Genomic DNA, 72089 nt, shown 5'->3' with positions numbered 1-72089 from the left:
GTTGGCATCAACGTGTTGGACTGTTTCCATGCTGTATATCTCTGACTCTGGCTTGCCACATCTGTATGTTCAGTTTCTCCCTGGTGTCGGTGTTAGTGCCTTTGATGTCTCATTTTGCTCTCTCCTTTCCAGGGATGTTAACCACTTCATGTCCGGTTGTTCCTCAAGAACTTGTATTGCAAGTTCACCCTGAACTGACACTATTTTTTGAGCTTCCCAAAATCAGACCTGCTCACTCTCAGCAGTGGAGTTATCCAAAATTCAGAGAGATGTCAGTCTTGAAGTTTTCGCTGTTCTGCCCCTGTAAGATCCTGAATCAACACCTTCAGGAGAATTAGTTAGAGCGGTGTGAGAACAGAGGGGGAGAGAGAGTGAGTGGGATGGTGCTTTCAATTTTCAGTGTGGAATAACAAAAGAAAAGAATGTTCTGCAGAAAGTAGAATTGCTTGTTCTGAATTTCTACCTTGCAATGACAGTCATGATTTTTGTAATCTCTTTTTACAAAGCATTTGATGATCTGAAGACGGAAGTTTCAAAATCAACAGATGAACGGCTGATGTCTGAAATATCAACTTTCCTGCTCCTCGGATGCTGCCGGACCTGTTGTACTTTTCCAGCGCCGCACTGTTCAACTCTGACTCTCCAGCTTCTGCTGTCCTCACTTCGACGTCAATGTCCGACAGTCACTCAATCCATCAGGACTGCAACAATTTTTGACTGTGATTCTGTGGGAAGGAGCAAAGCCTTTTGGTTCCTGTTGGAGCACGTCTTCAGCATCAATGGGACTGGATGAGAGACCCTCCTGTTGCAGCGCACTGATTGTGGAACCTGAAGCAGTTATACGGCCTGGAAAGAGGAATTCACGGCAGGGAGGGGCTGTACATGCTTTTGTGTGCAGCTGAAGCTTCGGCCATGGAGAAACCCAATGGATCCCGCCCCGTGCAGAAACCGTGGAAGTGTGGTGACTGCGGAAAAGGCTTCCGTGTCCCTTCTATCCTGGAGACTCATCAGCGCAGTCATACTGGGGAGAGGCCGTTCACGTGCCCCGTGTGCGGAAAGGGCTTCAGCTATGCCTCCGACCTGGTGAGGCACCAGCGGGTCCACACAGAGGAGAGGCCCTTCAGCTTCCCCGACTGTGGGAAGGGCTTTCCCCAGGCCTCCACCCTGCTGACCCACAGGCAGGGGCACACCGGAGAGAGGCCGTTCGTCTGCACTGAGTGCGGGAAGGCCTTCAGCAATTCTTCCATCCTGCTGGCCCACCGGCAGGTGCGCACAGGGGAGAAGCAGTTCACCTGCTCTGTGTGAGAATGGCTTTACCCGCGCTTCCCATCTGCGGAGGCACCAGCGAGTTCATGTGCCATCGCAGGGGGATTAAAGGAGGGATGGCCAATTGCCTTATTGACTGGACTATCAGCCCAGTTCCGGAGACTGCCGAATTTGAATCCCGCCGTGGCAGATGGTGGAATTGGATTTCGGTCAGAAATCTGGAGTTCAGAACCTAATGAAGAAATGATTGTTTGGCGGACATCACCCATCTGATTCACTAATATCCCTTTTTAGGGAAGGAAACTGCTGTTGTGGGGAAGGATTCACTCAGTTGTCCCAGCTGCATCCTTTACCCGGTCTGGCCTACACGTAACTCCAGACCCACAACAGCATGGTTGACTCTTCATTGCCCACCACTGCCACCAGTCATTGAGTGGGGAAAGACTTACTTGTTTACAGGGTATGGGTTGAAATTGCTGAGTGAGGCAATACTTCCTACAGTTAAGGCTGTACCAAGGATCCAATTACAAACTGACAACTTGGTGGTGACCATAGTAAAGAAGGTGAGGTGGTGTGGGGTGGGGGTGCACGCTTCGACCTTAAGCTATTTAAAAAACAGCTACTTTTTCTACACCTTTTTGCTGGGGGGGATCTGAAGCTGTAACAACGTTGGGTCACAATAAAGGTTATCTGAACTTATTGCTGGGCTCAGACTCTCATTGAAGGCTTTGAGCTCCAAGAGGTCTTTGTTTTAAAGGTGCTCATTTCACTTCAGCCTCCTGCACTAAGTTTCCAATGTCATGTATCAGATGGAGCAGTGAATGAGTAGCTAGTACCGTTAGAAGTTGTAAATATTTCAGAAGTGCAGGTACTGCACCGTTTCATCAGCATTGTATAGTTTACTAGCAGCAGCGGGAGATGTGGGCTGCGTTCACTGAAAACGGTGTGGAGGTGCTGGTGTGGACTGGGGTAGATAAAGTTAAAAATCACACAACACCAGGTTATAATCCAACAGGTTTATTTGGAAGCACTAGCTTTCAGAGTGCTGCTCTTTCATCGGGTAGCTGTTGGCCGGGGAATAATACACCGATTGTATAGCAAAAGATCACAGTGTCATGCGACTGATAGGATATATTGAACAAACCTAAAATGTTGTTGTGTCTTTCATCTTTTAGAATGGTTGCAGGTTTTGGTTCATTAATATGTAAATCCCAGAATATCTTTAAAGTCACGTTCTTGAGATGACTTAATGTTTTATTAAAAAAAAGTGACATCTCAGCTCAGACAATGCGTTAAAGATGTGAGGTTCGAGTCTGTCAGTATTCCAATCTTGAATCAGACTGGTTCTATTTCCAAAGTAGGAAATTATAAAATATTGCATGGATTGACTGCCTGCAGATTGTGTGCTTTTTGAGCAAAATTGGAAGTATCTGCAAATATAATTCTGCCAATACAAATTCACCCCATAGAGTTTTTTTTGTGTGTGTGTATATGTGAGTTTGTGTTTGATTGCATGCGTCAGAGTGAAGTGTGAGTGTGATGGAGTTTAAGCCTATGAGTGTGTTGTGGGGTGTATGTGTGTGTGTGTGTCTGTGAGAGAGGTATGAATAAAAGGGAGAGGTTGCATTTTGCTAAACAAGTAAGGGTTGGACATAGTGAGTTTTGAGAAGATTTGTAGCTCAGGTTGAGGTTTTGGATGTAGCTTTGCTTGCTGAGCTGCAAGGTTCATTTCCAGACATTTCGTTACCTACTGGGTAACGTCTTCAGTGGGCTTCGGGCGAAGAATGCAGGAATTTTCAGCATTGCTATGTACATATAATGGTAGGTCCCTGGGTCGTGTTGTCGAATAGAGACACTTTTTGGCGGTAGTGGGGGGAGGGGAGTTAGGGGGTTCAGGTATATAGTTCTTTGAAAGTTGCATCACTGGTAGACAGGTGGTAAAGAAGGCATTTCGCACCATTGCCTTCACTATCCACCCCATTGAGTATAGAAGTTGGGACATCACGTTTAGGTTGTACAGCATGTTGGTGAGGCCACTTTCTGGGTACTGAGTACAGTTTTGGTGGCTCTGTGATAGGAAGAATACTATTAGAGAGGGTTTCGTAAAGATTTACCAGGATGTTGCCAGGACTGGAGGGTTTGAGTTATAAGGAAAGGTTGGGACTGTCTTAATTGGAGTGTAGGGGGTTGAGGGGTGACCTTACTAAGATTTATAAAATCATTAGGAGTGGAGGTACAGTGAATAGCAAAGAGCTCTTCCTTAAGACCATAAGACACAGGAGCAGAAGTAAGGTCATAAGTCCACTCCACCATTTCATCATGGCTGACGGGCATTTCAACTCCAATTACCCATACTCTCCCATAGAGATACCAAGATTCCTTGCGATACCAAGAATTTATCAATCTCTGCTTTGAAGACATTTAATGTCACGGTCTCCACTGCGCTCCATGCCAATGAATTCCACAGACACACCACTCTCAGCTGAAGAAATGTCTCCTCATTCCCATTCTAAATTGACCCCCTCTAATTATCAGGCTGTGCCCATGGGTCCTAGTCTCCCTGCCTAATGGAAAAAAACTTACCAGCATCCACGCTTTTTAAGCCATGCACTGTCTTATAAGTTTCTATTAGATCTCCCCTCAACCTTCTAAACTCTAATGAATATAATTCCAGGAACCTCAGCTGTTCATCGTCTGTTAGGCCTATGATACCAGCGATCATCGTGTGAATCTCCATTGGACATGCTCCAGTGCCACTATATCCTTACTGAGGTGTGGGGCCCAAAATTGGACACAGTGTGCTAAATGGAGCCTAACCAGAGCTTTATAAAGTCTCAGTAGCACATCGCTGCTTTTACATTCCAACTCTCTTGAGATAAACCGCAAGTCAACCTTTAGAGAATCCTGGACTAGCAGTCCCAGATCCCTTTGTACTTTGGCTTTATGAATTTTCTCACTGTTTAGAAAATAATCCATGCTGTAGTCTTTTTTCCGAAGTGCAAGACCTCACATTTGCTTACATTGAATTTCATCAGCCATTTCCTGGACCACACTCCTAAACTGTCCAAATCTTTCTGCAGCCTCCCCACATCCTCAGAACTGACTGTCTGCCTAACTCTGTATCATCAGCGAACTTCGTGGGAATGCCCCCAGTCCCTTTATCCAGATCATTAATATATAAAGTGAACAGCTGCAGCCCCAACACTGAGCCCTGCGGGACACCACTTGTCACCAGCTGCCATTCCGAAAAATAACCTTTTATCCCAACTCTCTGCCTTCTCTCAGGCAGCCTGTCCTCAATCCATGCCAGTAGCTCAACTCGAATACCATGGACCCTCACTTTACTCAGCAGCCTCCTATGAGGCACCTTATCAAAGACCTTTTGGAAATCTAGGTAGATAACAACATCCTCTGGGTTTCCCAAGTTTAACCTAATTGTTAACTCTTCAAGTTTGTCAGGCACAACCTCCCCTTACTAAATCCATGCTGACTTATTTTAATCCAACCATGCACTTCCAAGAATTTAGAAATCTCATCCTTAACGATAGATTTTAGAATTTTATCTACAATTGAGGTTAGGCTAATCGGCATATAATTTTCCAGCTTTTGTCTTGATCCTTTTGGGCGGCATGGTGGCAAGCACTGCTGCCTCACAGCGCCAGAGACCCGGGTTCAATTCCCGCCTCAGGCGACTGACTGTGTGGAGTTTGCACATTCTCCCAGTGTCTGTGTGAGTTTCCTCCGGGTGCTTCGGTTTCCTCCCACAGTCCAAAGATGTGCAGGTTCAGGTGAATTGGCCATAATAAATTGCCCGTCTTGTTAGGTAAGGGGAAAATGTAGGGGTATGGGTGGGTTTTGCTTCGGCGGGTCAGTGTGGACTTGTTGGGCCGAAGGGCCTGTTTCCACACTGTAATCTAATCTAATCTAATTTAATCTTTCTTGAACAAAGGATTTACAACAGTGATTTTACAATCATCTGGGACTTTCCCTGACTCCAGTGATTTTTGAAAGATTACAACCAACATCTCTGCTAATTCTTCAACCACTTCCCTCAGAACGCTAGGCTGCAGCCATCAGGGCCAAGAGATTCCTCAATTTTTAGACCTCTTAGCTTTTCTAGCACTTTCTTTTTTGTAATGGCTATCATGCTCAACTCTGCTCCTTAACTCTCCTTAATTGTTAGGATATTACTCATGTCTTCCACTGTGAAAACGGACACAAAGTATTTATTAAGTTCTTCAGCTATTTTCTTATCTCCCATCACTAACCTTCCTGCATCAATTTGGAGCAGCCCAATTTCTACTTTTGCCTCTTGTTTGTTTCTTATGTATTGCAAAAAAACTTTTACTATCATTTCTAACATTACTGCTCCGCTTACCTTCATATTTGATCCTCTCCTTCCTTATTTCTCTCTTTGTTATCTTCTGTTTGTTTTTGTAGTCTTCCCAAGCTTCTGATTTCCCAGTGGTCTTGGCAACTTTTATAGGCTCTCTTTTTCATTGATACATTTCCTGACTTCCTTTGTCAGCCAAGGCAGTCTTCTTCCAACCCCCCCCCCCCCCCCCCCCCCCCCCACCGCCCGATAATCTTTCTTTTTTGGGGGGATGAACCTCTGTACTGTGTCCTCAATTACACCCAGAAATTCCTGCCATTGTTGCTCTACTGTCTTCCCCACTAGGCTCTGCTTCCAGTCAATTTTTGACAGTTCCTCTCTTATTGCCCTTTATTTAACTGTAACATCATTACATCTAATTTTGCCTTCTCTCTTTAATACTGCACACTGATCTCTACCATATTATAATCGCTGCCTCCTAAGTGTTCATTTGCTTTCAGACTTTTAATAAAGTCTGGCTCATTACATAGCACTGAGAATTGAAATATGCTCAGTTAGGCCACAGTTGAGGACAGTGTGTAAGGGGTGAATGGCCTATTCCTAGCCTTTTGAAATTGGTTCTGGCTCTGTGGAAATAGAACCATTGAGTTGTAGAGCACAAAAAACAATCCTTCGATATGTGCCGACCAGATAGCCTAAATTAATTTCATCCTATTTGCCAGCACTTTGTCCATATCCCTTTAAAACTTCCTATTCATGTACCTATCCAGATGCCTTTTAAATGTTGTATTTGTACCAGCCTCCACCATTTTTCCTGGCAGCTCATTCAGTTCACACACCAACCTATATTTGAAAAAGTTGCCCCTTGGGGCCGTTTTAAATCTTTCCCCTTTCATCCAAAAACTAATGCCCTCTTGTACTGGACTCGCCCGCCCCAGGGAAAACCTTATCTTTTTCTCATATCCATACCTGTCAAGATCTTATAAACCTCCATAAGGTCACCCCTCAGCCTCCAATGCTCCAGGGAAAATAGCCCCAGCCAATTCAGCCTCTCCCTGTAGCTCAAACCCTCCAACCCTAGCAACATTCTTATAAATAATTTCTGAACTCTTTTAAGTTTCACAACATCCTTCTTGTTTAGTGAGTAATAGGCTGTGAACAATCTATTTTGTTCAGGTCGGAAGAGGGGGCTTTTCTTAAGGCGAATTAACTTTCACACTTTTTTTTTAATCCTTGGGTTCCTTTTAAATCTTTCCCCTCTCACCCTAAACCTGTGCCCTCTAGTTTGGGATTCCCCTCCCCTGCGGGAGAGACTGACAAAAGGAATGAGATGTGCAGTCACAGGGGAAAAACAATTATGACTCCCGCCTTTTTTTATCCCAAATTGGCAAATGGACACAATCTCTGTCAGTAACAACCGGCGCCGGTCGCCATTGGTCAGGTGGAGTAAGGTGCGCTCTGATTGGGCGGAGCGTGGATGACGCGCGTCACTGAAGGAGGAGACGGAAAGAAGAGAAAAACAAAGATGGCGGCGCGAGGCTGCGGTTTTCTCATCGACTCAGCGGGCGGTTTCTGATGGAGGGAGGGGGGGCAGACAGGCACCGTTTACCTCAGAAAATACCTTTAAAATACATTTCACATTAAAGACGGAACTTTTCAAACAAAAGTTGTGAAGAAAAGGAGACAGTCCCCGGTGGGGTTTATTGTTTATTTGTGTATAATTCCCGGGGCCCGGGAAGGGGGAGGTGACGGTTACCGGGTGAACGAGAAAACAAATTAAAAATGTCGGCGGTGGAGGAGAGAGAGCCGGCCCCCGCGGCTTCTTCGGCGGCGGGAGGTGGAGGAGCGGCGGCGGGGGGTAAAGTCCGGCGGAACACAAGCTGGAGGAGAGGCTGCACTCGGTGCTGTGCTGGACCGTGAGCCTGGAGCTACCCGCGGCTTCACTCTACCAGGTACCGGGCTGGGCTGAGGGGGAACCCGGGGGATAAGGCGGATCGCCATTAGCCTGGAGCCACAATCACTCCCATTCCTAAAACAAACATAATTTCTATTAGAATCACGATCTAATCCTCCATACACCTTCTATAATCCATGTAGGAGGGCAGGCTGTACCATCTGACTGAACTGTTCCGATATTCAATTGTGTATAATGTATAGATATCTTTTTTTTATAAAATATACAATGTTATTTAACACATTAGATATGAAATACTGTCATCATGGGATTTGCAGCACTTCACAGCGCTGTAGAAGGTCACAGGCAATATTGTGTACGAGAGCCTGTGTAAACCTCTATGGTTATGTTTTATAAATGTGATTTGAGGTAATTGCACGTAAAATGGGTCGGATTGTGTGTGTGTGTGTATGTAGGTATGTTATTTAGATCCTGGGGTTTTGTCTTGCCCAGTGATGTGATGGAGGGAGGGGAGTGGGGGTACTAATTAATCATTCTACCAAATCCAGCATTTTGTTGAAGAGTTTCATTTCTTTGCGATTGTCATCTTCCAAAGAATCAACCTACCCAATATTTAAATGGACATGTGCACATGTATAGTTGTGTATGAATGCTGGAAATCTCTTTTTGTAAAAAAAAATTCTTTACTTTATTTCCTGTTCTCCATGCATGGCGAATTGGACGTGTTTGATTTCTTTTTCTTGCAAGTGTTGTGAAAAGTAGTCTGATCATGTAAAAGTCGACCCTAGTTCTTCATAGACAACAGACCCATGTTTGTGAGACTGTGTGATGGCCGTCATGTTCCACTCCAGCTCTGCAGTCTGTCGGTTGTTCGGCTCTGTTCCTGTCTTCCAGTCCGTTGTCTGTATGCTCCACTCAGTTTTCAGAATTACCATAATTTTTTTTGCTTTATTCATCAGTTGAGCTTCTGCTTATGATACGGTATGAATCTTGACAGGCATGAATTTCAGCCCCTCAAGTAGTATCCAAGTAACAGTCGACCCCCTAAATTTAACCTTAAAAAGTCGTCAAAAATTTGACTATTACTTGAGTATATACGATATAAATGAATTAATGTTCATTGCTTCTTCGCTTTATGCTATTTTGCCTTATGAAAGGTTTCATAGGAACGCTCCACTTTTGGATAGTGGGGAAAACCTGTATCAGTACAACACAGTCACAAGCCATTCTTATTTGGTTTAGGCACCCCTGTCAAGCCTGTGCCAATTCTTAATTCTCACTTGGACCTGCCATTTATTGCCCATGTGCAGTTTCTATCCTTCTGTTCATCTCGCGTTCATGTGTCTATCAAGATACACATTCCTGAAGAAGGGCTAATGCCCGAAACGTCGATTCTCCTGTTCCCTAGATGCTGCCTGACCTGCTGCGCTTTTCCAGCAACACATTTCCATATCAAGATACACCTTAAACGTTGCTAAGATGCCTCCTTCCACCACCCATCACCCCTCTGTGTGAAAAACCTTCCCCTCCACTTCTCCTGCAGACTGCCCTCCTCTTGCCTTGAACCTGTGCCCTTTTGTTGTTGTTCTTTTCACTCTGGGGAATAAAAAAACCTCTGAGTAACATAGAATCCCTAGTGTGGAAAAGACCATTCGGCGCAACATGTGCACACTGACCCTCTGAAGAGTAACTGACACAGACTTATTCACCTACTCCTATTACGCAACATTAGCCCTTGACTAAAGCACCCTCTCCCGGAGCATCCACGTCCTTCTGATAGCGTGGTAACCAGAACTGCATACAATATTCCGAATGTGGTTGAAATAAATAGCTGTAATGTAACTTGCCAACTCTCACACCCAGGAAAGGCAAGCGTCCTATGTGCCTTCTTGACCACCATACCCACCTCTGTTTCGACTTCCAGATCCCTCTGCATGCCAGTGCTCCGAAGAGTTCTGTCATTTATTGTACAGTTCTTGTATTTCTTTCTCCCTTGTGGCTGTATCCAGCTTCCCCTTAATTCTACTCCCTCTTCATCTCTTTGCCCACTCATCACCCCTCCACACATCAGCATATCATAAGACCATAGGAGCTGAAATTAGGCCATTCATCCCATTGAGTCAACTCCACCATTCAATCGTGGCTGTTAACTTTCTCAAGCCCATTCGTCGCAGAACCCTTGATCCCCTTGATACTCAAGAACATTTCTGTCTCCATCTTAAATCTGCTCAATTCCTGACTCGCAGTTCCTGACATTCCTTGGTATCCCCAAATACAATCCACATGTCAGGAAATCACTAGTGCTGCCCTGACATTCCTTGGTATCCCCAAATACAATCCACATGTCAGGAAATCACTAGTGCTGCCCTGCTCAATGTCCTGGCCTCCACAGCCTTCTGTGGCTGTGAATTCCATAGATACACCACTCTCTGGCTGAAGAAGGCTTTCCTTATCTCCCAACTAAAGGGTCTTCCTTTTCTTCTTAAGTCTGTACTCTCGGGTCCTACTTTGTCCTAACAATGGAAACATCTTCCCAACATCCACTCTGTCCAGGCCGTTCAATATCCTGTAGGTTTCAATTGTAACCCCCCTCATCCTTCTAAACTCCATATAGTCCCAGAGTCCTCAAAAGTTCCTCATATGTTAAACGTTTCATTCCTGGGACCATTCTCGTGAACCTCCTCTGAACACCCTCCTGGGCCAATACATCCTTGCTAATAGGAGGCTCAAAACTGCTCACAATGCTGCAAATGTGGCCTGACCAGAGCCTTATAGAGTCTCAGAAGTACATCCCTGCTTTTGTATTCAAGTCCTGTCAAAATAAATGCCATTATTGCATTTGCCTTCCTAACTACTGACTCAACCTGCAAGTTTACTTTGAGAAAATCCTGGACTTGAACTCCCAACTCTCTTTGCACTTCGGATTTCTGTATTTTCTTCCCATAATCCTTCTGTTCCAACAGTGACTGTCTGGTGTCAGGGCAGCACTAGTGATTTCCTGACATGTGGATTGTATTTGGGGATACCAAGGAATGTCAGGAACTGCGAGTATCTCAGGAGCAGTCGTTATTCCTGGAAGAGGCAGACAGGAATGTGGTGTGGTCCTGTAAACTCCAGAACTTTGATAACTTCATGAGTCAGCAATAACGCTTTCTGGACCAAGAAACGAAAGGGCCAATGAGAAACTGCTACAAGGGAGTCAACAAATAACATACATTAACTATCGCTGGGAAGAAGGAGGCAAAACAATGAGCTGTTTCTTTGGACAGATGAGATAATGGTGTTTAATAACTGTGTGACAAAAGGACAATTAATTCTGCTTGTAGAAGGAAGGCCTTGGTGTAGAGGGCATACAAGGAGCAGGAAAATCAACATTTCAGGCAAAAGCCCTTCATCAGGAACCCTGTATTCCTGATGAAGAGCTTTTGCTTGAAACGTCAATTTTTCCTGCTCCTTGAATGCTGTCTGAACTGATGTGCTTTTCCAGCACCACTCTAATCTCGACTCTGGTTTCCAGCATCTGCAGTCATTGTTTTTACCTTGGCGTAAAGGGGTTAATTGCAGGACAGGCTGTTTCAAACAGGTGGAAAACCCTCAAGGATAAGAAGGTAAGCTACAGACCTGAGGTCTCCAGAAGTGTGGGGAGATGGTGTTAGAATCTAAAGAAACGTTACACCACAAATCTGAAAGTGACGGAACTCCACCAGAATTCAACTCCAGAACGTTTCACCTGCAGTGCTTGGAAGAACAACCCTGCATCAGACCCCTGTAAACTTCCAGAGATGGGCACTGTTGGTAGAAACAATGTTAAATTCTGCCATCATTTGGGTGATAGCCAAGATTTGGGGGGTGAGGGTGAACTTGCTTACTTGAGGGGTTTTATATTTTGGTTCCTACCAACAATAAAAGTGTAAATTATGATTCAACAGTTGGTTGTCTGTGCAGTTTCTGAGTCAGTATTCAAATTAAAGCGATTCACCCACAATCAGAGTGAGAGGCTAGGATTAATAATGACTCCTTTGCATTCAGCAGGACGGCACATCAATACTGTTATAAAGCGAATGCTGAATCCCCTCCCCTCTGAGATCTCAAACCGAAACACCAAAAGAGGAGCGCATTGCCCTATAATCAGAAAATTAGTGTGAAAAGTAGTGTCATCTGCTCTAGTCTTAAAAACAAAAATAAATCCCTGACAATTTAAAAATCAACAAAAAGCAATTTACATATCCAACTTGAATGGTGAACAACTGAACTAAACTATTAACAAACCTAATAAATCCCTTCGAACTACTGACGATTCTGACATGAAACAGGATTTTTGTCATATGCTGTTCCAGTAAATACAAGACCCACTAAAACAACAAGAAATAGAATTTAGTCTCTCGGATTACATCTTCCAGAATATTCTAAGCATCCTTCTATTGAATATTTTGTCAGGAATGCCTCCTGCAATTCCTGCTCTTCTGGTTTTTTTGTAAATGATGCTGTCTCATTCACAGCTGACGGTAAGAGCTGATGTCTCTCTCTAGTGCTGAGGACTCTTAGCTCTAGCAATGGGGGGTTAGCTCTGGGGTTCTGTCCAACTGTCCCCTTCTTTTATACCCTTGATGCCATATTGAGTTTTTACAATAGGATTGGTCCTCTGTTATCAAAACCATCAGATTTAAATTTAATAGATATTGGTATCCAAAGGACCGGATTTAAATTGATTGGCTAAATTGAAAAGTCATTATCTTGGCCTGTTAACTGTACAACCTTGTGATAGAAATGTTTCTGTTTGTGTGCTCTCTGTTGTGATGATGTTACTCCTTTAAGAAGATTATGTCATCTTGATTTTTTTTTCCCCAAGAGGGGTTGTAAAAGGCAGAGGGTCCGATTCGACTGGGCTAAGGGACTTCACTAATGGCCAACAGATATTGGCAAAGGCAACAATCGGAATAAGGTTTGAGATTTTTTTTTCTGAAACACTTCTACAGCGAAACAGTCTGTAAGGTCACCCCCCAGCCTCTGACCCTCCAGGGAAAATAGACTGGGGCTATTTCAGCCTCTTGCAACAGCTCAAACCCTCCAACCCTGGCAGTATCTTTGTAAATCTTTTCAGAATCCTTTCATGTTTCACAACTTGTTACAAACATGTCGACTAATTCAGAGAAGCCTCTCAATTACAGCTGTAAATAGAGAAAGTGTGTTTAATCATGAGTCATGAATAAAGGCTGTATTAATCTTTTATTGTGAAGATTTACTCCTACATCTCCAAACAGAGCATACAAACCTGGTCAGAAGGGAGTGATTGAAAAAATATGTGGGGCAAAAATTTTAGAGTGTGGCTTGTGTATGGAATGAGCTGCCAGTGGAAGTGGTTGAAGTAGGTACATTAACAACATTTAAAAGACATTTGGTCAAACACATGGGTAGGAAAGGCTTAGAAGGATAGTGGCCATGTGCAGGGAAATGGGGTTACTGTTGATGGACATTTTGGTCGGCATGGACCAGTTTGGGCCGATGGGCCTGTCTCCATGCTGTAGCACTGACTCGTGTCTCTTTGTCTCTCCAACAGTTTTGAGTTTTCAGATGAGCATCTCACTTCGTCACACAGAATAAAATCCGATCTCATTAGTCAACTCTGATGTGGAAGTGCTGGTGTTGGATTAGGCTGGACAAGGTCAGAAGTCAAATGGCACCAGGTTAGAGTCCAACAGGTTTATTTGAACTCAAGATTTCAGAGCACTGCTCCTTTGTCGGTGAAGTGATGAAGCTGCAGCATTGAAGAAGGAGCAATGCTCCTAAAGCTTGTAATTTCAAATAAACCTGTTGGTCTCTAAGCTGGTGTTGTGTGATTTCTGATATCTTCTGCTGTGGGTTTGTGTCGACTTTAATGGGATATTTTGTCCAACTCGGCATTTTTAAACAGTATCACTTGGAGGGATTCACTTGAAACCTTTCAAGAGGTGAGTTCAACAAGACTGAACTATTCAAAGTTACTTGGACTCAATTTTAAAACTTACATCAGGACCAGTAGACAGAGAGATGTACAGCACAGAAACAGACCCTTCGGTCCAACTCATCGACGCTGACAAGACATCCTAAATTAATTTGGTTCCATTTGTCAGTATTTGGCCCATTATCTTTCTGAACCCTTCCTGTTCATGTCCGAAACCAGATGCCTTCTCAGTGGTATAATTGTACCAGCCTCCACTTTCTCTGGAAACTCATTCCATACATGCACTACCCTCTGCGTGAAAACATTGCCCCTTTTAAATCTCTCACACAGCCAAATAGCCTCTCCCTGCAGCTCAAACCCTCCAACCCCCGGCAACATCCTGGTAAATTGTTTCTGATACAGAAGTCAATGTTTTGGGAAGAACCCTTCTTCAGTCCTGAAGGAGAGTTAATACCCGAAATGCTAACTTCACCTCCTAATGCTACCTGGCTTGCTGCGTTCTCCCAGCCTCCTGCTTGCCTACTTTGGATTCCAGCAACCGCAATTATTTTTTGTTTCTAACAAATGGTGGAGCAGACTCAATGGGCTGAATGACCTCGTGTCTGCTCCAGTGGTCTTGTGGTCTTAGGTTTCTGCGGATTCTTAGGAACGTGCAGTCCCAGACTCCGAGTAATGTCGCCCACTGGAAGCAAAGTTTATGGAATCACAGAATCCCTACAGAATGTAAACAGGCCTTTTGGACCAACAAGGCAACACCAACCCTCCGTACAGTTACCCACCCAGACCTATTCTCTTAACCCTATTACTTTACATTTACTTGGAGAAAGTGAGGACTGCAGATGCTGGAGATCAGAGTCAAGAATGTGGTGCTGGAAAAGCACAGCTGATCAGGCAGCATCCGAAGTCCAGGAGAATCCTGATGAAGGACTTATGCCCAAAACGTCGATTCTCCTGCGCCTCAGATGCTGCCTGACCTGCTATGCTTTTCCAGCACCACACTTTTGACCAGTCTACATTTACCCCTGACTACTGCACCACACTTAACACTATGGACAATTTAGCTCGGCTAACTCACCCTAACTTGTACATCTTTGTATTGTGGGAGCAAAAGCGGAACACTCGGAGGAAACCCATGCAGACACGGGAGAATCAAACAGTAGATTCAAACCCGAATCCATGGCTCTATGAGGCAGTTGTGGTAACCACTGAGCCACCATGTCGCCCCGAGCCACTTTAGAGTTGCACTTGGGGGTGCGAGGCAGTGTGCAGTCCAGAAATTTTTTTAAAAGCCCACCAACTTTCCCACTGCACCCATTGTCAGAGTGGGGCACAAGGTTTAATCCACAGTAGCGTCACTGGCAGTATCTGATTGTTGGGAGCACTGGTGCCCCCGCTGGTGTCTTCGCAAGTTGCTGGAAAATGTGAACCTCTTGCCACACTCAGGGCAGCTGAATGGCCTCTCCCCTCTATGGACCCGCTGGTGGGTCAGCAGAGCAGAAGAATTGCTGAAGCCCTTCCTGCACTCAGGACAGTAGAACGGCCACTCTCCCATGTGGACCCGCTGGTGGGTCAGTAGGTGGGAGGAGCGGTTAAAGCGTTTCTCGCACTCTGGGCAGGAGAACGGCTTCTCCCCAGTGTGGACCCGCTGATGCCTCAGCAGGTGGGAGGAATTGCTGAAAGCCTTCCCGCACTCGCGACAGCTGAAGGGCCTTTCCCCCGTGTGGACCCGCCGGTGGGCCACGAGGTTAGAGGAGACCGCAAAGCCCTTCCTGCACACTGAGCAGGAGAATGGCTTCTCCCCGGTATGGACCCGCCGGTGGGTCAGCAGTTGGGAGGGCTGGGGAAAATTCTTCCCACACACAGGGCAGGCAAATGGCCTCTCCCCAGTGTGGACCCGCTGGTGTGTCAGCAGGGAGGAGGAACTGCTGAAGCCCTTCCCACATTCAGGGCAGGGGAACGGCTTCTTGCCTGTGTGGACCCACTGGTGCCTCAGCAGGGCAGAGGAATCGCTAAAGGCCTTCCCGCACTCGGGGCAACTGAATGGCCGCTCCCCCGTGTAGACCCGCTGGTGCTTCAGCAGGTCAGAGGATTTGCTGAAGGCCTTCCCACAATCAGCGCAGGGGAAGGGCCTCTCCCCGGTGTGGACACGCTGATGCGCCAGCAAGTGGGAGGAGTGGGTGAAGCTGTTCCCGCACTCAGGGCAGGTGAATGGTCTCTCCCCAGTATGGACTCGGCAGTGGTCCAGCAGGTGGGAAGAGCGGATAAATCCCTTCCCACACTCTGGGCAGGAGAACGGCCTCTCCATGGTGTGACTGCGCTGATGAATTTCCAGGGCAGATGGGACACTGAAGCCTTTCCCGCAGTCACCACACTTCCACGGTTTCTCCATGGGGCGAGATTCCTCTGGTTTCTCCATGGCCAAAGCTTCAGCTGCACACAAACGCATGTACAAACCCTCCCTGCCGTGAATTCCTCTTTCCAGGCTGTATAATTGTGACAGGCTGCACATGCAATGCGCTGCCACAGTAGCGTCTCTCATCGAGCTCCACTGATGCTGAAAGCGTACTGAAACAGAAACCAAAGAATTTTGCTCCTTCTCACAGAATCATAGTCAAAAATCGTTACAGTCCCAATGGATTGATTGACTGTCTGTCATTGACATGAAAATGAGGACTGCAGACGCTGGAGAGTCAGTCAAAATGTGTGGTGCTGGAAATACACAGCAGGTCAGGCAGCATCCAAGGAGCAGGAGAGTTGCTGTTTCGGACATAAGCCCTTCAACTACTGAATTTGAAACTTCAGTCTTCAAATCTTCAAATGCACTGGAAAAAACAGATTATGAAAGTCATCACTGTCAGTCAGGGTAGAAATTCAGAACAAGCAATTCTACTTTATGCGGAACATTCTTTTCTTTTGTAATTCCATGAAATTGAAAGCACCATTACCCTACTCTGATTGCTCTACATTTACACCTGATTAATGCATCTAACCTACACATCCTGGACACTATGGACAATTTAACATGGCTAATTCACCCAAACCTGCACATCTTTGGATAGTGGGAAGAAACAGGTGCACTGGAAGAAATCCGCCACAAACACCAGTCGGAGAATGTGCAATATCCACACAGACAACGGCTCTGAGGCTGGAATTGTATCTGGCTCTCTGGTGCCGTGAGGCAGCATCACTAACCACAGACACCTTACCTTCCTTTTCCAGTCCGCCACCAAGTCACTCAGCTTGAGCTCAAGCAAAGCACTACGTTTAATTTTCGCTTCACACACACTGAACTTTCGGCCCGTCCCCACTTCCCCTACAGGAAATGCAAACAGCTGGGGGGTTGCCACATCGAATCCCTACAGTGCGGAATGAGGCCATTTGGCCCAACAACTCTCCATTTACCTCCGACTAATATACCTAACCCACACATCCCTGAACACTATGGGGCAATTGAGCATGGCCAATTCATCCTAACCTGTACATCTTTGCACTGTGGGAGGAAACCGGAGCATCTCGATGAAACCCACACAGCCACGTGGAGGACAATGTCTGTGTGGAGTTTGCACAGTCACCTGAAGCTGGAGTCAAATCCTTGTCCCTGGTGCTGTGAGGCAGCAGTGCTAACCACTGAGCCACATGCTGCCTGTGTGTGCTGAAAGAGATGCAATGTGGAACTTTATTGACTGTACTGCACAGTGGATTGTTGAGTAAGGTTGAGTCTCAAAGGATCTGGAAAGAGGTAGCCAACATTTAGGAGCGCATTGCGACAGATGCTGGAATCCATCCTGAAAACAACAAATGCTGTAGATCACAGCTGGTCAGGCAGCGTCCACATAGAGAGAGCAAGCTAACATTTCAGGTCTTCTTTGAGATTTATAAAATCTTGCTGGATACAGAGAAGGTGAATGTCAGGAGTCATTTCCCTGGAATGAGGGATTTCAAGACTAGCGGACATATTTTTAAGGTGAGAACAGAAAGATTTAAAAACAAAATAAGGGGCAACATTTTTACACAGAGTGCTTCACGTGTGGAATGAATTTCCAGAGGAAGTGGTAGATGCGCTTACAGTCACAACATTTAAATGCCATTTGGATAAGTACATGAATAAGAAATATTCAGAGGGATATTGGGCCAAGCACATGTAGGTGGGACTAGTTTAATATGGGATTATGGTCAACATGGACTGGTTGGACCGAAGGATCTGTTTCCGTGCTGTGTGAATCTGACTGGATACAGTGGATGTGGGAAAGATGTTTCCACCAGTAGGAGAAACGAGGACCAGAGGACACAGGCTCAGGGTGAAGGAATGCCCTTCAGAACTGGGATGAGGAGGAATTTCTGCAGCCAGAGGATGGTGAATCTATGGATCTCATTGCTGCAGAGCGCTGTGGATTCCAAGTCATTGAGGGCATTTAAGACAGGGATAGATAGGTCTTTGATAAGTAAGGGGATCAAGGGTTACGAGGAGAAGGCAACAGAATGGGGTTGAGAAACATATCGGCCATGATCGACTGGTGGAGCATACTCAATGGGCCAAATGGCCTCATTCTGCTCCTGTATATTGTAGTCTTAAAACTGGGCAGATTACTGAAGTGGTTTTCATGAACAATTTCAGAGTCCTGAAGTAAAGTCGTAGAGGTGTACAGCACGGAAACAGACCCTTTAGTCCAACTCGTCCATGCCGACCAGTTATCCTAACCTAATCTCGTCCCATTTACCAGGACTTGGCCACTATCGCTCTAAACCCTTCCTATTCATATACCCATCCAGATGCCTTTTAAATACCGTAATTGTACCATCCTCCATCACTTACTCTGACACTCGTTCCATACATGCACCACCCTCTGCATGAAACACTTGTCCCTGAGGTCCCTTTTAAAATCTTTCCGCTCTCACTCTAAACCTATGCCCTCTAGTTCTGGACTCCACAAACCAGGGAAAAGACCTTGTCTGTTTATAAAATCATGAGGATTATGGATAGAATAAACGTGTGGAAGGTCACACCCCCCCCCCCCCTCCCACAAAAGCTTCCTCACTGTTCTATCTACCTGCGACTCTACTGTCAAGAAGCTATGAACCTGCACTCCAAGGTTTCTTTGATCAGCAACACTCCTTCGGACCTTACCTGATTTGCTTTTCCAAATGTAGTACCTCACATTTATCTAAATTAAACTCCATCTGCCATTCCTTAGCCCATTGGCCCATCGGATCAAGATCCCATTGTCATCTGAGGTAACCTTATTTGCTGTTCACTACACCTCCAATATTGGTGTCATCTGCAAACTTACTAACTATACCTCTTATGCTCACATCCAAATCATTCATATGAATGATGAAAAGTAGTTGAACCAGCACCAATCCTTGTGGCACAACACTGGTCACAGGCCTCCAGTCTAAAAATCAACCCTTCACCACCACCCTCTGTCTTCTACCTTCAAGCCAGATCTGTATCCAAATGGCTAGTTCTCCCTGTATTTCTCTAGATCTAACCTTGCTAACCAGTCTCTCATGAGAAACCTTGTTGAATGCCTTTCTGAAGTTCATGGAGATCATGTCGACTGCTCTGCCCTCGTCAATCCCTTGTTGCTTCTTCAAAAAATTCAATCAAGTTCGTGAGACATGATTTCTCACGCACAAAGCCATGCTGACTATCCCTAAATCAGTCCTTGCCTTTCCAAATACATGTAAATCCTGTCCCTCAGGATTCCCTCCAACAACATGCCCTCCGGCAATGTCAGGCTCACTGGTTGATAGTTCCCTGGCTTTTCCTTGCAATCTTTCTTAAATATTGGTACCACATTAGACAACCTCCAGTCTTTCATCACCTCACTTGTGACTATCGATGGTACAAATACCTCAGCAAGGGACCCAGCAATCACTTCTCTAGCTTCCCACAGAGTTCTAGGGTACAACTGATCAGGTTCTGGGGATTTATCCACTTGCATGCATTTCAAGACATCCAGCACCACCTCCTTTGTAGTATGGACATTTTTACATTTTTCAAGATATCATCATCTGTTTCCATATATTCTATTTCTTCCATGTCCTTCTCTACAGTAAACACTGATGCAAAATACTTGTTTATTATTTCCCCCAACTCCTGCAGCTCCACACATAGACTGTCTTGCTGATCTTTGAGGGGCCCTGTTCTCTCCCTAGTTCCCTTTTCTCCTTAATGTATTTATAAAAACCCTTTGGATTTTCCTTAACTCTACTTGTCGAAGCTATCTCATGTTCCCTTTTTGCCCTCCTGAGTTTACTGTTAAGTATACTCCAACTGCCTTTATACTGTCAGGATTCACTCGATCTCTCCTGTCTTTACTTGTCATATGCTTCCTTCTTTTTCTGAACCAAAAGCTCAATTCCTCTAGTCATTCAGCATTCACTACACCTACCAGCCTCCCCTTTCACCCTAGGTTCTAGATGAGAGTGGTGCTGAAAAAAACAGCAGTTCAGTCAGCATCCGAGGAGCAGGAAAATCGATGTTTAGGGCAAAAGCCCTTCATCTAATCTAGAATCTGGTTTCCAGCATCTGCAGTCCTTGTTTTTACCTAGTTTTTCCCCTTTCACCCTAACAGGAATATACTGTCTCTGGACTCTCAGTTTCTTATTTTTGAAGGCTTCCCATTTTCTAGCCATCCCTTTACCTGCGAACATCTGCTCCCAGTTAGCTTTTGGAAGATCTTGCCTAATACCAAGTTAGCCATCCTCCAATTTAGATCTGGTCTATACTTTATCTTCACTCTTTTATAGCTCATAGAATTATGGTCACTGTCCCCAAAGTGCTCCTCCACTGACAGCTCAGTCACCTGCCCTGCCTTATTTCCCAAGAGTAGGTCACGGTTTGCACCTTCACTAGTCAGAACATCCACTTACTGAATCAGAAAATTTTCTTGTACACATTTAAATTCCTCCTTAGCTCTACTTGTCGAAGCTATCTCATGTTCCCTTTTTGCCCTCCTGAGTTTACTCTTAAGTGTACTCCAACTGCCTTTGTACTGCCTTTAAACACTATGGCAGTCCCAGTCTATGTTGGGAAAGTTAAAATCCCTGACCATAACCACCCTATTATTATTACAGATAACTGAAATCTCCTTACAATTTTTTTCTCAATTTCCCTCTGACTATTAGGGAGTCTGTAATAAAGTCCCAATAAGGTGATCATCCCTTTTCTTATTTCTCAGTTCCACCCAAATAAGCTTCCTGCATGTATTCCCAGGAATATCCTCCCTAAGCACAGTAATATATCCCTTATCATAAAAGCCACTCTCCCTCCTCTCCTGCCCCCCTTTCTATCCTTCCAATACCATGTGTGTTCTAGAACATTAAGCTGCCAGTGCTGTCCATCCTTGAGCCATGTTTCTGTAACTGCCATAATATCTCAGTCCCAAGTTCCTAACCATCATCTGCCTTCCCTGTTTGGCCTCTTGCAATTGAAATAAATGCAGTTTAATTTACCAGTCCTATCTTGTTCTCTGCTTTGTTACTTCCTGCTCTGATTGTTTAACTCAGTCCCTTTCCCAACTGGACCAGTCACAGACTGATCTCTTTCCTCACTATTTCTCTGGGTCCCAGCAATCCCTGCCCCCCACCCACCCCTACCTTACTAGTTTAAATCCTCCTGAACAGCTCTCGCAAATCTCCCAGCAATATATTAGTCCCCTTCCAATTCGGGTGCGATCCATCCTTCTTGTGCAGGTCTTTTCTACCCCAGAAGAGATTCCAATAGTCACATTTTTGGATCCTTTCTCCCATGCACCAGTTCCTCAGCCACGCATTCATCTGCCCTGTCCACCTATTCTCACCCTCACTAGCAACATTCCCCATTAAATGGTTAAGTCCTGGATTGCTTTCCTAAAATGCAACACCTCACGTTCGTCTAAATTAAACTCCATCTGCCAATCCTCGGTCCATTATCCCATCCAATCGATTATAATTTATAGCAAATTCTCTTTCCTCTCTTATTCCCTAAAAGCTGAAAATCTCCATCCCACACACACTCCTTTTATTCTCATTTTACTGAACCTAATCCCTGCTCTGCCTCATCCTGAAAAGTCTGGTTCATGCTGATTAACAGGCCTACACTCAGGGGGGATTTAATCGAAACATAAGAATGCTGAATGGCTTGGACAGAGTGCATGTTGGGGGAGATGTTTTCAGTGATAGGAGAGATGGGGACTTGAGGACACAGCCTTCGAGTAAACGGAAGATCTTTTCGAACGGAGATAAGGAGAAACTTCTTCAGCCAGACAGTGGCGAATCTATGAAATTTACTGCCACAGAAAGCTGCGGTAGCCAAGTCACTGAGTATATTTAAGACTGAAACAGATGATAGGTTCTTGAGTATCAAGGGGAGAAAGCTGGACAATGGGGTTGAGAAATTTATCAGCCATGATTGAATGGTGGAGCAGACCCAGTGGGCTGATTGGCCTAATTTCTGCTCCTGTGTCTTATAGGCTCTTGCTGTTCTGGACACAGTGAGAGAAACTTGGGAGCAGGAGTAGGCCATTTGGTCTTTCAAGCCTGCACCAGCATTCAACAGATCATGACTGGATATTAATCTACCTACATCTAGGTCGATAAACTGGGATTTTTTTTCACTGGAGCATAGAGGTGACCTCACAGAGGATTATAAAATCACGAAGGTTAGAGATGTCCTTTCGCTCAGATGTGAGCTTCAAGATTAGGGAGCACATTTTTAAGGCGAGAGGAGAAAGATTTTAAAAACACATCAGAAGCACCCTTTTTTAAGAGAGTAGTTTGTGTGTGGAATGAATGTCCAGAGAAAGTCCAGAGGTCAGATCAGTTTTCCTTCGTGTGAATCCAAGGAAAGCGATGGGATCAGACGTAGGACCAGGCAGTGCACTCAGAGCATGTGCAGACCAACTGACAGAGGTCTTCCCATACACCTTCAACCTCTCCCTGCAGCAGGCCACTGTCCCTGCCTGTTTCAAGAGGGCCAACATCATCCCTGTGCCTCAGAAGACTCATGCAGCACGTCTCAATGACTATCGCCCAGTTGCCCTAACTCCGGTGGTCATGAATTGCTTTGAAAAGCTGGTCATGGCATTAATCAACTCCAGCCTTCCCACTACTCTTGCCCCACTCCAATTTGCCCATCGGCAAATTGGGATCCACGTCAGATGCCATATCATTTGCCCTTCCCTCCTCCCTGGAACATCTTGACACCAAGAACAGGTACGTAAGAATCCTACTTGACTACAGTTCAGCCTTTAACACTATTATCCCCTCGACACTGATTACTAAACATAGTGATCTCGGACTAAGCCCCACTCTCTGCAACTGGATCCTCAGTTTCCTGACCCACAGGCCACAATCAGTGAAGACTGGGGACAATATTTGATCGTCACTAACACTCAACACTGGACCCCTCCAGGGGTGCATACTCAGCCCCCTACTGTACTCACTGTATACCCATGACTGCGTCACCAAATACAAGACTAATGCCATTTACCAGTTCACTGTCACCACTATAGTCCGTCAAATCTCAGATGGCAACAAAACAGACTGCAGACGGGAGGTGGAAGACCTGGAAAAATGATGCACTGAAAACAAACTAGATCTCAATGCTAGCAAAACCAAGAAACTCGTTATTGACTTTTGGTGGGATGTTACTCATGCACCCATACACATTAACAGCACAGAGGTGGAATGAGAGGAGAGTGTCAAGGTCCTGGGAGTGGTCATCCACAACAAGCTGTCTTGGATGTATCACTACCTGGTATGGCAACTGTACCATTCAAGATTGGAGACGGTTACAGAGAGTGGTGAACTCAGCCCGGACAATCACAAAGGCCAACCTCCCATCTATAGAATCCATCTACCAGACCTGCTGTCAAGGGAAGCCGCCAGCATTCTTAAAGATCCATCCCACTCTGGCAATGTTTGTCTACAACCTCTACCATCGGGGACAAGGTACAGAAGCCTGAACAAACGCACCAGCCAGTTTTGTAACAGTTTCTACCCTACTATTGTTAGAATACTGAATGGACTCTCAAACTCTCAGGATGTGTCTGAACCTTTGTTTTTGTTTTTGCCACTGTTTACCTATTATTTACTGTGCGACTTAACTATGTGATCGCAAGACAATGCTTTTCACTGTGCCTCAGTACATAAATAAATTTATGCCCTGGATCACAGCATCCAGAGCCTCCCACCTTCTGCAAATCAAAAGACAAGTCCCACCTTACACTCTCCAATGTGTGTTGTGTAACTGCTTAATCATTTCTGGTGGCCGAGCAGAGGCTAAGTTCTACTTGGATTCCAAACTTGGGCATCAATAGTCATGAGGATGGCTTCAAATGGACCTTGGGTTGATGTCACACTACATGTGACTCCACTACACTATACAGTCTCTCTCTCTCTCTCTCTCTCTCTCTCACACACACACACATGCACGTAAATCAATAGGGTGAATTTGCGGAATTATATTTGCAAATACATTGTATTTTGCTCAAAATGTGCACAATCTGCAGGCAGTCAATGCATGTAATAATTTTATAAATTCCTACTTTGGAAATAGAACCAGTCTGACTCAAGATTAGGATACTGACAGACTTGAACCTCACACCTTCCATGCATTGTCTGAGCTGTCACTTCTTTTTATAAAATAGAGTCATAGAGTCTTAGAGATGTACAGCATGGAAATAGACCCTTTGGTCCAATCCGTCTACGCCGACCAGACATCCCAACCCAATCTAATCCCACCTGCCAGCACCCAGCCCATATCCCTCCAAACCCTTCCTATTCATATACCCATCCAAATGCCTCTTAAATGTTACAATTGTACCAGCCTCCACATCCTCTGGCAGCTCATTCCATACACGTACCACCCTCTGCGTGAAAAAGTTGCCCCTTAGGTTTCTTTTATATCTTTCCCCTCTCACCCAAACGGAATGTCCTCTAGTTCTGGACTCCCCGATCCCAGGGAAAATACTTTGTCTATTTATCCTATCCATGCCCCTCATAATTTTGTAAACCTCTATAAGGTCACCCCTCAGCCTCCGACGCTCCAGGGAAAACAGCCCCAGCCTGTTCAGCCTCTCCCTATAACTCAAATCCTCCAACCCTGGAAACATCCTTGTAAATCTTTTCTGAACCCTTTCAAGTTTCACAACATCTTATGGGTGGCACGGTGGCACAGTGGTAAGCACTGCTGCCTCACAGCGCCAGAGACACGGGTTCAATTCCCGCCTCAGGCGACTGACTGTGTGGAGTTTGCACGTTCTCCCCGTGTCTGCGTGGGCACCCTCCGGGTGCTCCAGTTTCCTCCCACAGTCCAAAGACATGCAGGTCAGGTGAATTGGCCATGCTAAATTGCCCGTAGTGTTAGGTAAGGGGTAAATGGGTGGGTTGTGCTTCGGCGGGTTGGTGTGGACTTGTGTAGCCTGTTTCCACACTATAATGTAATCTGTAATCTTTCCGATAGGAAGGAGACCAGAATTGCATGCAATATTCCAACAGTGGCCTAACCAATGTCCTGAACAGCTGCAACATGATCTCCCAATTCCTGTACTCAATACTCTGACCAATAAAGGAAAGCATACCAAACGCCTTCTTCACTATCCTATCTCCCTTAAGTTATCCCGAGGATATGACTTAAAAGAAGTTCTAGGATTTGCATATTAATGAACTGAAACCTGCAACCCATTCTAAAAGATGAAAGACTTAACAGCAATCTTGGTTTGTTCAATATATCATTTCAGTTGCATGACACTGATCATTTGCTATAAATTCTGTGTCTTATGATCCTGCTCCACAGCTACTGCTGAAGGAGCAGTGCTCCGAAAGCTAGTGCTCCCAAATAAACCTGTTGGACTATATCCTGGTGTTATGTGATTTTTAACGCTGTTTCTCATGAACACAGCCACAACACTTCCTGCTGCTGCCAGTAAACATTACAATGCTGATGAAACGATGCAGTACCTGCAGAGATGAAAATCTTAACAGTTTCTAACGATACTTGCTACTGATTCACTGCTCCTTCTGATACACGACTTTGGTAACGTAGTGCTGGAAGCTGAGTGAGCAGCTTTAAAACAGAAACTTGTTGGATTTTAAATCTTTCAATGTCTGAGTCCGAATTTAGGTAACCTTTATTGCGACCCAAATTTGTTACAGCTTCATGATCTCTCCAGCAAAAAAATTACAAAAAGTAGCTTTCCTTTTCTTCAACAGCTGAAGCTCAAAGCACACACACACACACCCCTGATCTCCCCTGATACCCCAGTTGCTTTATTATTGGTAAGCACTGAGGTGTCCAAAATCTCTCAAGCAGACAAAAGCAAACATTTCTTCTCAATTGGAATGGTTGCTGATATTCCAGTCCCAATGAATCAAGTGGCTCTGTCAGAAGTTGATGTATCATTTGCTTTCAGATTTCTTTCTACATGTCTTCCTGCAAAAATAAATTCACAAAACACGTGATCACAGTCAATACTGTTAAATGAACATAACATAGGTGACAATTCCTGTAGTTTGCCAGATGCCTGATCACATATTATCCAGGACACAGAAACCTGAAAACCCTCATGCAGCCAGATAGCCTTAAGTGTGTATGGAGGAAATCTTCATTTTGGTGACAATAACCTGGAACAAGCTGCCGACAAAGACACTGGAAATGGAGCTGAATCAAGGACAATGAAAATGAAATGTCAAGGCTACTTGAGAAAAACAAACCAGTAAAGTTGCTGAATAACTTTCTGCTGTCCTATTCAATAAAAAAGATGACAAGAAATACAGAATATAACTTCAGTGCTAGATTAGAATGTGAAAAATAATAGCCACAAGGCTTTTATAACAGCGAATAATGTCAGATATACACCATATGAAGCAACATATGTCTACATTTTATATCAACGTGCCAATCCCTTAGATTCTGCTCCATCCCATGAGTAACTACCCTTTTAATTCTGAACATGAGGAAAGAAGCGATCTTTTTCCACAATGCAAATTGTATATAAATAAACGTATCAAACTGAGGGGAAAAAAAAATAATATACCGTTAAGAAGGACAGAGAGCATCTGACACCTGTGCAGAGTCTGCTCCCTCCCTGGATTCACTTCAGTTGCTACAAGTGAATAGTGTTTCCTCCCTCTCTCTCTCCCTCCCAGGATGAGGAATAGAAAGGGCGAAGATATTGCTTTGCTCCCACGATTTCTCCATGATGTGGAAATCCTTGTCTCTCTCCAGCTTTGACAATCGGTTGAAAGACCACTCATGTATGGAACGTGTTCCATCTATTGCTGCTGCGAATGGGGTGTTGCTATTTCAGGCTGTGTACCCGCTTAAAGCTCTTCCCACGGTCAGTTCATTGGAACACTCTCACTCAGGTATGCATACCTCAGTCTCACTGATGTTTGAAACCTTGTGAAGCAAACAGGACAGGAGAGAAATAAAAAAATTCTACTAGATTCAAAGGCCGATGATATTCCCGTGCCAATGAATTGATTGTCTCTATCAGATCTTGTTTTGAGATTTCTGGCTGTAAATCCTCCCTTTCTCGTATCCTGTAAAAGGAGATTACAGAAGACATTGCTGTCTACACAGTATAGAAATTCAAAACAGACAATTCTGGTTTCTGTGGAACATTCTTTCTTTTCTCCTTCCCTCAAAAATGTGAATCGTAATGCTACAGTCTCCCTCCATTCTTACTCTACTGTGGCTATTATCACCCTCATTCCCGTTCTCCTAAAAATGCTGAAAAATGTTGACTAACAGATCCTGCTGAACATACTGCTGATTCGCAGAATTAACTTGCAGTTCAAAGATAAGAGGACAATAGAATTTTCATAAGATGAATACTGACACATTATTTGACCATTTGAACTAACCGTGAACTAATACATGGCAAGACAATTTATGTAAATTAGATATCCTTCTTAAAGAAAATATCATTGGATTAACTTGCTGTAAATCATGTCACCTTATTATATGTGATTGGTCTTTCTCGTAATTAAGACTACAATTTCTTATAAAACATATAAATCATGTGCAATTTTCAAATGTAATTGTGCAACTTCATCACGGAACACAGAAGCTTCAATCTCTGTGTTGCTGGGTAGAATTGTGTTAAGATACCTTAATTCAATAAACTAATGAACCTTGCTTTTCGAATAGACCGCATTTGTCGATTCCTTTGACCGATCTCGAACCAAGAGGCCCCTCTTGAGGAGACGCAGATCTTCATTTTGGTGCCCTGGCACGTTTCGGCTCGGACAGATTGTGAACAGCAGTGTACGAGTTAAATGTCCCTCACTATTGAGTGTTGAGGAATCCGGCCTGCCAGACGTGATTATTTTTAGAACGTTTGGTTTTCCTGTCAGTCACGTGGTGTCTGACGTGACCAGTCCAGCCCGAAAGGATCGATCTTAGCAATGGATGAGTCTGGGGGACTTGTTAAATGTTTAAAAAGGGGGGAGAGATTAATTGAAGTTGAGGGTGCTTTGGTACTTACGGACAGTGGTCTTCGAAAATTGCTGAACTCTGAGGGGAGGGTTGAAATCTGAATTCCCAAGCTTTATTAATTTTTGGTTTTTTTAAAAAATTCTTTCTCCCGAGCTTCGTTGCTTTCAGAAATAAAACAAAATCAATCTCCAGAGATTGGTTATTTTCTGGCGTTATCTTTTTAATAGAAAAAAATTCGATCGCTTAAAATTCATTTATTTTCGGTTCGGGTTGTGTTAACTTTGTTAGTTTTCGGTTTTAAAAAAAACTCCGATTGCCTAAACTTCGTTTATTTTCGGGTTCGTTTCATTTGAACTTCGTTACTTTTCGGGTTGTAGCTTCGTTTATTTTGGGGTCGCGACATTTAAACTTCGTTACTTTTCGGTTTAAAGAAACTCCGATTGCCTTCGTTTATTTTCGGGTTCGCGTCGTTAAACTTCGTTACTTTTCGAGTTTTAAAAAAACTCCGATTGCCTTGATTTAGAGATGCCGCTGTTGGACTGGGGTGTACAAAGTTAAAAATCATACAACGCCAGGTTATAGTCCAACAGGTTTAATTGGAAGCACACTAGCTTTCGGAGCGACGCTCCTTCATCAGGTGATAGTGGAGGGCTCGATCGTAACACAGAATTTATCGCAAAAATTTGCAGTGTGATGTAACTGAAATTATACATTGAAAAATTGATTGTCTGTTAAGCCTTTCATCTGTCAGAATACAGTGATAGTTTCACTTCTTTCATGTGTAAATCACAAAACCCTTTTTTTTAAAGTTGCATTCTTGGGTTAGCTGTTAACAGTGGCGATAGCTAGATAATACTTTGAAGGAGTTAGCCCCCTGTGTTCTCTGTCTATGACCTGATGTTCAGATTGATTCTAATCTAAAAAGTGATATAATAGAGTTTTACATAAATTCATGCAGTTTTTGAGCTCAGAGTTCTACATAAATATATGCAGTTTTTGAGCAAAGTGCAATGTAACTCTGCAAGTACAAATTCAGCACACAAAATATATGTGTGCATGTGAGTCTTTGCCTGTGTGTGTGTGTGTGTGTGTGTCTGTCTGGGTTGGGAGTTGTGAGTGTGAGAATGTGTGTGTATGTGTGTGCGCGTGTAGTGAGTGGAGAGTGTCTTAAGTCTGTGAGGGGGTGCATGTGTGAGTGTGTGTGTCTATAAGGGTGTGTGTGGGCGCCTGTGTGCACGTCTGTGTGTACCTGTGTCCGTGTGTGTTTGTGTAGGAATATATGTGTGTGTGTGTAGTGCAATGGTGATCACCTGTCATGTGACATGAACCCAAGGTCCCGGTTGAGGCCCTCCCTATGGGTACCGAACTTAGCTATCAACCTCTGCTCGGCCACTTTCCTCTGCTGCCTGTCCCGAAGTCCACCTTGGAGGATGGTCACCCGAAGGTCCGAGGCTGAATGTCCTGGACCACTGAAGTGTTCCCCAACTGGGAGGGAACCCTCCTGTCTGTTGATCGTTGTGCGTTGCCCATTCATCCGTTGTCGTAGCCTTTGCTCGGTTTCCCCAATGTACCATGCCTCCAGGCATCCTTGCCTGCAACGTATAAGATAGACAACGTTGGCTGAGTCACATGAGTACCTGCCATGTACAAGGTGGGCGGTGTTCCAACGCATAATAGTGGTATCTATGTCCACAATCCGACACGTCTTGCAGCGTCCACCGTGACAGGGTTGCATGGAGTTGTCCTGAGAGCCGGGCAGTTTGCTACGAACAATGATCTGTTTGAGGTTTAGCGGTTGTTTAAAGGCAAGTAGTGGAGGTGTGGGGAAGGTCTTGGTGAGGTGCTCATCCTCATTGATAATGTGTTGCAGGTCACGAAGAATATGGCGTAATTTTTCAGCCCCTGGGAAGTACAGAACAACGAAGGGTACCCTGTCAGTTGCAGCATATGTCTGTCTCCTAAGGAGGTCATTACGGTTCCTTGCTGTGCCACAGACTCCCCTACCCTAGGGAAAAGACTTTGAGTACTCACCCTATCCATGCCCTTCACAAACGTCTATAAGATCACCATGCAGCCTCCGATGCTCCAGGGTAAATATTCTCAGCCTATTCAGCCTCTCCATGTAGCTCAAACCCTCAAAATCTGGCAACAGCCTTGTCAATCTTTCGAAGTATCACACATGTTTCCTACAGCAGGGAGACCAGAACTGAACACAGTATTCCAAAAGTGGTCTGACCAATGCCCTGCACATCCACAACTTAACCTCCCAACTCCTGTGCTCTCCGCTCTGACCAATAAAGGCCAGCATACCAAACGCCTTCTTCACTATCCTGCCTACCTGCGACTCCAATTTCAAGGAACTATGAACCTGCAGTCCAAGGTCTCTTTGCTCTACAACACTCGCCTTAACTGTGTCAGTCCTGGCTGGATTCACTTCTCCTTATTAACAGCTCAAGACCAGGAGCCTGGAACATTTGAAGTCCTTTTCATGTATGGAGTTGTTTTTCTCATTCCTTGACTGTTGATATGGTAGTTTACTGGCCTTGGTAAGTCTGGTATTAGGTCGGTTTAACTTTACATTTTTTTTCTGCCTGTCTGCAAAGTCAGGTCCTTACTTCTTTGTTTCCCTGTGCTTTTCTAGATTTCACAATAAATGTTAATTTTCCATTACACCAGCTGGGTACCTTTTAAATGCTGTAATTGTACCAGCCGCCACCACTTCTTCTGGCAGCTCATTCCTTACACGCATCATCCTCTGAATATAGGAGTTGCCCCTTCGGTTCATTTTAAATTTCAGTTAATTCATTCACTTTTGTTACAATGCGGCACACATTCAGACACACCATGTATCGTTTCAGTTTTTGTGACATTAGTATCCAGTTTCGATTGTTGGTCCATTGGTGACGCTGTTGCTTGGTGACGGTGAGGCTCCCCCGGCCCCGCCCATCCCCCCGTGCAGACGTCACGCGGGGGCGAAGGCGGTTGGGAGGAGAAGTCGCTCGAGCGAGGAAGCGGCGGGGGGGGGGGGGGGGGCGGCTGTTAGGAAAATGGTGCTGCGCGGCCCGGGGCAGACACCTGTCACTAACCTTGTACTTGTACTTTTTATCGTCACTGATTTTTTTAAATCCTTGTACTTTTCACCCTTGCGGACTAATCTAATTTATAGATTAAGGTGTAGGTTATGTTGGATTGGCCATGCTAAATTACCCATAGTGCCCCGGGATGGGCAGGCTGTGGTGGATTGATCATGTTAAATTACCCATAGTGCCCTGGGATGTGCAGATTGGGTGCATGAGCCATGGGAAATACAGGGTAAAAACAAGGACTGCAGATGCTGGAAACCAGATTCTTGATTAGAGTGGTGCTGGAAAAGCACAGCAGTGCAGGCAGCATCCGAGGAGCAGGAAAATGGACGTTTCAGGCAAAAGCCCTTCATCAGGAATAGAGGCAGAGTGCCTGCAGGGTGGAGAGACAATTGAGAGGAGGGTGAGGGTGGGGATGGGGGTGGTGGGAAAGTAGCATAGAGTCCAATAGGTGAATGGGGGTGGGGATGGAGGGGATAGGACAGGGAGGAGGGTGGGGGGGAAGGTAGCAAAGAGTACGATGGGTGAATGGGGGTGGGGATGAAGGTGATAGGTCAGAGAGAAGGGGGGAGTGGATGGGTGGAAAGGAAGATAGGCAAGTAAGACATGTCATGGGGACAGTGCTGAACTGGAAGTTTGGAGCTGGGGTGAGGTGGGGGAAGGGGAAATACAGAGTGAGGGGATGGATATGGGTGGCACACTCTTCAGAGGGCCAGTGTGGAATAGATAGGCCGAATGGCCTGCTTCCACATTGTTGGGATTCTATTGACTCTCCCCAAAAAGGAGCATTTTATGGGCATCTATCTTATCAAGCCCTTTTCAGAATTCTATTGGTTTCAATAAGATCATAGAGGTATACAGCACAGAAACAGACCCTTCGGTCCAACTTGTCCATGCCGACCAGGATTCCCAAACTAAACCAGTCCCACTTGCCTGCATTTGTCCCATATTCCTCTAAACGTTTCTATTCATGTACCCATCCGAATGTCGTTTAAATGTTGTAACTGTACCTGCATCTACCACTTCCTCAGCAAATTCATTCCACACACAAACCACCCTCTGTCAAAACAGTGCCCCTCCGGTTCCTTTTAAATCTCTCTCCTCTCACCTTGAAAGAATATGCCCCCTAGTTTTGAGCTCCCCTACACGAAGGAAGAGCCCTTTGCTATTTACCGAACTTCACTCCTTATGATTTTATAAATCTCGATGAGGTCACCCCTCAACCTCCTTGTGCTCAGTGAAAGATGTCCCAGCCTCTCCTTATAACTCAAACCTTCCAGTCCTGGCAATGTCCTAGTAAATCTTTACCGAACCCTCTCTAATAGTCTTCTTCATATTACAGGGCCACCCGAACTGTACCCAGTACTCTAAACCACCCTGTCTACCAGTGATACAACTTTCAAAGAACTACGTACCTAAACCCCACCTCCCCATGTCTCGGGTTTGGAGAGATACCGGCCGGGTGCTGGCAGGTGGGACTAGATTAGGTTGGGATATCTGGTCGGCGTGGATTGGTTGGACCGAAGGGTCTGTTTCCATGCTGTATATCTCTATGACTCTATGTCTCTCTTTTACAACATGACCCAGGGTCCGACAATTAACTGTACACATCCTGCCCTTTCTTGTTTTAGTAAAACATAAAGTCTTGCGTTCATACCTGTCTCATACACCCACACTCTCACAGACTTATACTCCAAGCATGCACACACTCTTACATGCACACTCACGCACAAACTCACATGCACACAATCACAGCAATCTCGGTTTGTTCAATATATCCTATCAGTTGCATGACACGGTGATCTTTTGCTATAAAATGTAATGTCTTTGATCCTGCTTCACAGCTACCCAATGAAGGAGCAGCACTCCAAAAGCTGGTGCTTTCAAATAAACCTGGTGTTATGAGAGTTTTTAAATTTTATCCACCCTAGTCCAAAACTGGCACCTCCACATCTAGTGAACACAGTCCCAGTGCTGCCAGGAAACTTTACAATGCTGATGAAATGATGCAGTAACTGCACTCCTGAAAAATTTACAATTTCTAACAATACTAGCTACTCATTCACTGCTCCATCTGAAACACAACATTGGAAACTCAGTGCAGGAGGCTGAAAGAAATGAGCAGCTTTAAAACAAAACCCTCTTGGAGCTCAAAACTTTCAATGAGAGTCTGAGACTGGCAGTAAGTTCAGGTAACCTTAATTGCGATCCAGCTTTGTTACAGCTTCAGATCCCCCCCAGCAAAAAAGCAGAGAAAAAGTAGCTACTTTTCAAACAGCTCAAGACCAAAGTGCACGCACATCCCCCCACAACCACACTTTCCTTAGTATTGGTCACCACCGAGTTGTCCCTTTGTAGTTGGATCCTTGGTACAGCCTTAACCTGTGGGAAGTATTGCCTCACTCAGTAATTTCAACCTGTATCCAAGTAAGTTGGATGGGCAGTGTCGAGTCAACCACACTGCTGTGGGTCTGGAGTCACGTGTAGGCCAGCCTGGGTAAAGAATGCAGCTGGAACGACTGAGTGAATCCTTTCCCACAACGGCAGTTTCCTCCCCTAAAAAGGATGCGAGTGAATCAGATGGGGGTTTTCTCCACCCACCCCCCCAACAAAAATTGGTTTCATCATTAGATTCTGAACTCCAGTTTCTGACCAAATTCCAATTCCGCCATCTGCCGTGGCTGGATTCGAACCCAGCAGCCCCGAAACTGGGTTGACAGTCCAGTTGATAATGGTATTCGGCCGTCGCCGCTGCAGTGCGTCCACAGTTGGGAGGAGCAGGTGAACGGCCTCTCCCTGGTGTGGAGACACTGGTGGGTCAGCAGCTTAAATCGAGCAGGTGAACCCCGTCCTGCACTCGGGGCCCCTGAAGGGCCTCTCCCCCTAGTGGAGCCGCTAGTGCCTCTGCAGGTGGCTCACCTGACTGAACCCCTCCCCAAACTCTGAGCAGCTGAAAGGCCTCTCCCCCGTGTGGATCTGCCGGTGGGTCAGCAGGGTGGAGGCCTGGGTAAAGGTCTTCCCGCACTGGGGACAGCTGAAGGACCTCTCCCCCATGTGGATCCTCCGATGCCTCAGCAGGGCAGAGGCCTGGGTAAAGGCCTTCCTGCACTGGGGACAGCTGAACGGCCTCTCCCCTGTGTGGACCCGCCAGTGCGTCAGTAGGTTGGAGGAATTGCTAAAGGCCTTCCTGCACTCTGTGCAGGGGAACGGCCTCTCCCCCAAGTGGATCCACCGGTGCCTCAGCAGGGTGGAGGCCTGGGTAAAGGCCTTCCTGCACTTGGGGCAGCTGAAGGGCCTCTCCCCGGTGTGGACCCGCTGGTGGGTCAGCAGGACGGAGGAATCACGAAAAGCCTTCCCGCACAGAGGGCAGCTGAAGGGCCTCTCACCCATGTGGACTCGCTGGTGGGTCAGCAGGTTGGAGGAATCGCTGAAGCCTTTCCCGCAGACATAGCAGAAGAACGGCTTCTCCCCGGTGTGGCTGCGCCGATGAGTCTCCAGGACAGACGGGACATGGAAAACTTTCCCACAGTCGCCACACTTCCATGGTTTCTGTACGAGGCAGGATTCCTCGGGTTTCTCCATGGCCAACGCTTCAGCCACACATAAACGCGTGTGGAGCCCCTCCCCACCGTGAATTTCTTTTTCCAGGCCGTATAACTGCTTCAGGCTCCACACTCAGTGCACTGCAATAGTAGGGTCTCTCATCCAGTCCCACTGATGCTGAAAATGTACTCAAACCGGAACCAAAAAGCTTTGCTCCTTCTCACAAAATCATAGTTGGAAAATTGTTGTCGTTCTGATGGAGTGAGTGACTGTCAGACATTGATGTCAAAGTGAGGACTGCAGACAATGGAGAGCCCTTCATCTGTTGATTTTGAAACTTCTGTCTTCAGATCGTCCAATACTCTGTTACAAAGAGATTACAAAAGTGATCATTGTCAGTGCAGGGTAGAAATTCAGAACAAGGAACTCTACTTTCTGTGGAATATTCTTTTCTTTTGTTATTCCACAAAATTGAAAGCACCATCCCACTCTCTCTCTCCCCGTCTGTTCTCACTCCGCTCGAACTAACTCCCCTGAAGATGCTGATTCAGGATCTTACAGGGGCAGAAAAACAAAAATGTCAAGACTAACATCAAGACAAATCCACCTGAAAGTGAATATCTTTCACAACACTGGGATACTGCTGAGAGCGAGCAGGTCTGCCCCTCAGGTCCCCATTAAATCATTCCCCTCTCAGCTCAACATATGCCCTCTAGTTCTGGACTCCCATACCCAGGGGAAAAGACCTTGGATATTCACCCAATCCATGCCCCTTATGAACATCCATCAGACAATAGACAATAGGTGCAGGAGTAGGCCATTCTGCCCTTAGAGCCAGCACCATCATGGCTGATCATCCGCAATCAGTATCCTGTTCCTGCCTTATCCCCATAACCTTGGATTCTACGATCCTTAAGAGCTCTATCCAACTCTTTCTTGAAAGTATCCAGAGACTTGGCCTCCACAGCCTTCTGGGGCAGAGCATTCCATACACCCACCACTCTCTGGGTGAAGAAGTTTCTCTTCAACTCCGTTCTAAGTGGCCTACCCCTTGTTTTTAAACTGTGTCCTCTGGTTCAGGACTCACCCATCAGCGGAAACCTGCTTCCTGCCTCCAGAGTGTCCAATCCTTTAATAATCTTGTACATCTCAATCAGATCCCCTCTCAGCCTTCCAAACTCAAGTGTACACAAGCCCAGTCGCTCCAATCTTTCAGCATAAGATAGTCCCGCCATTCTGGGAATTGACCTCGTGAACATATGCTGCATTCCCTCAATAGCCGGAATGTCTTTCCTCAAATTTGGAGACCAAAACTGCGCACAATATTCCAGGTGCAGTCTCACCAGGGCCCTGTATGGTTGCAAAAGGACCTCTTTGCTTCTTTACTCAATTCCTCTTGTTATGAAGGCCAGGATGCTAGATGCTATTAGCTTACTTCACTGCCTGCTGTACCTAATTTAAACGCAGCTGTGTTGCAGTGGCAAACCTACCTGCCAGAATACTGGTCCCCCACCTATTAAGGTGCAACCCGTCCCTCTTGTATAATTTATCCTTACTGCTAAACATCAGCCTCTCATGCTCCAGGGAAAATATCCCTGGCCTATTCAGCTTTCCCCTGTAGCTCAAACCCTCCAACCCTGGCAACAGCCTTGTAAATCTTTTCCAACTCCTGTCAAAGTTTACCAACATCTTCCCTCTAGCAGAGAGACCAGAACTGAATGCAGTATTCTAAAAATGGTCTCACCAATGTCCTGTACAGCTGCAACATGACCTCCCAACCCCATACTCAATGCTCTGACCAATAAAGGAAAGCATCCCAAACGCTTTCTTCACTATGTTCCTGAGACTCCGCTCTCAAGGAACTATGAACCTGCAGTCCAAGGTCTCTTCGTTCTACAACTTAACATTTGGATAAGTACATGAATAGGAAAGGTTCTGAGGGATATGGCCCAATCTAGGTGGGACTAGTTTAGTTTCTGAATATAGTCAGCATGGACTAGTTGGACTGAATGGTCTGTTTCTGTGCTGTCTGACTAACTATTCTGTACTGGTCTTGAAACCATTTTCTTGCCTTCCCCCACAAACGTCCACTTCTTCGTTGTTCCAAAATCAGATGAGTTCAGCCTTGAATATATTCAATGATCCTCTAACTGCAGGGAGACATTCCCACTTCTGAACTCAATTCCTCTTGCTAATATACCACTTGCCTTGCTGATTGCTTGCTGCAACTTTCTGACAACTGGCAGTGACTGGTGTAGGAGGACGCTGAGGCCCCTTTGCACATCCACACATCATCCCTGACGAAGGGCTGGTGCCTGAAACATCAACTCTCTTGCTCCTCGGATGCTGTCTGACCTGCTGTGCTTTTCCAGCACCACACTTTTCGACTCTGATCTCCAGCATTGGAAATTCACCTCCTTTCTGCTTTTTTTTCCATAACAAAGGCTGTAACTTTACATTGTGGCACTCCATTTGCCATGTGTTTGCTAACTGTGGTCTTCTCTACATCGTGGAGACTGAGCATAAACTTGGGGAATGGTTCGCCGAGCATCGCAGCTGGGTCCACAGAAGCCGACTGGACCTCCCAGTCGCCACTCATTTTAATTCCCTTTCCCAATATGACCATCTTTGGCCTCTTCCATTGCCACAACAAAGCAAACTGCAAATTGGAGTAACAACACCTCATCTTGTGCCTGGGCAGCCTGCAGCCCTGAGGATCAACATTGAGTTCTCCAATTTCAAATCACCTCCCTTCACCACTCTGGAAAAAGGTGGTGAGAAAAGAGAGTACCGTGCTCAGAGATGTTGGACAGGGGAAGGGCATTGCAGTCTGGGGTGAAGCTCAATCTTCATTCAGAGAGAGAGAGGGGAGCAATAGCAGCTTCAGAAGCTCATGGTCCAACTTCTGCATTTAGACAATGGGGGGGCTCTGATAGGCAGGAGGACAATTCCAACTCTGGACTCCTCCCGTGGGTTAAACTTCTATGTCTGATGATCTTGCTCTATGGGTTATTGACTGTGTACATTATGCAACTCACGGTGGTGCCCGTTCGGTCGCCCTCTTTCTCCTGACGGCTTGGTGGCATCCCTGCCTCCAACAACGAGCTCAAAGGGTTAGCGGCCGGTGTCTTATTTGTCAGGAACATAACCCCGGAAAAGGCTTGCCTTGCACTCCGGGTAGAACTCCCTTGCCGGAGGGTCCCTTTGAGACACTTCAACTGGACTTCATTGAGTTGCAGAAATGTCAGTGCTATAAATATATTTAGCTTATTGTTGATGTTTTTTCTAAGTGGATTGAAGCCTATCCTTCCCCTAACACTGCTGCTGAGACTGTGAAGATTTTGCTTAAGGAAATTATTCCCTGCTTCGGTATACCTGCGTGCATTAGCTTGGACAATGGATCGCACTTTGTTGGTAATAGTAATGAAGAACTCTTGATGAAGTACAGATTTGAGACGGCCCAAGGAATTCCTTATGAACTCAACTTGCAAGCCTCTCTTGGTTCATCCCGGAGATTGTACCTTTGGTAGTCTGGAATTTTACAGTCTTGCAGACAGTTTTAGTTTAATTTTAATCATCCCTTTAATTTACTAATAGCATCACTGTTACAACATAACCCTGATACCTATAAGCCAGGCTAACTGGATTCTAACAACCCAGGAGAGTAGGACATTGTTCTTCCTTCAAGAGCCCTGGCAGGCTACTCTGTTGTACTATCACAAACAGACTACCTTTATAGCTGAAAACGTGTTGCTGGAAAAGCGCAGCAGGTCAGGCAGCATCCAAGGAGCAGAGGAATCGACGTTTCGGGCATGAGCTCCTGCTCCTTGGATGCTGCCTGACCTCCTGCGCTTTTCCAGCAACACATTTTCAGCTCTGATCTCCAGTCCTCACTTACTCCTAGAAGACTACCTTTATACACAAGTTTACAAAGACGATACTGTCACAAACACAAAAAGTTAACAAAAGCACTGCATGTTCTGAACTAGACAGATAATAGTGAAGGACAAGAATTCAAGGGAGAAGTCAATTTGTAGCGAGTTTCATTTTGAGGTCAGAATCAAACATTGTTATTAATTTCACAAAGGAACAGCCATGAATGTTATCACTCGGTGTCCTGTTTATACAGATTCACTGATGTTCAGGCAAACGTTCTTAATTGTCTTACTCTCCCTGCCTATTTTCTATTCTGCAGCAAATGTGTTGTATAATTCAAAATTAAACATTTTTAGTCAAAATGCTTAAGGATAAGTTTTCCAATACTGTATGAGCCCTCCTGCCACCTGTTTGCTGATGTCTTTTAACTCTACAGCAGGGTTATATGAGAATTGCTTTAATGGAACCAGCTATGGGTGTGCATGTTCCACATAACATCTCCTGCCTATTTGAGACTTGTCTCACCCACTCCTGTAAGACAAAGGGGCCATATACCTCCTGCCTGTATAGACAAACAGCTTGCGTTCCTCTGGCTGGGATACAGCAGGCCTTATGCGGCATAAGTAACTATACCCATCTCCATGTACGGAATCCTTCCCTTGTGCATTTATGGGTCCTGTTTCTTTTCAGAATCTCATACTGTCACCAAGACCATTTGCAAGAGAGTTAAGGGAGAGCCTAATGGGAACAGAATTATGAGGACCACTGTCTACCAGATGTACAGCACAGAAACAGGCCCTTTGGTCCAACTCATCCATGCTGATCAGATATCCTCAATCAATCTGGTCCCATTTACCAACACTTGACCCATATCCCTGTAAACCCTTCCTATTTGTGAAGGGCACTGCTTGTCATTGGCCACTCGGGTGTTTCCTTTCTTCCTGGTGGTGGAAATTGAATAAAGATTCATACACCTTGTGTCTCTCACTGTGTCTCACACCTGCACACACACAACATGGGTTCTGGGGAAAAAAATAAGCACTATCGCAGTTAGGCGGTAGCATGGGGGTTAAAAGGAAAAAAAATTTTTTAAAAAATACACAGGAGTGACAGACATCCTGTTCATTCTGAGAGCTGCCAATTTTTAAAAAAATTAACCCTTCCTATTCATTTACACATCCAGATGCCTTTTAAATGTTGTGATTGTACCAGCCTCCACCACTTCCTCTGGCAGCTCATTCCTTACATGCACTACCCTCAACATAGGCATTGCCCCAAAGGTCTCTTTTAAATCTTCTCCACACCCTCACCCTAAACCTATTACCCTGTAGTTCTGGACTCCCCCATCCCAGGGAAAACACCTTGTCTATTTATCCTATCCATGCCCCTCATGATTTTATAGAAATCTGTCGGGTCACCCTTCAGCCTCTGGCGCTCGAAGGAAAAACAGCCCAACCCTGTTCAGCTCAAACCCTGACAACATTCTTGTTAATCTTTTCTGAATCCTTTCAGGTTTCACAACATCCTTCCTCTAGCAGAGAGACCAGGACTGCACACAACATTCCAAAAGTGGCCTAACCTCGTGCAGCTACAACATAACTTCCCAACTCATCTACTCAATTAAAGGATTAAGAAAGTTTTCAAAACCCACAAAAGACACTGGAGAAAGAATGGAGGAACTTTTGCGGGTCAGCTTGGACATCAGGGCGGGGGGATGGGAATGAGGGAAGGAAGCTGAATGTACTGGAGCCAAGGTGGAGGAAGAACAGAGGGTGCAAAACCGGTTTGAAGCTGCAATGAGGAATATTGCATGTGCTGTACTTGTACCTGCTGCAGTTACTGGTGGGAATCGGGTGCATTTTAAACATCACAACAGAAAAAATGTCCACCCCTCCCCCTTTCCAATCTCTATTCTTCCGTCCCTCTTCACTGGGGTAATTAAGAAACCTACCTGAGTTTGCGGAGACTGCTCCCTCCCTGAATTCACTCCAGTTGCAACAAAAGAACAGACTTCCCCGCCTCCCGTCTCTCCGGCCCTCCCAGGATGAGGAGTTGCCCAGAGGGAGGGAGTGTCACTCAAACTGACAGGGCCACTTCTGTCTTGTGACGTCATTAAATGGGCGGGGAAAGGTGACGGTAAAGGGGCGGGGCGAGATGGACAGCGGGCCACCTCACTGCACCTGCGGGGCCCTGCAGCAGAAGGGGAGGAGAATCCCTTCCCTTCAGGGAATCCCCACAGTGTGGAAGCAGGCTACCCTGACCCACGGGTCCACACTGACCCTCCCAAGGGTAACCCACCCACACCCATTCCCCCACCCCCACTGCTCTCCATTTAACCCTGAGTAATACACCTAACCTGCACACCCCTGGATATTATGCGGAATTTGGCATAGCCAATCCACCCTAACCTGCACATCCCTGGGCACTATGGGTAATTTAGCATGACCAATCCACCCTAACCTGCACATCCCTGGGCACTATTGGTAATTTAGCATTACCAATCCACCCTAACCTGCACATCCCTGGGCACTATGGGTAATTTAGCATGACCAATTCACCCTAACCTGCACATCCCTGGGCACTATGGGTAACTTAGCATGACCAATTCACCCTAACCTGCACATCCCTGGGCACTATGGGTAATTTAGCATGGCCAACTATGAGTGATTTGGCATGACCAATCCACCCTAACTTGCACATCCCTGGACACTATGGGTAATTTAGCAGGGTCAACCCACCCTAATCTGGACAAAGTTAAAAACCACACAACAACACGTTTTGTCCAACAGGTTTCTTTGGAACCAGCAGCTTTCGGAGTGCTGCTCCTCCATCAGGTGGTTGTGGAGAATAATATCACAAACAGAATTTACAGCAAAACATTCCAGTGTCCTGCCACTGAAATGATATATTGAACAAACCTGGATTGTTAAGTTTTACATCTATTCAAATGGGTTGCAGGTATCATTACTGTGTAAATCCCACATCTTCTGTCTGTCACCTTCTCAAGATAACTCAAGGTTTTATAGCAAAATGTGACATCTCAGCTCAGACAATTCATTAAAGGTGTGAGGTCAGAGTCTTCTGTGTCCCAATCTTGAGTCAGACTGATTCTATTTCCAAAACAAAATTCACAAAATATTGCATGTATTGACTGCCTGCAGATTGTGCATTTTTTGAGCAAAATAGAATGTATCTGCAAGTTTAATTCTGCAGATACACATTCACTGCCATGGACTTCTATGTGTGCGTATTCGCATGAGTGAGACAGATAGATAGAGAGAAAGAGAGAGAGAGAAAGGGGGAGAGAGAGTGGTGCAGGCAGGCAGGCAGACAGAGAGTGTGTTTGCTAACAACCTCCTTGCCTGGTCAGCCTTTTTCCCTGTCTACAACTTGCTTTTATAGAATCACCTCGCGTACATTGTTATGAATATTGTCTAATAAGAGTAGATGTATTTAGTCGATGAATCAAAACCATCCCAATGGCTGAAACAGCTGACACTCTAATGTTGGACAAGTGGGAAATATTTGCATCAGTTCACCAAAACTCTTCAGAGTTTACATTCATGGGTACGCCAACCCTCACCATTACGACCGGGACATATTGGCGCTGAGATGAAAAGGCCCGTTCCTAGTCCTGCTGGGTTACCCGGTGAGCAGTCAGGGTCAAGGGGAGGCCGCATGGACACACACAACACAATGCAAACGAGCGCCACCTCCTGGAGGAACACCAGAAGACCCCGTCAGAGACACATCTTCAGCCTTCATTCGTGAATGCCTCAGCCTGATCATTCTGCCTTTCACTGCACTCTTCCTTATCTTTCTTTCACGAACTATGTTTGATTGTGCCTGATAACCTCTAGTAAACAGAAATTACAGTTTAATACTTTTCTTTATGCACAGAAGGTCAACCACTCCAGCTGCTGGCTATGTGCCCATATCCCCATCCATCCCGAACTCGTACTCGAGCACTTATGTAATTTGAGCAACTCGAAGCTTTCTTTCCCCCTGCCTTTGGAACTGGTCGATTGGAAATCAAAGTCACCCGCATACAATCCTGTGCTCGGTTCAGTTCACTGTTGTGGCCCTCCTCTCCAGTGATCTCCCAGTTGCCGAGATTTCCCCTTCCTGATGAAATTCCTGATGATGATTCCCAATCCCTGGAGCCTTCTGCCCCTGTCCTTACTGAACCCGAGGACTAACAGTTCGCTCTCCAAACACTATCTCCTGACAATCCCCCTGGCTCTGGGTATAATCCCCCTTTTGCTGACACCCCCAATCTCCTCTTTTTAATAAAAAAGGAGGGATTGTGGGAGAATTTGATCAAAATTGACACAAAACTGTGTGGAAGCCATTTTATCACAAAGCAATGTTTGCAGTAAAATGTAGCCTGTTAACAGAATGCTGTCTGAGCCGTGGCTGAGGAATTCTGTTTTGAGAGCCTGACCTTGCAGCTGCAGGCTGTCTCTGCTCCTCAGGCCATTAGACTGCGCTGCTTCATAGAATGATGGATTGGTTCTCTCTGTCCCTTATTAGTAATTCGAGCCTAGCTGAACATGCAGTATAAGAAAACATTCAGTTTTGCAGGCATTAGGAAGTGTAGGTCTGGACAATGTATGTGAACCTTACAACTGCCCCTCAGTTGCATAATTAATGGAGAGAGGGGCTTGTGTTTTACATAAAACTTGTAACATTCTGTACTTTATTGGAATACGTCGGACTTTGTTTTGAACTAAGAGGTATTCCCCATGGCAACGAATAAAGCTAGTTAATTGCTCAAGATCTCCTCTCCTGACTACTTTGCTTTAAACGTTTTGACACACGAGTTACTTTGCCCCAACAATACTAATAATTGCATCTAGGGAGAGAGGATTCCTCACGTAGGGCACTCTCAGGATCCTGGGAGACCCCTATTTCTAGTTTACTTTCTAATGAACAAACATTAAGCATTTATTTATTTCTGATTTTGTTTCATTTTTCTTGTTTGATTCCCTGCGCTGACTACACTCTGTGTCTGGATGGGTGACAGGCTGAGATTGTGGGTTTGCTTTCGATTGACTGAATGTTTTCTTGTTCTGGAAGCTGTAAAAGAGGCGTGAAAGCTTCAGCAGAAGTCCAGAAAGCTGAGAACAGACCGACATCTTATTCCGTGGGAACTGGGAGATCAGAGGATAGAGAAATCAGGACCTGAAACCCAAGCTGACACCAGACTACCTGTGCTCAGTGCTTTGGTGAGCAGTGCCAACCCTCTGCCTTTACCTCGCTTCCCATCTGACTCCCCCCTCAATATTCAGGATCAAATCCTTGCCATCCTGAAGCCATGTCTCTGTACGGAGTCTCAGACCATAATTATTCACTTCCAATGTGTGCAGTTAATTCATTCACTTTTGTTACAATGCAGCACACATTCACACTCACCATGTATCATTTCAATTTTTGTGACATTAGTATTCAGTCTTGATTGCTGATACATTTCCTCTCCTTGTCCCTTTCTATTGTTCTCTGATGATCGTTTTCCACAGCACTACATTGCTCACCGGCCATGATTTGGATTGGCCATGCTAAATTGGCCACAGTGCCCAGGGATATGCAGGTTAGGTGGGTTAGCCATGGGAAATGCAGGGTTATAGTTTCATAGTAATAGAAGCAGGAATAGGCCATTTGGCCCTTCCAGCCTGCTCCGCCATTCATTAAGATCATGGCTGATCTATCCATTGTCTGAGCTCCTCCTCCCTGCATTGTCCCAACTATCCTTAATTCCCTTGCAGCTGTACTGCTACCTGATAAACAAATTCTTTCCTTCCATGGGAATATCCTTCTCTTTGCAAGGACCTATTGCACACTTATCAGCTACTAACCACATCGTCCAGACACTACGTCGCTGGGCAAATTGACTTAGTTGCTCAATATCCTGTGGGTAGTACATCAGCCATGAAAGAGATGAAATCAAGAGTCCCTCATGACTTCTTAACCGTCCTTTTTCATGTGTTCATGACGTACACGCCAGGAGCCAATCTTTAATCGATTTTCAATTGATACACTGAGTGAAACACTACAGGTGTTTAACTCGGACCTCTATTTCCAATTCAGTGTCAGTATATCGCTCTTTGTCCATCCTCAAATAAGGACCAAATCAAAGCCCGACGTCTGTTCCACCTGAACGTTGATTTTTTTTTTAGTTTGCAGATTCCAACCATTTATTAAAAGTTATTCATGGTACATGAGCATTGCTGGCTGGCCAGCATTTAGTTCTGCTTGAAAAGGTAATGGTGACCTGCCTTCTTCAACTGCTGTGGTCCACACGCTGTACAGTGACCCATAATGTCCTTTCGGATGGTATTCCAGGATTTAGACCCAGCAATACTGAAGGAACAGCAATATATTTCCAAGTCAAGATGGTGAGTGGCTTGGAGGGGTATTTGCAAGAAGTTGTGTTCCCAAGTATCTTTTTCCTGATCCATCTGGACGGAAGTGGTTGTTGGTTTGGAAGGTATTTTCTAAGGATCTTTGGTGAATTTCCGTGTTGTGTCTTGTAGATCATATGCACTCCTGCTTCTGAACAGTCGGGCAGAGGGAGTGGATGTATGTGGAGATGGTGCCAATCAAGCAGGCGACTTTGTCCTGGATGGTATCAAGCTTTTTGAATGTTTTTGAAGGTGCACCCATCCAAACTGGTGGGAGAGTAGTCCATTACTCAGTTGACTTGTGCCTTGTAGAAGATGGGCAGGGTTTGGGGAGTTTCTTGCCACAATATTCCAGACCTGTTGCCTGCTCTTGTTGCCATTGTGTCTGTGATTAGTCTAGTTGAGTTTCTGGTCAATGGTAAACCCCAAGGATGTTGATAGCGGGGTGTTTAGTGACAGTAACACTGTTGAATATCACGGGGAGTGGTCAGATTATCTCTTTTGGGGATGAGTCATCGTTTGGCATTGGCGTGGCATAAATGTTACTTGCCACTCATCAGCCCATTGGATATTGTTAAGATCTTGTTGCATTTCAAACTGAACTGCTTCAGTTTGTGAGGAATTGTGAACATTGTGCAATTATTGGTGAATATCACCACCTCTGACCTTATGATGGAAGAAGGTCATTGATGAAGATAGTTAAGCCTAAGACACTACCCTATGAATTCCTGCAGAGACGGTCCTGGAACTGAAATGACTGACCTCCAACAACCACAGCCATCTCTCCATGTGCCAGGTATATCTTAACAATTAAGATACACAACAATTATTTTAAAACAAATTGAAGGAATACATACGAGACACCCCTCTTCTGGGAGACGCCAGTGCAAGTTTTTCTGTTCCAGAAACAATCTGATAAATGTTGACTGTCATCAACTTTTTTGATCTTGGCCAGCCACAGCTTTCCCTGTCCATTCCTCCCCATCACCCACAGCTCCCACTGTCTATTCTCCCCCGCCATCCACAGCGCCCTTTGTCCATTCTCTTTCCATCCCCAGCTTCTTGTCCATTCTCCCTCGATACTTCAAACAGTCTGTCAATTCTCTCTCACGCAACCCTCTGCATCCCTGTCATTTCATTCCTCACCCTCTGCCTTCTGACCAGTCCTTCTACACACCCGCTGCCCCCATCTATTCTCTCACCACACCCTCTGTCCCATTTCTATTCTTCCAGGCCTCCACCATCTCCTCTCTATCCGTTCTCTCTCTCTCCCCCCACCATCTGCCACCCCCGCCCATTCTCTCTTTCCTGTTGTGGGGAAAAACACCAGGCTCGGATTCAGAATTGAGGTTCAATGACAGAGATTATTGCACAAGGAAATACCGGGGCTCCGGGGAGAGAAAGACACCAACAGCACAGTGTCAGCTGCGAGACTTCTCTCGACCTGGAGAACACGTCAAGAAACTTTTATACATCTTGTGATACAATCGGTCAGGGATGGGATTATTGTCTTTGTAACATGATTTGTTTATGGTAATCATTATAGAATCGTTGATAGTTTCGGTACAGTCTTTGTCAGTTCAGGCACAGCCTTTGTTAATTTCCGCACAGTCGTTGTCAGTTTCAGTGCAGACATTGTCCATTTCAATGTCTGCATGGAAATCCATTGTTGTAGTAATGGGCGCTAATTGCTCTTCCTGAGAAGGAGGATTCTTGCAGCCCTGGCTATTAGCATTTGGTATTGAGTCTGTACCAAGCTGTTAGCACTTCTATAATGGGTGTTGGGTGGAGCCAGACACTTCGGCGGGCAGTGTTCATTACTCGTGTGTATTCTCTCCCCCACCCGCCTTAAACTAATCAATTGGGTTGTGAGTCCAACGTGCTGGCATTCTGGTGGCCCCAGGCAGTGTCTGTATCAGCTCTGCTGTTTCTCTCCATATTGTGATCCAGCGGCCATCTTGTGTGTCAGTGTGCCTAGTATCACCCTGCTCAGTGGTCATCTTGTGTATCTGTGTGCCTAGTATCACCCTGCCCTGTGCCATCTCCCACTTCTCCGTCACGCCCACTCTCTCTCCCCCGCTCAATCTCTCTGTCAACCCCACTTATTCTCTCTCGGCTTCCACCCCCCCCCCCCCACAGTTTCTCTCTATCCCCTCCATTCTCTCCCTCTCTGTCCCCCATCCATTCTGTCTCTTTTCTCCCCAGCCCCCACCACACCCGTCCTTTCTCATGCCTCGAACCAGGTTTGACTGCTGTATCAAGCCCTTCAAAGGACACACACACACACCGAGAAAATGGATAGTGATGACTCTACCTGGGAGTCGGGAAGGGTGAGAAATGGAGAAAGTGCGGATTGCAGATGCTGGAGATCAGAGCTGAAAATGTGTTGCTGGAAAAGCGCAGAAGGTCAGGCAGCATTCAAGGAACAGGAGAATCGACGTTTCGGGCATAAGCCCTTCTTCAGTAATTCTCCTGTTCCTTGGATGCTGATCTCAAAATTGAGAATACCTAAAATGATATCTTCAGAAACATCGTTAAAGTCAGAAAGCACATTCAAGTTTTTCAAAGAGCTGCTGAAATCTTTCTGAAACTTTCACTGAAATAAGCACAGTCAGGCCACAGCTCAGGAGAGGCTGGGAGGTGTGAATGGGCGAAAGTGAGGACTGCAGGTGCTGGAGATTAGAGTGGTGCTGGAAAAGCACAGCAGGTCAGGCAGCATTTAAGGCTTTTGTCTGAAACGTCGATTTTCCTGCTCCCTTGGATGCTGCCTGACCTGCTGTACATTTCCAGCACCACTCTGATCTTGACTGTAAAGGGTGAATGGTTAAGTTGTTCCAACTATCTAGAAATAGCGTCACAGAGCACAGAAACATGCCCTTCGGTCTATGCCGACCAGATATCCTGAATTAATCTAGTCACCCATTTGCCAGTATTTGGCCCCTTATCCCTCCGAATCTGTCCTATTCATATCCCCATGCAGATGCATTTTAAATATTATCATACGTACTAGCCTCCACCAATTTCTTTGGCTGACACGCACCACCGTCTGTGCAAAAAGGTTACCCCTCAGAAACCTTTCCCCTCTCACCCTAAACCCGTGCCCTCCAGTTCTGGACTCGCCCCCCAACGTGGTGAAAAGACATACAAAAGTTGAGCATCCAGACAGAATGCAAAAGCAATGAAGTGTCGAACCACAGCGAAAAAACAAATTGTGCCTCTACCCCTTATTTACCCATTGGCATTTGGACTTTTAAAATCTGACAGGAACACCAGCATCCCCAGTGAGCATACTGCACATGTTATCCGGTGTCAGCAACGCAGTGCGCATGCCCACCGGTATCAGCAAAATTCTGGGCATGCTCATCGCGTTCCGCAAAAAAAGGCTCGCGACCTTCCTTTGATAGCCCAGTAGGGAACCCTGGAGGACCGGAAGGAGACTGGTCCTCCTGCCAATCAGAGCCACCCCATTGTCTGAATGCGGAAGTGGACCATGAGTTTCTGAAGCTGCTACTCCTGCTCCTCTCTTTCTGAATCAACATTGAGCTTCACCCAGACTGCAAATTCCTTCCTCTGTCTAAGATCTGTGAGTACAGCACTCTCTTTTCTCGCCCCCTTTTCCGTTTCGTTTTCATTCTGGGATTCAATTGTTGATTTGCAGCAACTGAAAGGAAAGAGAGTGAACCCAGGGAGGGGACAGACTCTGGAAACGTGGTCGAGGTCTGTGTCTCAATTGGCAAAATAGACAGGCAGGAGGCTGGAAGGACACAGCAAACCAGGAAGCATCAGGAAGTGGAGAAGTTGATGTTTCGGGTGTAACTCTTCTTCAGGACTGGGGATGGGTGCTGGGGCAGGGGGCTAAAGTGGGGATAAGTGAAAACAGGGAGAGGGTACGGCCTGATGAGTCAATGGGTGGAAGAAATCAGGTTAGTGAAAGGAAAAAGTGGAAATGAGGGGCACGGGGCTGAGAAGGGAGTCGGGGGATGGAAAGGGAGGTTATTTGAAATTGGAGAACTTGATGTTGAGTCCTACAGGCTGTAGGCTGCTTGGGCAGAAGATGGGGTGTTGTTTCCCCAATTTACGGTTTGGTTCATTGTGGCAATTGAGGAAGCCTAAGATGTTCTTGTCAGAAAGGGAGTGGGAAGGGGAATTAAAATGAGTGGTGACTGGGAGGTCTGGTCAGCCTCTGTGGACCCAGCTGTGATGCTCGCCAAACTGTTCCCCAAGTTACACTCGGTCTTCCCGATGTAGAGAAGACCACAATTTACAAACACGTGATAAATGCAGTATCTCAATGTGAAGTTATAGCCATTGCTGTGAAAAAAAAGCAGAAAGGAGATGTATTGTTTAAATGGTGATATATTGGGATGTGGAGCAAGTGAGAACTGCAGATGCTGGAGATTAGAGTCAAGGTGTGGGGCTGGAAAAAGGTAGTAGGTCAGGCAGCATCCGAGGATCAGCAAAGTGGACATTTCGTTCCGAGCACTTCATCAGGAATGATGTGTGGATGTGCAAAGGGGCCTCAACATCCTTCTACACCAGTCACTGCCAGTTGTCAGACAGGTGCAGGTGAAGAGCTTTTCCCTGAAATGTCGATTTTTTTTCCTGTTCCTCAGATGCTGCCTGACCGGCTGTGCTTTTTCAGCATCACTCTAATCTCGACTCTGATTTCCAGCATCTATAGTCCTCACTTTTGCCTGGACAGGTGCAGCAAGCAATCAGCAAGGCAAAGGGTATATTAACAAGAGGAATTGAGTTCAGAAGTGGGGATGTCTTCCTGTGTTAGGGGGTCATTGAACATTATTCAAGGCTGAGTTCATCTGATTTTTGAACACCAAAGAAATGGATGTTTCTGGGGGAAGGCAAGTAAATGATTTAACACCAGTATAAAACAGTTACAGAGTCAGACACCAACAGAACCAGACCCTTTAGTCAAACTAGTCTAAGGCGGACTATATTCGCAAACTAAACTAATTCCACCTACCTGTGATTGGTGCATATTCCTCCGAACCTTTCCTATTCATATACTTATCCAAATGTCTTTTAAATGTTGTTACTCAACCTGCATCCACATTCATTCCACATACAAACCACTCTGTGTTAAAAGAAAAGTGCCCCCCCTGCCTTTTTAAAATCCTTTCTCCTCGCACCTTCAAGTTTGCTGCCTAATCTTGAAACCCCCACCTTAGGGAAAGGATACCAGCGGTCACCTCATCTCTGCCCCTCGTGATTTTATAAACCTCTGTCAGGTCACCTCTAAACCTCCTGTGATCCAGTGAACAAGTCCCAACCTATTCATCTCGATGGTTGTGAATCTGCCGATAATCTGTTGAATGTTGGTGCAGGCTTGAAAGACCAAACAGCCTACTCCTGCTTCCAATGCACTCTGTGTGTCCAGGACAGCAAGAGAACATAAGGCATCGGAGCAGAAATTGGACTTTTCAAGGTTTGCTCTGCCATTCAATCATGGCTGATAGGTTCCTCAGCCACATTCTCCCACTTCATCTCCGTAACCCTCCATCACCTTGAGACTCAAGAACGTCTCCATCTCAATCTTAAATTTCCTCGGTGACCTGGCCTGCACAGCCTTCTGTGGCAGTGAATTCCATAGATTCACCACTCTCTGGCTGAAGAAGTTTATCCTTATCTCCATTCTGAAAGGTCTTCCCTTTACTCTAAGACTGTGCCCACTGGTTCTAATCCCTTCAACCAATGGAAACACCTTTCCAAATTCCACTCTGTCCAGGCTGTTCAGTATTCCTTGTTTCAATTAGGTCTCCACCCTGAGTGTGGGCCTGTTAATTAGCATGAAGCAGACCCTTCAGGATGAGGTCCAGCAGGGATTAGGTTCAGCAAACTGAGAATGGAGAGAGTATGTGGGGTGGAGATTTTCAACTTCAAAGGAATAAGAGAGTAAACAGAGGTCACTATGAATGAGAATTGATCAGGTGAGCTGATGGGCCAAGAAGTGGCAGTTTAGTTTAAGAGGTGTGTAGTTTGCATTTTGGTCAAGCAATCCAGGTAGGACTGACACCGTTAAGGGGGATGTTGCAGAACAAAGAGACCTTGGAGTGCAAGTTCATAGTTCCTTGAAAGTGGAGTCACCGGTAGACAGGATAGTGAAGAAGGTGTTTGGTATGCTTTCCTTTATTGGTCAGAGCAGAGAGTACAGGAATTGGGGGGTCATGTTGCAGCTGTGTAGGTCCACATTTGGAAGACTGCATTCATTTCTGGTCTCCCTGTTATAGAAAAGATGTTGTGAAACTTTGAAAGGGGTTCGAAAAGATTTTTAAGGCTCCTGTCAGAGTTGGAGGGTTCGAGCTACAGGGAGAGACTCAAATGGCTGGGGATATTTTCCCTAGAGCACTGGAGGCTGAAGGGTGACCTTATAGACGTTCGTAAGGGGCATGGATAGGGTGAATACCCAAGTTACTTTTGCCAAAGTAGAAAGGTCCAAAACTAGAACGTATATGTTTGAGGTGAGGGAGAATTTTAAAAGGCATTTGGATGGGTACATGAAAAGGAAGGGTTTTGAGGGATATGAGCCACATGCAGGCAAATTGGATTAGGTTGATTTAGGATATCTGTTTGGCCGGACAAGTTGGACCAACTGGGCTGTTTCCGTGCTGTATGACTCTAATCTTTGGTGAAAGCAGAAGTGTGATTGTGAAGGCTGGAGTTTCAGAGCAGATTTCAAAGATGTTTTGCCCTTAATGGGAACAGAAGAAGTTACAATGAAATCTTGCAGTTGTGAGACAGCAACTGAATGAGTGAGTACATCCAGGATTTTGGTGGAAAGTGGGGATTCATTGCACTGTGGGGATGAAGCTCTACCTATTGATTAATTCACGCTGGTGAATGAAACCAGGCCTCAAGATTAGGAGTACTAAATTTAGGACAGAGATGAGGAGGAACTGCTTTTCCTGGAGAGTAGTGAATCTTTGGAATTCTCTGCCCAAAGAAGCAATGGAGGCAGCTTCATTAAGTATATTCAAGACACAGTTGGATGGGTTTTTGCAATGGTAGGGGAATTAAGGGTAGTTGGGACAATGCAGGGAGGAGGAGCTAAGACAATGGATAGATCAGCCATGATCTTAATGAATGGCGGAGCGGCTGGATGGGCCAAATGGCCTACTCCTGCTTCTATTACTCTGAAACTATAACCCTGCATTTCCCATGGCTAACCCACCTAACATGCACGTCCCTGGACATTATGGCCAATCCAAATCAAGGCCAGTGAGTAATGTAGTGATGTGGAAAATGAACATCAGAGAACAATTGAAAGGGACAAGAAGAGTAAATGTACCAGCAATCAAAACTAGATTCTAAAGATCACAAAAATTGAAACTAAAAATGGTGTGTCTGAATGTGTGTGCATTGTAACAAAAGTGAATGAATTGACTACATACATTGAAGTGAATAATTGCAATCTGACACTCCGACAGAGACATGGCTTCAGGGTGACAAGGATTGGATCCTGAATATTGAGGGTATCCTCAAATGGGAAGTTAGGTAAAGGTGGAGGGTTGGCACTGCTAATCAAAGCACTGATCACAGAGTAGTCTGGTGTCAGCTCAGATTTCAGGTCCTGATTTCTCTGTCCTCTGTTGATCTCCCTGTTCCCTTCTACACCTTCTGGAACAATAAAACATTCAATCAATCAAGCCCCAACCCACAATCTCCCAGCCTGTCAACATCCAGGCACAGTGTAGTCACAGCAGAGAATCACACAAGAAAAATGAAACCAAATTTGAAATAAATAGGTGCTTGTGTTTAATGTTTGTTCATTAGCAAGTAAACCAGAAATAGAGCTCTCCCAGGATTCTTATACTGCCCTATTTGAGGAATTCTCTTCCCCCTTATATCTAACTATTAGTACCCAGCTATGATTTACAACAATACTTACACCAACAGAAGTAAGGCATGTGTTCTCAAATAGGTAGAGACATACAGGATGGAAATAGACATTTTTCTCTCTCATGACCCCACCGCACCGCACCGCACTACACTTCACTTGCAGAGCTGGTCTAAAATGTCACTTTTTGTTATAAAACTTTAAGTTCTCTTGAGAAGGTGCCTTACAGGTAGTTCTGGGATTTGCATGTTAATGATGCCTGCAACCCAATCAAAAAGATGAAAGACTGAACAATCCAGGTTTGTTCAACATGTCATTTCAATGACATGGACACTGTCATGTTTTTCCATAAATTCTATGTCTTATGACCTTATTCTTGACAACCACCTAATGAAGGAGCAGCGCTCCAAATGCTAGTGCTTCCAAACAAACCTGTTAGTCTCCAACCTGGTGTTGTGATTTTTAACTTTATCTATTTTAGGGGGGGATTTGCAATACAAAATTATCCATAGTGTGTAGGGATGTGCAGGTTAGGATGGATTGGCAGTTCTAAATTACCCATAGTGCCCAGGGATGTGCAGGTTAGGTGCATTAGTCAGGAGCGTTAATATTGTTAGAAACAAGTTTAATAAAATTTAGACGAGACCACCAAAACTGGAAACAAGACAATTTATTCTACAATCTTGCAAGAAAGGGCATGAAATGCAGAAGCAAATGAGCAAATTAGAACTCAGGTTAATGTACAGTTATACCCTTTGAGCTGAGTGAGGGCATCTCTCCAGACTCCTAATTACCCAATCTCTCTTACTGTACCAGACCACTGCCCAGCTGCACTCCACCCTTATTACTTCCCCCTTCCCCAGGTTGGCAACCTTCCTTTCTGTAAATGCTGACACATACATTTATTTTGTCAAGATCTGGTTTAACATTTTGTATCAATTCTGCTGGTACATTCCATCCTCGGACATTTCATTAACTTGTATCGTTTTGTATAGCTCAAACATTTCGGTTATCTCAGCTTTTTGCTGAAAGCATAACTTTACAAAAAGAACTTTTTGTTATAGTAATTACACACCAAAGTTAGCATTTAATTAACCTCAATTATACACTGAAAAGTCCCTAAATACCTGCAGGGTTAATAGTTCTCTTGCTGTACCCCTTTTCTGTATGCTTTTTCTATATCTGCAAAAACATACTTTACCCATTTCTAACAATTCCCCCATTTCTGTTCTTAACCATTTGTTGTTTTTGCAATCTTATTTTCTGCCCTCTTTTCACCCTATGGTGTCGAGGTTCACAATCTAGTCATTTCTGACCTTCTAAGTTTGTACCATTATTGGTTGTTGTCCTCCCAAAGACATTAGCAGCTTAGTCATTATCCATTTTAACACATTAAACCCTATCAGTAAACCTACAATTATTAGTAGCACATAAATGCCTAAATTCACTAACCGTTTTCCCACCCGATCAATCTCCAGTTACCCCATCCCCATCCCCATCCTTCATCTTTTCGGAATTCATCTTCAATTTCTCTTATATTGCTTATCTTTTTCTTTACTATTTCTGCCTTATCTTCACTATGGAAGAGGTGTCTGGGATGAAGGTGCAGCATTCTTTACCAATCAGAGCACAGGTTCCCCCTTTTTCGGCCAAAAGATAGTCTAAAGCCATTCGATTCTGTAAAGCTGTCAGTCTTGTGGCAATCATTTCAGTGGTTATGGCTGATATTTGGGATTGAGTTTCTCCCATCGCGCCGGTGGTATCATTAATTAAATTTTCAAGGGCAGCTGCTATTTCTGTATTTCCACCTCTGCCCTTGTAGTGCCGTAGTTTGGGAGTAGTGTCCACAGTAGACGGTCTCCTTCTGAGACCTCTCTGGTCTTGCGTCTTATCCCCCCTTCCTTTCTCAGGTTGGGCTCATGCTTTTCTATTCGGAGGTGAGGGACTATATAAGCGAGGTAACAGCAGCCACTCCAACCTTTCTGGTTTTGGGGAAGTGTTTCGTCAACTTCATAACATGACACATTTGATCACACGAACATATTTTTCCCCGGGAATAAATGGATAGGCCTTCAGACCGCATACCCAATATGTTCCGTTTAATATTTGGGGAGTGGTCGTGGCAGTGGCTTGACTGGTGTGGACACAAGATGATTTTCCCAGTTGGAAAGGTGCAGCATCATTCTGATTACAGAAACAGGTGGTATTTACTGCTCCTTTCGGTGGGGAAATTCTAAGACTATCAATAGCGCCCTGATTTTTCGGTGCTGGCCTTGGGAACCATCCCGCAAAGTTATATTTGCTCCTTTCAGATCTCCACTTTGTATTATTTGAACCCACATCAAACTATTGTACATCGTACACTTTTTTTAGTGAGGGGGGTTTCCAGATTCGCCATGGTGTGGGACCTCTGCACAGACCCAACAGTCGGCAAGTCCCTCTTGTTTAGCATAATTCTGGCACAGCGTAGTGAAGTGATTTTTCGCATTTCCTTGAATAGTTAGTACTACTAACATTACAATACTATACCAGTATCTACCCATCTCTGAACCCTGCCTATAAGCAAACGTTAGAAGAGTCTTTTGTCTCCGTTCATTCTTTCTTCCTTAACTTTCAGAGGGTTGTCTGTAGGATGAGCGTGCCACTCCGCCTTTGGGGCGTTCACAGGACCTTTAACGCGAGTGTGATGACTCCACCCTTTCTCAGCAGTCCGAATAGCAGTTTCACTAGTCAGGAGGGTTAGGAATGGTCCCTCCCAGCTCGGGTGCAGTTTGGTATCTTTCCAGGTCATGATCAGGACCCAATCACCCGGTTATATTCGATGTACTGCAAACTCGAGTGGCAGTGTCTGTACCAACAGGCCTTTATTCCTAAGAATAGACAAAGAAGAGCCGAGCGCCACAATATAGTTCGTTAAAAACTTATCATTGAACCCTGACCAGCCGTTAGGCAGTCTTTCAGCCTCGATAATGCTTCCCTCTATCCCGCCTACTACAGTATATTCATTGTGCTTTTTACCCTCAATCATCCGGGAGGACCCGTCGATAAACAACCGAGGTCTCGCATGCAACGGTACGTCTCTTAAGTTCATTCGCACTTTAGTCTGATATTCAGTAATATCAAAGCTGTCATGTTCTGGATTGACAGGGGCCACCCCCCTCTCTCCGCCACAGAAATGCAGCTGGATTCAAGCAACTGTCTGTGACTAACACAAGGTCATCCTGTTCTACTAGGATTGTCTCATATTTCAAGATCCTAGAGTCTGTGAGCCATTGTCCTGCATTCTGATTTAAGAATTCTTTGCCTTTTACTCCAGAAACCTTGAGACCTTTGTTAGTTAATTTAACACCGCTAGGTCTAAAGCTTAGGGATGATCGTGCTGCTCCCGTATCCACTAAAAACACTGTTTCCTCTCCTTCAGGTCCCACCTTTAAATTTATCAAGGGTTCCCGGTGGGTCACAGGAGGAGGGAACCCCTGACTCCCCTAATCTTCATCAAAAATCATCAATGATACCGCTTCCCTTTGTCGTCCGAACCTTGGACATTGTCTTTTAAAATGTCCTGTTTTTCCGCAGTAATAACATCCTGCCAGTTGCTTCCTTCCCCTACCATTGGCTCTCTGTCTCTCTTGTCCTCCTCTGTTCTCTGATTCTAACTTTCTTGTCGTAATTTCTTCAACTGCTGCAACCATTATTTTAGCTTTTTGTTTTTGTTTCTCCACTTCCCTTCTCACACACACTTTCTGTGCCTCATATAACAGATCTTCTATCTGTTTTTCACTCCAGCCTTCTAATTTCTTTTGTATGTCCGGCCATGATTTAGTTACAAATTGGACCTTTAAAAGTCCCTGTGCTACCGGATCATCGGGATTCATTCCCGAATATTTTCTACAGGCTTCTTTTAATCCCTGTAAAAAGGCTGATGGGGCTTCCTCCTTTTCCTGTCTTACTTCAAAAGCTTTAAAAGAATTCTGAGACTTAGGTGCTGCTTCTTTAATACCCAAAATGACCATTTCTCGAAAGTCCCTCATTTTTCCTCTATCGTGTTCATCCATACCCTTCCAACGGAGGTCCACATTGGGGAATTTGGTTTTGGCTGGTATCACTCCCTCACCCACCGGATCTCTCTTTTCCATTCCCTCAGAGCAGCTCTTCTAATCATGCCCCTTTCTTCTCCTGACCGTACCTGATGTGGGGTGCTGACTACTAAGGCTCCCCTAAAGGTAAGTTTCCGACTCTCCTCTACCAATAAGGCTATTGCTACCACTGCCTGCACACACTCTGGCCAGTAATGTAGCTTTCCATTCTTTAATTAACAATGAATTAATGCAGTCATGTTTTAAATTAACCATGAATCAATATGACAGGTCACTGAGAATGTATGAAGGAATCCTGCCAATTAATATTGATTCAGGCTAACACAATTGAATTATTATAAATATTAATTATTAATTATATATATTATATAATTCAGGATGGAAACACAACCAAGTGATTAAAACATTTTTAAAACTGTAATCGCGCAGTTCTGTTTGTTTACCAGTCACTTGTGACTTCTCATTCTGTTTCTGTAATTGTTTTGCTCGAGCACATTCATTTTTAAGAACCTCAACAGATTCCATAGCACCTTTTGCAGTTAATTCGATCCCCAATTTGGTGGCAATATCTCGTCATGAACGCAAAACTGATTCTTCATGCCTCTCATCACAAAACTGTTGCCATAATCCAATTAACTTTTGTTTTCGTTCCCACTCCCTTGGGCTTAAAATTTAAGGATGACCTTTCAGCCCCCGTCTCGACTAGGAAAACTACGTCCTCTTTGTAAGGTCCCACCTTTAAATTTATCAAGGGTTCCTGGTGGGTCCCCGGGGGCAGGAACTCCTGACACCCCTATTTTTCATCAAGGTTCATAAAAACGGCACTGCCTTTACTTCCTTTTTTGGCTCTGGACACTCTCTCTTAAAGTGACCTGTCTTTCCACAGTAATAACATCCCGCCTGTGGGGATTTCCACTTTGATCCTTGATCCTTGTTCCTGTCCAGCAGACTCCTTAACATCTCCTCCCCGATCCTTTCTCCTCACTTTATTTTCAACATGCTGCCCACCACCATTCCGGTTTCCTTATCCTTTTAGTTTTGTCCTTTTCTTTATTACCTCATTAACTGTGGCTTATCATTATTTTTGCCTTCTGTTTCTGCTTCTCATGTTACGTTGCCAGATTAATTACTGAGCCGATTTAACCAACTGAACAGCTTTAGGGCCACCTCATGGCCATTCCTCATCACCCAATGTTTTGTTTAGACCTTGATTCTTTTCAAGAAATATTGCAATTTTTCTTGCTCCCTGTAATCTCAAATACAGTTTATCAATTGATGCTTGCTTTTCTTTAAAGCCTGTTCCTAACTATACATTTTGGAATCTTACTTGTAAATATATATTTATATATTATAAATTCACTTATTCAGTGTTTAATGTTCAAAATGCAAAATGCACACAGTTCCCAACTCTGAAATCCACCACAATCACCCGGTTCCAGTCCCCTGATTCAAATCCAAAACTAGTCCTCCCAAGTAGTCCTGATCAGTCATTGCTCAATTACAATGCTATAGGTCGTGAAATAACCAGAGCTGCCTTAAAAGGATTTGTCTATTCAAGTTAAAACTTCAACTGTCCTCCATAAATCGCTTTTATGTAAGGATAAAAGAGATTAGTTAGAAACTGATAGTAAAGCAGTTATGACCTGTAAAAAGAACAGTTTATTTCATAATCTTGCAAAATCCTTAACCTTAAAAGAAATCATGTTAAAATTTCCATAATAGAAATCAGATTCAAAACAATTCCGGATCTCAAGCTCCAGGGAACATTCAATCACCAACAAACAAATGTGCATTCACACTGAATCACAAAGGGATAAACTTTCTACTAGCTGTACAGCTCTTTTCTCACTCACTCTCTCTCACACACTCACACACACTCACACACACTCTCACACACTCTCACACACTCTCACACACTCTCACACACTCTCACACACTCTCACACACTCTCACACACTCTCACACACACACTCACACACACACACACTCACACACACACACACTCACACACACACACTCACACACACTCACACACACTCACTCACACACACTCACTCACACACACTCACTCACACACACTCACTCACACACACTCACTCACACACACTCACTCACACACACTCACTCACACACACTCACTCACACTCACTCACTCACACTCACTCACTCACACTCACTCACTCACACTCACTCACACTCACACACTCACACAGACACTTTTTGAGTTTCCCGCAACAACTCCTCTAGCTTTTGAATATTTTTTCTGGACGTCTGGCCATAAGTTAGTTACGAAGTGCACCCTCAGAAGCCCTTCAGCTACTAGCCCTTCTGACACGAAGCATAATCTGATTCCTCTTGACTTTAAGGCTGTTTTTCATTGACATTTTATCATTTTTTTTATCCTTTCCTCGCGTCCAGGATTGTACTTCCAATCTCTTAACATTTTTCCTAAAGGACTGTCCATTGGAATGTGGTCCTCGGACGTCCCTCTCATGTCCCCTTCGACACTTAAACAACTATTCTTGTTTCTCATTTTAATACTCGGCCGTTTCTTTATGTAATTTAGTTAACCTTACTGAGGTCCGGTGGTCACCTTCTTCCACACCCATTTCAGGGTCCTAACCTTCGCGTGGGGGATTTTCCCTCTTAACAACCGGTCTAAGGCTGGGTGATCGAATCAGGTAGACACCTTACTCATCAGATTAATCTAGCCAATTAAACACTTTATTTTAAAAGTTGCCAATTTCCCATACTTGTCGTACGTCCCGTACTTCTCGTACATCCCCGACCACCAAGGCAATACTTAAAGATCCCTTTTCTTACCTTGGTCTGTGCACAAGAGTTACCTGGTCGAATCCGCGCGCCCTTATCCCGCGGCAATACCTGGCAACCACTACCGTTGACTATCCCGGTCGCTTACCGACTGAACTTCCCGCCGCGTGTTTGTGCACCCTGTCCCGCAGCAATTCCCCGGATAATCCACCTGGCAACAGTGACAACTGCTACCTACCCTGGTTGATCGGGTTTGCCTAACCCGGTCGCTCAGAACCGCAGTTCCCTGGACATATCCAACTGGCAGCAATTACCGCTGCCAGCCACCCGGATACATCCACCTGGCAACGGTAACAACTGCTACCTAACCTGGTTGATTGGGTTCGCCTAACCCGGTCGCCCAGAACCCCGGTTCCCTGGATACCCAGATATATCTGACTGGCAACAACTGCCGCTGCCGGCCACCCGGATATATCCACCTGGCAACAGTACCAACGGCCATCCACCCTGGCTGACCAGGTTCGCCTATTCCAGTCACCAGCACTCCGGTTCCCCGGATATATCCGACTGGCAGCAACTACTGCTGCCTACCCCGGTCGCCCAGATAAATCTTTTAAGACCTTTCTTACCCGGGTCTTGTGCACAGAAGAGTCACCCGACCGAACCTGCCGCGTCTGCCCGTCTTGTTTCCAGGGTCTCTCAGTCCAGATCACGCTCTCCCAAAGTCGCCGCGGCAACAAGGGGAAACTAGAGATCCCGAAATCAGCGAGGTGCATCTTTTCCGTTTCTCCAAGAATGCCGAGCGACCGGAGCTTGGGATCCCAGAACGAGCCCCCAAATCTGTTAGAAACAAGATTCAATAAAATTTAGACGAGACCACCAAAACTGGAAACAAGACAATTTATTGCGAACTTGCAAGTAAGGGCTTCAATTGCATAAGCAAATGGGCAAATTAGAACTCAGGTTAGTGTATAGTTATACCCTTTGAGCTGAGTGAGGTCATCTCTCCAGACTCCTAATTACCCAATCTCTCTTACTGTACCAGACCACTGCCCAGCTGCACTCCACCCTTATTACTTGCCCCTTCCCCAGGTTGGCAACCTTCCTCTATAAGTGCTGACACACATTTATTTTGTCGACAGTACATCAAGATCTGGTTTAACATTTTGTATCAATTCTGCTGGTACATTCCATCCTCGGACATTTCATTGACTTGTATCGTTTTGTGTACCTTAAGCATTTTGATTATCTCAGCTTTTTGCTGAAAGCATAAGTTTTTAAAAATAACTTTTTGTGATAATAATTACACACCAAAGTTAGTGTTTAATTAACCACAATTATACACAGAAAAGTAAAGATACTCTTCCCTAAATACCTGCAGGGTGAATAGTTCTCTTTTCTGTATGCTTTTCCTATATCTGCAAAAACAACACTTTACCCCATTTCTAACAGACTATCATTAACTTCACAAGGGAACAGCTGTGAATGTTGCCACTTGGTGTCCTGTTTACACAGATTCACTGATGCTGAGGCAAACGTTCTTAATTGCCTCACAGCATCCTGTTATCACTTGGTGAGCCCAGGTGTCCCTATCTTTAAGTTCTCTCCTCTTTCTGAGCCTTCCGGCCTGTTTATTTTCTAGTGCAGTAAATGTATTCAATAATTCAGCATTACATTTTAGTCTGAATGTTTAAAGACAAGTTTTAAGGCTATAGACTTTCTCACCCAGATGCCCACACCCTCATTCCTCCCTTTGATTGCACCGAGATCACTGAAAGAGAAAGCTAGTCCAAACGAATGCCCTTCAAGGTGGTCCTGCCATCAACATCCTGCAGAGCGGCACCACCAGCTTTGCAGCTCATCTGGTCATATTTATCATCGCCATCGACACGTGTGGGTGAGCCATCGGATCGCAAAAGGAGCATCTACTGGGGCAAATCTATATCACTAAGGGACCTCATAAGCCTAGCAATTAAACACCTAACAATACCAATACCGACAAACAGACATAGCTAAATTGATAAGCCAATTGTACCATGAGCCCGATCTGCAGTTTCCCCAACTAGTCCCTTCAGTCATTCTGGATCTCTGCTTGTATCTTAGTAATATTGCAAGTGAGATTGGGAATGCCCATAGTGCATTTATCTTGGACAATGGTGCAGACCTCACCCTTCTGGGGGAGCATATAGTCTAAGGCATACCAATTCTGCACAGAGTAAAGACACAGGTCTGATAATCCCAGTTTACTCGGTTTCAGAGCCTCTTTAGTCTTATTTCCTCGAAAGGTCAGGCCTTCAAAGAGGGAGTTGCGGTTCTGTTGACTTGTCACTCCTGCCGATCCTTCCAACCTCAGCGTACTCTGGATTCCCCAGCCTATCGGGTGTCCTGTATTGTCACCCAGTCCCTTGGGATCCTTCCAGTTGGAGCAAGGTTGGCTGAGACCGACCGCTGCATCCTCCTCAGATGGAGGTTCCATCGACTTGTCCACCGGCCAGGACAAGGTACTGTTGTGGGAACAAGGGCTCCGATGGTGACCTTATGAGGGACATCTTTGCCATCCAGGACCAGGAAATTGGTAGCTTTATCTTAGCTGAAGAAATAATAGTCTGGTTTGGTGTATATTAGGGAGAGTTTGTCAAAATAGGTTACTGAAATGTTACAGCAGGGGGTCTGGTCAGATCTACAGGTGTAAAGGGTCGATGTTTTGCAAGAGGAGTTGCTTGAGCGCTGTAAAAAATGGGCCAAGTGACTCGATCACTCGCACTGTATGGGAGACAATGGTCCTCAGAATGCTGTTCCCATTGGGCTCTCCCTTAGCTCTATTGTACATGGTCTTGGTGACAGTATCAGGTTCTGAAAAGAGAAAAGGCCTATAAATGCGCAAGGGAAGGGTTCCGTTCCAGGTCCATGTGCCACATAAGGCCTGCTGTACCCCGGCCAGTGTTACACCAGCTGTTTGTATACACAGACCCGAGGTATTGGAAAGTGATATTTCTCTTCGCAGGGTCGGCAGTCGGAAGTCTGACGAATAGAATGGAATCGGGGACTGGGGACGGGGCAAATAAGTCATCTCCCGATAGAGAGGAGTAACATATTACTGCCTCTGGGGTGAAGAGCGTTCTGTGGGCCTGTATAAATACGTTGTTTGTGGATTGAGGAGTTTCCCCTATCAGGCTTCCTTTTTCTCGAGTCGGCCCGTCCTGCAAAATGGGATGGTGTACCTCGGCGTCCTTAAAATATTTACCATAATAACGGTTGATCATTTTTATCCTCACTAGGCTTGCGTCTGCAGGTAAAATCAAAAACACATGGTAACGACATGGTAACTCTCACTGATTTCTACTGTCCAGATGGACCATCTGGTCTTTCTGATGTAAGAGTCCATTGCAATAATCAATCTTCATCACGTTCCACACGTCAAAAGCGTCTGGTCCGGTGCACTGGACGACATCTCCTCAGCATGGGTGGTGGATAATCTCTGATCATTCCTGGTCGCATCCATACTTAGTGGCTTTCGCCATCAGGACGTTATACGTGATCAGAAAGGTGAGGAGATAAGCGATCCCCCACATGTCCCTCCTCTTAGTTAAAGTATCTGTAATAAGATTAACATTAGAACAACAACAGCAAAATTCAAAACCCATCTACAATGGTGCAGTTGGACCCAAGCTGAGCACCCAGTGACTGTGACCACGGTAGGGGTGTGAAGTAAAACCTGGAAGGGGCCATCCCAACGAGGTTGGAGACCTTTGCCAGTCCAGTTCTTGATGAGCACGAATGAACCAGGCTCTACCCGTGACGAGGCTGAAAGGGAGGGTACATCGCTGTAGGCCGCACGCTCCTGGGAGTAAAAGGCACGCATAATACTAGTTAGAGCAAGAACATAACCAATCATTGCTTCAGTCATGTGGTGGAAGTGGACTGAGAAGGGAGTTGAATCGTTCCAAGGGGTACGGAGGCGGTGACCAGAGAGACTCTCAGCTGGAGACAGTCGTGTCTTGCCTGGAGACATGGATCGCAATTGGAATAAGGCCACAGGGATTAGCATAACCAGGAGAGGCCACACTCTGCCACTAATTTGGCAAGTTTAGTCTTGAGTCTGGTTAAAACATTCAACAAGGTCGGCTGCCTGAGGATGATAAGCACCATGCAGTTGCTGACAAATACAAAGCTGGGAACAGAGTTCTCCGTTAATATTACCTACAAAGTGTGGTCCATTGTCCGAGTTAATGCACGCAGGTATACTGAAGCAGGGAATTATTTCCTTAAACAAAATCTTCACCACAATCTCAGCAGTAGCGTTAGGAGGAGGGTAGGCTTCAGTCCACTTCGAAAAGACATCAGCAATAAGCAAAACACATTTCTAGCAACTCAACTCATTTCTACAACTCAATGAAGTCCAGTTGAAGGCCGAGATTGATAGATTCTTGTTGTCTAGAGGAATTAAGGGCTACGGGGAGAACGCTGGTAAGTGGAGCTGAAATGCGCATCAGCCATGATTGAATGGCGGAGTGGACTCGATGGGCCGAATGGCCTTACTTCCACTCCTATGTCTTATGGTCTTATGGTAAGTGTCTCCAAGGGACCCTCCAGCAAGGGAGTTCTCGTAGAGATACTTGAACTAAGAGGTTGGGGATCGCCTACCCACTGACCTGTTTGATCACGTACAACATCCTGATCGGGAAAGCCACTGACTGAGTATCGATGCGATCTGGAACGATCTGAGATTATCCTGATGTCATCTGGTGCACCAGACCAAACGCTTTCAACGTAGAGTCGCTTGAACGATGGCGTGAGCTGCCAGAGGAAGTGGTGGGTGCTGGTACGATGACAAGTTAAAAGGCTCCTGGATGGGCATCTGAATATTAAGGGTTCAGATGGGTCAGGGCCAAGTGATGGCAAATGCAACTGGAGTCATAGAGATGTACAGCACAGAAACAGACCCTTTGGTCCTTGCTGACAAGATAGTCAACCCAATTTAGTCCCAGCTGTCAGCATCCGGCCCAGATAGAGGCCAAGTGATGGCAAACGTGACTAGATTAATTTAGGATATCTGGGCAGGTTGGGCCAAAGGGTCTGTTTCCGTGCTATGTGACTCTAATTGTCTTCAGTGAAAGCAGAAGTGTGGTTATGAAGGCTGGACTTTCAGAGCATGAGTTGCCCTGACTGGGAGCAGAAGAGTTTGACTGAAGTGTATTGGCGTTAATGCCTTGATGTCTCATTTTGCTCTCACCTTCTCGGGGTCATTAACCATTTTGTGTCTGGTCCTTCCTCAAGAAGCTGCATTGCAGGTTTACCCTGAATTGACACCTTTTTTTTGCTTCCCAAAATCAGACCTGCTCACTCTCAGCAGGATCCCAGTGTTGTGAAAGATATTAACTTTCAGGTGGAGGTATCCAAAATTCAGAGAGATGTCAGTCTTGATGTTTTTGCTTTTTCTGCCCCTGTAAGATCCTGAATCAACACCTTAAGGGGAATTAGTTAGAGCGGAGTGAGAACAGAGGGGAAGGGAGAGTGGGATGGTGCTTTCAATTTTGTGGAACAACAAAAGAATATTCCACAGAAAGTAGAATTGCTTGTTCTGAATTTCTACCCTGCACTGATAGTGATGACTTTTGTAATCTCTTTTTGCAGAGTAGTTGAAAATCTGAAGATTGAAGTTTCAAAATCAACAGATGAAGGGCTCATGCCCGAAACATTGACTCTCCTGTTCCTCGGATACTGCCTGACCTGCTGTGCTTTTCTAGCGCCACATTTTTTGACTGACTCTCCAGCATCTTCATTATTCACTTTGATGTCAATGTCTGACAGTTACACAATCCATCGGGACCGCAACGAGTTTTGACTATGATTTCTGTGAGAGGGATCAACGCTTTTTGGTTCCTGTTTGAGGACGTTTTCAGCATCAATGGGACTGGACGAGAGCCCCCACTGTTGCAGTGCACTGTGCGTGGAGCCTGAAACAGTTCTACGGCCTGGAAAGGGGATTTCACGGCACGGAGGGGCTCTACATGTGTTTGTGTGCAGCTGAAGCTGTGGCCATGGAGAAACCTGAGGAATCCCGCCCTGTAGAGGAACCGTGGAAGTGTGGCGACTGTGGGAAAGGCTTCCGTGTCCCGTCTGCCCTGGAGACTCATCGGCGCAGTCACACCGGGGAGAGGCCATTCCCCTGCACCGATTGCGGGAAGGCCTTCAGACACTCCTCCCACTTGTTGGCCCACCAGCGGGTCCACACAGGGGAGAGGCCCTTCAGCTGCCCAGAGTGCGGGAAGGCCTTTTCCCAGGCCTCCACCCTGCTGAGGCACAAGCGGGTCCACACGGGGGAAAGGCCTTTCAGCTGCCCCGAGTGCGGGAAGGCCTTCAGCAATTCCTCCACCCTGCTGATCCACCAGCATGTCCACACGGGGGAGAGGCCCTTCAATTGCCCTGAATGCGGGAAGGCCTATACCCAGGTCTCCAACCTGCTGAGGCACCAGCGTGTCCATACGGGGGAAAAGCCCTTCAGTTGCCCTGAATGCGGGAAGGGCTTCACCTGCTCCTCCAATCTGCGGAGTCACCGGCATGTCCACACAGGGGAGATGCCGTTCACCTGCTCTCAGTGTGGGAAGGGCTTCACCTGCTCCTCCAATCTGCGGAGCCACCAGCGTATCCACATGGGGGAGAGGCCCTTCAGCTGCACCAAGTGCGGGAAGGCCTTCAGCAATTCCTGCGCCCTGTTGAGGCACCAGCATGTCCACACCGGGGAGGGGCCGTTCACCTGCTCTCGGTGCCGGAAGGGCTTCACCTGCTCCTCCACCCTGCAGAGCCACCAGCGGATCCACACAGGGGAGAGACCCTTCAGCTGCTCTCAGTGCGGGAAGGCCTTTACCCACGTCTCCTCCCTGATGACCCACCAGCGTATCCACACGGGGGAGAGGCCGTTCACCTGCTCTCAGTGCGGGAAGGGCTTCACCTGCTCCTTCAACCTCCAGACCCACCAGCGGGTCCACACCGGGGAGAGGCCCTTTAGCTGCCCAGAGTGCGGAAAGGCCTTTACCCAGGTCTCCACCCTGCTGGGGCACCAGCGGGTCCACACGGGGGAGAGGCCCTTCAGCTGCCCCGAGTGCGGGAAGGCCTTGAGGAATTCCTCCACCCTGCTGACCCACCAGCGGGTCCACCCGGGGGAGAGGCCATTCACCTGCTCTCAGTGCAGGAAGGGCTTCAGGTATTCCTCCCACCTGCTGACCCACCGGCGGGTCCACACGGGGGAGAGGCCCTTCAGCTGCCCAGAGTGCGGGAAGGCCTTTAGCCAGGTCTCCACCCTGCTGAGGCACCAGCGGATCCACACCGGAGAGAGGCCGTTCACTTGCTCTCAGTGCGGGAAGGGCTTCACCTACTCCTCCAACCTGCAGAAACACCAGCGAGTTCACGTGCCATCGCAGGGGAATTGAAGGAGTGATGGCCGAGTGCCATTATCGATTGGACTATCAACCCGGTTCTGGGGACTCCCGGGTTCGAATCCCGCCACGACAGATGGCAGAATTGGTATTCGGTCAGAAATCTGGAGTTCGGAATCTAATGATGAGACTGTTTCAGGGAGGGGGTGGTGCGGGGGAGAAAGCCCCCATCTGATTCACTCTCTCCCTTGTTAGGTAAGGGAACCGCCATTGTGGGAAAGGATTCACTCAGTCGTTCCAGCTGCATCCTTTACCCAGTCTGGCCTACACGTGACTCCAGACCCACAGCAGTCTGGTTGACACTACACTGCCCCTTCCTGGCAAATGAGCGGGGAGAAACTTACTTGGAGACAGGGTATGGGTTGAAATTGCTGAGTGAGGCAATACTTCCTCCGGGTTAGGGCTTTACCAATGATCCAATTACAAAGGGACAACTTGGTGCTGGCCAATAGTAAAGACAGTGAGGGGGGGTGGGACAGGGGAGGTGCAGTGTGTGCGCTTTCACCTTGAGGTGCTCAAAAAGCAACTGCTTTTTCTCTGCGTTTTTGCTGGGGGGATCTGAAGCTGTAACAAAGTTTGGTTGCAATAAAGGTTACCTGAACTTACCACCGGGCTCAGACTCTCATTGAAAGCTTTGAGCTCCAAGAGGTTTTTGTTTTAAAGCTGCTCATTTCTTTCAGCCTCCTGCACTAAGTTTAGAACATAGAACAAAGAACATAGAACAATCCAGCGCACAACAGGCCCTTTGGCCCTCGATGTTGCGCCGACCTGTGAACTATTCTCGGCTCATTCCCTGACATTATCCCAAAATCATCCATGCGCTTATCTAAGGATTGTTTAAATCTCCCTAATGTGGCTGAGTTGACTACCTTAGCAGGTAGGGCATTCCACGCCCTTACCACTCTCTGCATAAAGAACTTGCCTCTGACACCTGTCTTTAATCTATCACCCCTCAATTTGTAGTTATGCCCCCTCATACAAGCTGACTTCACCATCCTAGGAAAAATTCTTTCACTGTCTACCCTATCTAATCCTCTGATCATCCAAGATGTCTCTTTCAAATCCCCCCTTAGCCTTCTTCTTTCCAATGAGAACATACCCAAGTCTCTTAGCCTTTCCTCATAAGACCCTCCCTCCAGACCAGGCAACAACCTGATAAATCTCCTCTGCACCTTTTCCAATGCTTCCCACATCCTTCCTGAAATATGGGGGCGAGAACTATACACAATATTCCAAATGTGGCTGCACCAGTGTTTTGTATAGTTGCAGCATGATGTTGCGGTTGCAGAACTCAATCCCTCTACGAATGAAACCTAACACACCGTATGCCTTCTTCACAGCATTATTTACCTGGGTGGCAACTTTCAGGGATCTATGTACATGGACTCCAAGATCACTGCCTTCCTGATATTCTTCCCAAAGTGAATCACCTCACATTTAGCTGCATTGAACTCCATTTGCCACCTCTCAGTCCAATTCTGCGAATCCATCCACCTATGCCTGCATCTAAGTCATTTATAAAAACGACAAACCGCAGTGATTCCAAAACAGATCCTTGTGGCACACCACTAGTAACCGGACAGCAGGCTGAATATTTTCCATAAATCATCACTCGCTGCCTTCTTTCAGAAAGCTAGTTTCTAATCCAAACTGCTAAATCACCCTCAATCCCACGTCTCTTCAAAGTTTGGGAGAAGATTTGTAGCTCGGGTACTCGTTGTTGTGGTTCTGTTCGCCGAGCTGGGAATTTGTGTTGCAGACGTTTCGTCCCCTGTCTCGGTGACACCATCACGATAAATGCTGGAGGAAACATCACAGAAGCGCTTCACAGGAGGCTCCCAAGCACTGAGGATGTCACCTAGAGAGGGGACAAAACGTTTGCAACACAAATTCCCAGCTCGGCGAACACAACCACAACAACCCATGCCTCTGCTATTTCTCCAACAGCCTGCCATGTGGAACCTTATCACAGGCTTTACTGAGGTCCATGTACACCACGTCAACTGCCCTACCCACATTTCCATACTTGGTCACCTCAAAAAATGCAATGAGGTTTGTGAGACACGATCTGTCTTGATGAAACCATGTTGACTATCTGAAATCAAATTGTTGCTTGCAAGTATATTATAAATCCTACCTCTAATATTCCTTTCCAAAAGCTTTCCTTCAACAGAAGTAAGGCTCAGTGGTCTATAATTACCTGGGTCATCTCTGCTGCCCTTCTTGAACAAGGGCACAACATTAGCAATCCTCCACTCTGGTACTAAGCCTGTAGACAATAACAACTCAAATATCAAAACCAAAGGCTCTGCTATCTCCTCCCTCGCTTCCCAGAGAAACCTCGGATAAATCCCATCGGGCTCAGGGCACTTGTCTACTTTCACTCCTTCTCGAATTGATAACACCTGTGTGCAACTAACCTCGATCCTTTTGAGTCTAATATCTCGTACCTCATTCTTCTCCTCTACAATATTCTCCTTTTCCTGAGTGAAGACCGATGAGAGATATTCATTAACACCTCTCCAATCTCCACAGGGCCTACACTCAACTTCCCACTTCTATCTTTGACTGGCCCTATTCCTACCCTAATCATCCTTTTATTCCTCACATACCTATAGAAAGCTTTAGGGTTCTCCTTTATGTGTTAAAGACTGCTCATGTCCTCTCTTTGCTCTTAACTCTCTCTTTAAATCCTTCCTAGCTGATCTGTAACTCTCCATCACCCCATCTGAACCATCTTGCCTCATCAACACATAAGCCTCCTTCTTCTTTGTAACAAGAGATGCAATTTCTGTTGTAAACCACGGTTCCCTTACCTTATCACTTCCTGCCTGACAGGGACATACCTATCAAGGGCACACAATATCTGTTCCTTAAACCAGCTCCACATTTCAATTGTTCCCATCCCCTGCATTTTGCTACCCTATTCTATGCATCCTAAGTCTTGCATAATTGCATTATAATTGCCCTTGCCCCATCAATAACTCTTGACCTGTGGCATGTTCCTATCCCTTTACATCGCTAAATGAAACCTAACTGAATTATGGTCACTCTCTCCAAAGTGCTCACCTTCCACCAAATCAAACATCTGGCCTGGTTCATTACCAAGCACCAGATCCAGAGTGACGTCCCCCCTTGTCGGCCCTTCGACATACTGTGTCAGAAAACCATCTTGCACACACTGGACAAAAACTGATCCATATGACATACTAGAGTGAAAGCATGAGGTAAAACAATGACTGCAGATGCTGGAAACCAGATTCTGGATCAGTGGTGCTGGAAGAGCACAGCAATTCAGGCAGCATCCGAGATGCTGCCTGAATTGCTGTGCTCTTCCAGCACCACTGATCCAGAATCTAGAGTGAAAGCATTTCCAGTCAATGTTGGGGAAGTTAAAGTCCCCCAGAATGACCACCCTGTTCCTTTCACTCCTATCCAGAATAATTTTGCAAATCCTCTCTTCCACCTCCCTGGAACACTGCAGAGGCCTGTAAAAAAAACTCCAAGCAGTGTGACCTCTCCTCTCCTGTTTCTAACCTCAGCCCACATTACTTGAGTAGACGAGTTCTCATCAAAAGTTCTGTCAGCCACCGTTATACTATCCTTGACTAACAAGGCCACGCCTCTCCCTCTTTTACTGCTTTGGCTGTTCTTAATGAAAGATCAAAACCCTGGAACCTGCAACATCCATTCCTCACCCTGCTCTCTCCATGTCTCCGAAATGGCCACAACATCCAAATCCTGGGTACCTATCCATGCTGCAAGCTCACCAACTTATTGCGAATACTCTGGTGTTGAAGTAGACACACTTCAAACCAGTTCGCTGTCTGCCAGCACATTCCTGTGACCCTGAAATCCTGTCCCTGTCCTTCCTACTCTCATCCTCCTGTGCATTGCAGCTACACCCCCCGGTTCCCATCCCCCTGCTGAGCTAGTTTAAACCAACCCGAATAGCACCAGCAAATTTCCCACCCAGGATATTAGTACCCCTCTGGTTCAAGTGAAGACTGTCCTGTTTGTACAAGTCCCACCTTCCCCAGAATGAGCCCCAATTATCCAAAAACCTGAAACCCTCCCTCCTGCACCATCCTTGCAGCCAGGTGTTCAGCTGATATCTCTCTCTATTCCTATCCATTGCTATCACGTGGCATGGGTAACAAACTAGAGATAACCACTCTGTTTGTTCTAGCCCTCAGCTTCCACCCTAGCTCCCTGAAATCCTGCCTTACATCCCTATCCCTCTTTCTGTGGGAGATTAGAAATGTTTTTGCAGATGGGTGAGGGGGTGTAGTGGGGGGAAGGGAAGGGGAACATTATACAAACGGTCGAGGAATTCTTGTACCATGTAGCATACTTAAGGCTAAGACTTTAATGAATATAGAGGGTCTTTTAAAGAAAATAGTTTTAAGCTAGGGAATAACTTTAAAGTGTTGTAGTTGACCACAAAAATAAGCAACAGGGGCATTTCACAATAAAGCTTATAGTATGATAAGAGAAACTGGATAAAAGAACAAACTGTAACAAACAAGGAACAAACAATGCAGACAAGGACAGCAGGATGGCCAGATAAGAAAATAACTGACAAGTGAGGTAATCGGCTTATGATAGGATGGAAAAAGGGAGGCGTGATCCGCAACTTGTAAACTGAATAAGAAAGCTAACAGTCTCTGTTTTGGTGCGCATTTCTGCTTGATTGTAGAAGCGTCCAGTACTTGCAAGACTGTAATAAATTGTTCTTGTTTCCAAGGCTTTGTCTCAGGCTGATTGATTTGTGAGTGAGTTCTGTTTCTCACATTTCTACCTATGTTGTTGGTACCTATATGGACCATGACTTGGGGTTGGAAACCCTCTCCCTTCAGGACCCCAAAGATACGATCCGAGACATCACGCACCCTGGCACCTGGGAGGCAACACACTAACCGCGAGTCTTGTTCATTCCCAACAAACCTTCTATCTGACCCTCTAACTATTGAGTCCCCAATGACTAACACTCTCCTCATTTCCTTCCTTCCTTCCCTTCTGGTGCAACAGGGACAGGCTCTGTGCCAGAGACCTGGGCCCCAGTGCATATCCCTGGTAGGTCGTTATCCCCCCTCAACAGTACCCACTGACTTATACAGCAAGAAGGAAATACAAATAAGTCATC

The 72089-nt window shown here is 45.6% G+C and overlaps 2 protein-coding genes across 2 annotated transcripts; one reads left to right on the top strand and one right to left on the bottom strand.

Annotated features, from left to right (window-relative positions):
- Positions 1-14511: 14511 nt before the first annotated feature.
- On the bottom strand, positions 14512-48150 carry LOC148144215 (uncharacterized). The gene is made up of 2 exons (XM_087975309.1): positions 48078-48150; positions 14512-15735 (listed from the first exon to the last, which is right to left on the bottom strand). Exons 1-2 carry the CDS (start codon positions 48148-48150, stop codon positions 14792-14794), a joined length of 1017 nt encoding a protein of 338 aa, XP_087831435.1. The 3' UTR covers positions 14512-14791.
- A 17125-nt stretch (positions 48151-65275) lies between these two features.
- Positions 65276-66937, top strand: LOC148144214 (uncharacterized). Its single transcript, XM_087975308.1, has one exon. The coding sequence runs from the start codon at positions 65519-65521 to the stop codon at positions 66935-66937; it is 1419 nt and encodes a 472-aa protein (XP_087831434.1). The 5' UTR covers positions 65276-65518.
- Positions 66938-72089: the final 5152 nt, after the last annotated feature.

This window comes from Chiloscyllium plagiosum, unplaced genomic scaffold (genome assembly GCF_037043375.1).
Source record: "Chiloscyllium plagiosum isolate Xiang-an unplaced genomic scaffold, Cpla_swu_hap1 HiC_scaffold_27, whole genome shotgun sequence".
NCBI classification, from domain to species: domain Eukaryota; kingdom Metazoa; phylum Chordata; class Chondrichthyes; order Orectolobiformes; family Hemiscylliidae; genus Chiloscyllium; species Chiloscyllium plagiosum.
This window is presented reverse-complemented; position numbering and strand designations above follow the sequence as displayed.

Bases quoted from the DNA above. Each gene is read 5' to 3' on its own strand.
- LOC148144215 (XM_087975309.1), bottom strand. From the start codon at position 48,150: ATGAGCATGCCCAGAATTTTGCTGATACCGGTGGGCATGCGCACTGCG. The intron at 15,736-48,077 runs GTATGCTCACTG...TCTCCTGCCCAG, and splicing joins GACACCGGATAACATGTGCA to AGTGTGGGAAGGGATTTATC.
- LOC148144214 (XM_087975308.1), top strand. From the start codon at position 65,519: ATGTGTTTGTGTGCAGCTGAAGCTGTGGCCATGGAGAAACCTGAGGAA.